The sequence below is a fragment of the Copadichromis virginalis genome, linkage group LG1, assembly GCF_057382275.1.
Source record: "Copadichromis virginalis isolate Kocher_CV1m ecotype Utaka linkage group LG1, C_Virginalis_male_GT1.1, whole genome shotgun sequence".
Taxonomy (NCBI): Eukaryota; Metazoa; Chordata; class Actinopteri; order Cichliformes; family Cichlidae; genus Copadichromis; species Copadichromis virginalis.
The window spans coordinates 23,242,070-23,303,017 of NC_140618.1; the positions used below are offsets into that span (position 1 = coordinate 23,242,070).

General features: G+C 39.6%; 3 protein-coding genes across 4 annotated transcripts; 1 reads left to right on the forward strand and 2 right to left on the reverse strand.

The window, feature by feature from the left end:
* The first annotated feature begins 10,218 nt into the window (after nt 1-10,218).
* On the forward strand, nt 10,219-25,730 carry gas2b (growth arrest-specific 2b). Its single transcript, XM_085455327.1, has 8 exons — nt 10,219-10,336; nt 14,155-14,424; nt 15,971-16,080; nt 16,629-16,770; nt 18,678-18,741; nt 19,154-19,718; nt 19,813-19,920; nt 24,819-25,730. The coding sequence occupies exons 2-8, from the start codon at nt 14,202-14,204 to the stop codon at nt 25,038-25,040; spliced, it is 1,434 nt and encodes a 477-aa protein (XP_085311453.1). The 5' UTR covers nt 10,219-10,336; nt 14,155-14,201; the 3' UTR covers nt 25,041-25,730.
* Nucleotides 25,731-26,223: 493 nt separating this feature from the next.
* Nucleotides 26,224-38,900, reverse strand: tmem276b (transmembrane protein 276b). The gene is made up of 4 exons (XM_085455342.1): nt 38,164-38,900; nt 35,192-35,305; nt 30,121-30,258; nt 26,224-29,876 (listed from the first exon to the last, which is right to left on the reverse strand). Exons 1-4 carry the CDS (start codon nt 38,558-38,560, stop codon nt 29,626-29,628), a joined length of 900 nt encoding a protein of 299 aa, XP_085311468.1. The 5' UTR covers nt 38,561-38,900; the 3' UTR covers nt 26,224-29,625.
* A 2,469-nt stretch (nt 38,901-41,369) lies between these two features.
* Nucleotides 41,370-60,105, reverse strand: slc39a13 (solute carrier family 39 member 13). 2 transcript variants are annotated; one of them, XM_085455337.1, is made up of 10 exons: nt 59,967-60,105; nt 55,885-56,250; nt 53,471-53,578; nt 53,127-53,269; nt 49,103-49,219; nt 45,965-46,054; nt 43,841-43,891; nt 43,571-43,703; nt 43,366-43,465; nt 41,370-42,293 (listed from the first exon to the last, which is right to left on the reverse strand). In XM_085455337.1, the coding sequence occupies exons 2-10, from the start codon at nt 56,210-56,212 to the stop codon at nt 42,215-42,217; spliced, it is 1,149 nt and encodes a 382-aa protein (XP_085311463.1). In that variant the 5' UTR covers nt 56,213-56,250; nt 59,967-60,105; the 3' UTR covers nt 41,370-42,214. The 2 variants fall into 2 exon arrangements, with proteins under 2 accessions (XP_085311463.1, XP_085311456.1); XM_085455330.1 differs by having other exon boundaries at nt 55,885-56,266.
* Nucleotides 60,106-60,948: the final 843 nt, after the last annotated feature.

The following is a 60,948-nucleotide window of genomic DNA, read 5'->3' on the forward strand; positions in this document are numbered from 1 at the left end:
ACCGCCCGGGCAACAAAGGAGTGGCTCCGTAAGAAGCATTTGAAAGTCCTGGAGTGGCCTAGCCAGTCTCCAGACCTCAACCCCATAGAAAATCTGTGGCGGAGTTGAAAGTCCGTGTTGCTCAGCGACAGCCCCAAAACATCACTGCTCTCGAGAAGATCTGCATGGAGGAATGGGCCAAAATACCAGCTACTGTGTGTGCAAACCTGGTAAAGACCTATAGTAAACGTTTGACCTCTGTTATTGCCAACAAAGGTTATGTTACAAAGTATTGAGTTGTATTTTTGTTATTGACCAAATACTTATTTTCCACCCTGATTTACGAATAAATTCTTTACAAATCCTACCATGTGGATTCATGGATTTTTTTTTTCACATTCTGTCTCTCACAGTTGAAGTGTACCTCTGGTGCAAATTACTGACCTCTGTCATCATTTTAGGTGGGGGAACTTGCACAATCGGTGGCTGACTAAATACTTTTTTGCCCCACTGTATGTCAGTGACATACACGCCTCACTGATGCTGATATTAAATACGCTGGTGACAAAAGCATTGAATTATAATTTAAAGAAAAAACCCTGACACTGTGAAACTTTTTTTTTCTTATATCACAAAGAAACCATTTGTTAGAGCGGCTTTATGTTGGCTTTTGCAAAACCTGAATCATGTGGTGAAAAGCATCCTTGCATTTCTGTTCCTAGGTTGTATTGATTAGCGCGTCGCTACATGTATTATACCTGTATGTCCTTGCCTATTTTGATTTTTTTCCTTTCTGTTTCTTTTGTCCATGTTTCTAAAACTGAGATGAGTTGCTATGGAGACCAGGATACATGTGTAAAAGGGAAGAGGCAAAAAAGCGAAATGTAGTGCTCGGGAGACACTTGAAGGACCATTCAAACTGAAGCCGAAAGAGCAAGCGTACACTGTACGTCACTCACATTTCTTTTTCTTCTTTTTGACTCATTATGCTTCAAAAACACAAAGGCACAATTTCGTAAAGGTGCAAATGATAATGAACAAATCAGCATCTCTCCTCACGCACCTCTGAGTGTGAGTGACGGTCTGATCTTTCATGTGCTGACAGAGGTTAAGCGACTCGCCAGTGATAATACAGCCATTTCAGGCACTCCATCACTTGATAATTACATTACACCGGTACTCCATTGCTTCCACTCGCTTCCGGTAATCTTGTTAAGATCCCAGTGATTGGAATCGTGGTGACAGAGACAAATGACAGCGGGTTGGCCGCCAGTGGAGCCAAGCCCTCTCCATGTCTGACTGAAGGTTTTGAAGTGCATTAAGCCTTTGTCATGTAACTATGGAGCTGTAGAGGCACACAAGCACTGAAAAGCAAAGGCAGACTCTTTAAGTTCTCTATTAAAATAAGTCCATTTGCTAATTTGCACTTTTAGGAAGAACCATGTATCCGCATTTTGCGGATACATGGGTTTCCTACACAATGGCTACAGACCATGTCATTAAAAGTAAACATGGCTTCCCCTTTTTTTCCTTTTCCCCCTACTAACAAGGGCTTGTGATTGAGTTGCTATGCTGCCCTCTGGTGTCCATTTGTTAACACTCCACTCAAACCACTGGTGTTTTAGGATCCTGTATGCTGGTTTGCTTCATATGGAGTACAGACCTGTAAAAATGTACAGCTCTTTTTTTTTTTAGGTTTCATTATTCCCCGCTGTAGACTCAGAGACAAAGTACAGTAATTTACCAGCCCTGCTTATAGACCTGCTTCACATTTAGATGCTCAGTGTGACAGGTAGCTTAATTAAAGTAAAGGTCTGCCCTGCAGCTATTGACCGCCTGGCCTGCCAGCCTGTGCTGAGTTAACCAGCATTCATCTGTCATCTGCAGCACTGGCTGACATATTTTTTATTAGTCCTTTAAATGAACGCCTCACAGCCTGATATCCACAGACAGGCTGTGACACTGAGACAGTATGAGGGTGATTGACATGATTTAAATCAGAGCAAATACCTGTGAGAGAGAAAAACAAGTGACAGACTTCAACATAAAACGTAACATTATGATGACACTAGATAAAAGGTGCATGGTCATTTAAAGGAGCTACATTTTCTTCTTAAAACATTTTATGACTTGACAGAGAGCAAATGAGGGGTTTAAAAATTAAACAAAGAAAAAAAAAACAATAAGACAACAATAAAATTGATTTAAAGGCTACTTTAGTTTCAGGAGATTTTTAGGATTTATTTTTTTCAGGGGAATGTTAAGACCTCAAAACACAGCTATCCTTTAAATTATTCAAGGATGCAAATAACCACTATAAGGTGAATCCAACCATAGAAGACATCACAGAAATGCTTTCATTAGTTGAGAGTTTTACCACAACAAGTGTACTGACTCTCCTTTCTTTCAATTTAAATGGGCTATAAAAATATAAACAGGCAATGATTTGAATGGGAGGAAAACGGTGCATATGAAGTGAATAAAAAGCCAGTGTATTCTTCTCAAATCAGAACAGAAAAACACACACACACAGATGCATTGAGTTATATGAAGGAACCTCATTCCACCTTAAAATGAAATCTGCTTTAATCTGACAGAATGATAAAACACTTGTGAGTCTCTAATAAGTGTGGCCCCATCTGATGGACCCCAGGTCCTTTTGACCCAGGGGACCAATTTGAGTGGTACACAGCACATGGTGCCGGGCTGAATTGTCGACCCCCACCTCCACCACTAGCTCCACTAGCACCAAAATGGAGCAGGATTAGGGTTCAGTTGTCTTGGCAACCTAAGATGCCATCTGTCATGTGTGTGCTGATCCACGTCGTGTAGCTGAGACATTGTTTTAATTCAATCATTTTTTCATTGCCAGGCAGACTTGTGTCTGTGTGTATTTAACTAGGGCGGAGTTAAAAGACAGGGTCTGTGTGGAAATCTCAAATGTGAAGCTTTAAGAAAAGCAATCCAGCAAACGGCCAAGAAAACAAAGAAAGATGTAGAAGAACACGAGGCCAGTTTCGGTTAGGGGGTCTTAAGAGAGGAAACAAAAACATGCTGTGAGTAGCTATGTTGTCTGGCTTTGTTTAACAGTCCGGGCTGTGCTCCAGATGCTGATCAGGGGACTATTTATTAACTCTGTGGGTGCATCTGAGTCATTGTTAAATTGGCTTAACAGGTCTTTAAAATATCTCTACTATACAAGCCTCTGCAATTCACAGATTCACACAGCCTCTCTGAAAACAACTGTTGGCTGTTGTAAGAACTACAAAATGGTTTTATATCTAATCTCATATGGGTGTAGCATGAAGTGAGACTAATGCACACCGTACACACATTAAAATTCAATACAGCAAAGGTCAGCGAATGCTAACCAGTGCAAATGAGCAGGAGGGCAGCAGGGAGGTATACTTATCGAGGGAAGGGGGAGTGTCTGATAGACGTAGGAACATGAGGGGGTTGTCCCCCTTGGGGCAGACTGCAAATGAACCAGCAGCCACACCTGAGACACACACACACACACGCACGCACACACACACACACACGGACAGACACCAAACACACAAAGTGGTGTTAGCTTGTAGCTACCTCCGCCACCTACCTGACTGATTGACGCCCCGGAGCTACAACTATTAAAACAAAACATCATCATCTGAGGAAGTGTAATTAACATCCATGCTGTCTCGGCAGCGTTAATTAACATATTATAATGAGAAAAAAATGTGTTACCACTACAGAGTCCTTAGCAGAAACACTGCTGATGTTCATCTTCTTAACCCTGAAGGGGCACAGGTACAGAGCGGGAGGGAAAGAGAGAGAAAGAGAGCCAGGGACAACAACAAGAGACAACATCGTCACATTACAAAGGTATAGTAATCATCCACAACTATTTTCAGTTGCGGATGATAAAAGTTTATTCATCCCGTGAATCCTATGTATGCAATTCAAAAGCAGGAAAACACTCTCCCAAAAAATCACCCCAGGCGTATATGACAGAGAATGTGCATCTGCTTTTTTGAAATGTAATTAGTTGCTTTTTGTATTTTATAATTTATTTATTACATTTTATGTGGAGTGAATAAATAAAAGTATATTTACGGTGGCCCCTAGAGACAAAGCACGTCCAAACTCTGAACATGTACAAACTCCAAAGCATGTACAGCATGGAGTTTGTACATGCTTCGGAGTTTGTACATGTTTTGTTAGTCCAAGGATCACTGGACTAAATGACTACAGACCTGTGGCTCTGACATCTGTGGTCATGAAGTAATTTGAACACCTGGTCCTCTCCTACCTCAAGACCCTCACGGCCCCCCTCCGAGACCCCCTGCAGTTTGCATACAGAGCCAACAGGTCTGTAGACGATGCTATCAACATGGCTCTACACTTCATCCTGCAGCATCTGGACTCCCCAGGAACCTACGCCAGGATCCTGTTTGTGGACTTCGGCACTGCCTTCAACACCATCCTTCCAGACCATCTCCAAGGCAAGCTTTCCCAGATGAATGTGCCTGATCCCATATGCCGGTGGATCACTGACTTCCTGACAGACAGGAAGCAGCACGTGGGGCTGGGAAAGACTCCCGGACCATCAGCACCGGGTCCCCCCAGGGCTGTGTTCTTTCTCCTCTGCTCTTCTTCCTGTACACTAACTGCTGCATCTCAGCTAATCAAGTTTGCAGATGACACCACCGTTATTGGACTCATCGTGGACGGGGATGAGTCTGCATACAGGAGAGAGGTTGAACGTCTGGTGTCCTGGTGCAGCCACAACAACCTGGTGCTGAATGCCCAGAAGACAGCGGAGATTATTGTGGACTTCAGGAAGCACACAGCCCCACTCCCCCCCATCATCCTGACTGACACCCATATCACCACTTCAGACTCATTCCACTTCCTGCGTACCGCCATCACCCAGGACCTCAAGTGGGAGCCCACCATCACCTCCGTCATAAAGAAGGCCCAGCAGAGGATGTACTTCCTGAGGCAGCTGAATTCAACCTGCCAACACGAACGATGATGCAGTTCTACACTGCAATCATCGAGTCCATCCTCACCTCCTCCATCACCGTGTGGTATGCTGGAGCTACTATCAGGGACAAACAGAGACTGCAGCGTGTTGTGCGCTTTGCTGAGAAGGTGACTGGCTGCAGACTCCCATCTGTGCAGGACCTGTACAGGAGGCTCCGGTCCATTCGGACCAAAACCTCTCGCCATAAGAACAGTTTCTTCCCCTCTGCTGTTGGACTCATGAACAATAACCATATGACTATACTGTGTTCTCTGCATCTGTTCCATTTTTGCACTGATCATCAACTGCATTCATGTATATATTGATCTGCTTAGCACTTTTAATTTTAATTTTTATGTTTATTTAACTGTTGTATTACAGTGTGTTTTGCACTAAGTACCGCAGCAATTTCCCAATGTTGTAAACCTGCTCAACATTTGGCAATAGAACCCTTTCTGATTTCTGAATCTCCAAAACACATTTAAATTCCAAAACACATGAAACCTCTAAAACAAATACAAACTCCAAAACACAACGAAAGTGAAACAAGGTAATTGCAGTTTGTGTTTTGAAGTTTGTACGTGCCCAGCATTATGGACCATTCTGGGCATCCTCTGCGTCCTCTGCACACGTCCATAAACAACCAGAGGAGCCTGTTCAGTGAGAGATTGCTTCTCCCAAAGTCAAGGACCACCAGACTTAAAAAGTCCTTTGTCCCACACGCCATTAAACTGTTTAACTCCTGGCTGGAGGGGAGAGGGAGGGGAAACGGGGACAAAGGAGGGGGGAACAAGTAAGCTGTAGTGCCTTTTCACTGTGGAATAGTTTTTGTTAATATCCAACGGTGTAATAGACTCACAATACTAGAAATGTGCGGTTCCCTTGTATTCTTATTCCTATTTATCCCTTTTGTATACTCTGTATTTATATATGTGTATATATGGTACACTTCTGTCGGTGCTGTGCTACTGGAAACCCACCCGAGGGATAAATAAAGTTTCATCTAATCTAATGTAATCTATAGGGCAGTACAGGGCTTTGTATCTACCACTCCACTGTGATATAACGAGCGGTCACAGTCACGTGGCTTTCTGTTGCCCTGGAGGTCCACCCATTTGTAGTTAGGGCAACAGAAGATGCCTGGGACAGTTCACCCATAACTTTAAACTTTTCCTGCTCATACATGCTTGGAACGATCTTGTCACACTGAAGTGGACACGCAAAGAGATATCATAGCGTGGCTCATGCACGTTTATCACAGTTTAAACCCCTTGTTTTGCACAACGGAGTACGGCCTCCCGTCTGCAGCTAAACACCCCAGTAGCTTTTGTAATAGCTTTAGCCCGGTCGGATTGGGCAGCAAAGGGCTGCTTAAATGCCGCAAACTCCTCTGCTCCGCCACTTGGATCGCAAGCACTGACCATAACTATCGCTTGACAGACCCACCACGCGCACCACACACATACTTTTTTTTTCTCTTTCAAATCTTCGGATCACGTGCGTGCCGAACCGTGGAGTGGGATCGGTTCGGATTTCGGATCAACCGTGATCCGTTGCACCACTAGTGACCACAGTGCACACGTCTAATGTTGCTCACAGTGGTTCAAGGGACCGCTCAGGGAGTTTGTGTGTTTGCTCAGACACATGAAAAATTAGAGGGAACATTGACCGTATGTATTTATATATAAACATATATAAATAAAACCACCGTTTTTTTACATTAGTAATTCCTTTTGTGCATAATTTTATATTGTTGTTGATAATAAATTAATTAAAGCAAGAAAACAACCTGAAGAGCCGGTTGAGGGCCGGTTAGGAGCTGAAAGAGCCGGCTCTTTTTAGTGAGCCGAGCCGAAAGAGCCGGTTCTCTAAAAAGAGCCCGAATTCCCATCACTACTCACCATGCTGATGGTATTTTATGGCTGTCAAATGCTATTGTATGGTTTTTGGTAAATTCAGCTAAAGAAATGGAAGGAAAGTATTTGTTTTTGCAACTGGCTTCTAGTAACAAAGTAAAATTGCTTCTTTGGTAATATTCTTGTTATGTGCACATATCACGAGAAAGTCTGGCTCCTTGGAAGAAAAATATAAAAAAAATGAAAGGTGGCTCAGACTTGTGCTGTACACATCTTTATTCATCTATTTCTGGGTTTTAATTTTTTAAAAAACCTAAGTCCTGTTGATATACAAACCATTCAAAAGTACAAAAGGTGGACATTGTGATACCATGATATCTGAATGAAAGCGTGAATTTATCAGCTAATGTTAGCTAACTTAGTTAGCAAGCTGCTTTCCTAACTAGGTGTAAGATGCAATGCAAAAACACACATATAAGCTAAGTAGTGCTATTTAATGACTAATAAAACACTACAATTTCACTTACCAAATCCAAAGCGTAAAGTTCTTGAATTGTGAAATTTTCTTAGTGCAAAAGAAGATGCAAATATGTCTACAGTGTTGGGAAGGTTACTTTTAAAGTGTATTCCACTACAGATTACAGAATACAAAATGGCCCAAAATGTAGTTTGTAACGTATTCCATCACGTTACTCAATGTGACTAACGTATTCTGATTACTTTGGATTACTTGATATATTGTCATGCTTTTTACAACTACATGAATGTACTATTGCTGTGTGATTTATTACTATTAATGAAGGCTAGTCGCTACCAATCTAACATTGTTAGCTGGCGTTAGTTGAGGTTAGTTCATAGACTGCAGACTGTTAGACTTGATAGATAGCATTAACAACCTGCTAGCTGCAAATAATCATGTGCAGTTCTGAAAGCAATACCAACTAGATTTTTAAATCTTAATATAAAATGAGTAAGATTAGGGTGGACATTAGATAAGGCTGCACTTTTTGCAGCAATCTCTTATATAAAACTATTTCTGTATCAGTAATGTTTTTTTTCTGTCTGCTTTCAGAAACTGCACATGATTATTTGTAGCTAGTAGGTTGTAATGTAGCCTTCATTAATAGTAATAAAACAAACAGCAATAGTTCATCGAAGATACTGTAGTGGCACACAACCCAGATAGCTACCACAACTAAAACAAGGTAGTTGCAGTAGGCGAACTTTAGTTTTTAAAAAAGAACTTACTTCCAGATGTTTCTTTAGGTTGGAGGTGGAGTCTTTTGATGCTGAGAGCAGCTTGGTTGCTGGCAAACAGAGTTTACATTGCACATCAGATTTCACCCATCCCATTCTTCTTTAAATGTGAAGTGGTGTCAGAATTTCCAAGTAAGAAATGCATTCCTGCCCGTGCACTGCTGGCTCTGTTGTGCTGGCTCCGGGTCCATTGTGTAACTGACACCACCAATATTAACAGGATGCTTACATTAGCGCTTCTTATTCCGTGTTTTGTTTGGGTTTCCGGCAATGTGTGGAATTACCAAAATAGAGAAGGGATAGCCTAACATATGAAACAGGAAGAGACCACCCTGGAATCCATTTATTTCAACAAAGTAACTGTATTCTAATTATCACCTACTTAAGCGGTTACAATTACTCATATTTTGTATTTTAAATACGTAATGCCGTTACTCCCCAACACTGTATGTCTTTAACATACAGTTTTGTTTTGTTTTTTTTGGGGTTTTTTTCTGCTCATTCTGTTGGTTTTTGTCTTTTGCCCTTCTCCCCCGTCCCTCTTCTCAGCTGTTTCTCTTTCCCTCTTTCTTTCTCCCCTTCTTTCCCCCAGTCAAGTCTGTCCCGTATTCAGTAAGTGAAAATAAAATAAACAACAAAAGGTGAATCAAATGGACCATTACGGCAAGGCTGGGATGGTCAGTTTGGTAAAGTAAATCCGTTGGGCATCTTTCTTTGCCTTTAGACAACAATTCTGATGGCAAAAGAGGCAAACGGGACAGGCAAAGAAAAAACAACAAAAAAAACCCAAACAAACAAAAAAAAAACAAACAAAACAAAGTAACTGTATTCTAATTATCACCTACTTAAGTGGTTACAGTTACTCATATTTTGTATTTTAAATACGTAATGCCGGTACATGTATTCCATTACTCCCCAACACTGTATGTCTTTAACAACAAACAGTTGATTGCTTGCAGAGTGATTGCATAGGCAAAAACTTTACCCTCATATGCCAGTCAGAGGTATTCTTTACGCCCCTTGGTATCACCTCCATGAAACTACTAAGATATTTTTATCTTATTAGTATCTAAGTATCATTGAGATTTTATGTTCCCTGGTTGCTCCATTGCTGCTAGTTGTGTTTGGATGCCTAATAAGAATAAATAATTTAATTAATTAATCTTTAATTAGTTAGCCAATGAACATACATGATCCTTTTCTGAAACACAGCATGACCAAAATTTACAAAATTACACATTTTTGTTGTGAATATGACCAAAAATGAGTGACTGAGTCCATAAAGTCAACAGGAAAGTATTTTCTGAGATGAGAAGACTTATCCATGGACTTATGGAAGCCTTTTTGCAAACACAGGGGACATTAAAAACCCTACAGATTCAAGTCACTTCCTCACATGGCTCCACATTTAACATACCTGGAAGATACATCCATATTTTATACTGTAGGGGTGCCTAAAACTAGGACAGCTAACCATTTAGCTAACTTGCATCAGACCAGTCATAAGCAAACGTAAGACTGTCCTCAAACTACAGAGCAGTCTGTAATCTCCACTCAAGACATTTTTTAAAATTCCTTAATTTCACTGATTGTTTTAAGCATCCATATCTGCAAGCACACATAATTAAAACTAATAGAGAAAACAAAACTCCAAACTCTGAGGCATTGAAAGAACCATCTAAATGTAGATGGCAACTTCATGATTCCTTACCCATAGTGTCATTTTTTAAAAAGTTTTTGTTATATTAAAACACTGCAAACAGTCATGCAAACTAGATTTTTTTTAAAGGATCTTTGTTTTAAACATTTTTAATATTCAGTAGCTATTCGACTGTAATTGTAAATGTGTTGCTATGGGAACCAAGTTTACTTTCTATTAACAGCAGGAGAAGGAGAAAAATGTAATTTAATTAAGATATCCTGTTTAAATATATTTATTTAAATATGGAGGGGGGAAAAAATCCCCGACAAAAACGAGGGAACAACAGATATGTATTTCCTTCTTTTCTCCCACGGTCTAACCTGTCTTCAGCGGTTGTAAGCTGACACCACAAACTTGCAGGCATTTAAAAGTGACGGCCCCCTTTACATACTTTAGTGTACTCACATGTGGTGGACCTGAGGGCGCTGAACATCTGGTCGTGAGTGATGTGTGTACCAGACGAAAAACACGTAAGAAGAAGACTGTGAATAAGAGACATCTGTGGAAGAATCCTACAGTTACTGTGAGCGTTTTGTAAGTATATTTTATATTTATGTGGAATTATTATTATTATTATTGTTATTATTATTATTATCATTATTATTATTATCATAGCTGTGGTCATAACAATTTATTTCAAGAAATAGAAAATGGATCAAAATTTACTATTTCAGAGTTGCTTGTGTATTTTACAACAACTACCACTACATGTAGTTAACCATAACTAACCATAACTTACCTTTTTTCTGTCAGAAGAAAACGTGTCTTTAAATGTCAGCTTTGGAAACTTATTTTCACATAAGCACTCACAGAAGTTACTAAATGAAGAAACTGTTCTGAGGAGCTCATTGTTTGAACCAGTGGAAGATTGAAAAATGTATATCTTGGTACCAGAATTTGATTTGATAGGGTTTTACTGGAGCAAGAGTGTGTTTTATCGAAGGAGCATAAAGAGGTGCAGCAGGCGATAGACCTTCTCATCCTGTGTTGATATGGAGTTTATTTAGTCTAGAAGCATCGTAGGGTAGGTCGTGGAGTGAGAGCTGAAGCCTCTTCTTCATTCAGTAGTTTTACATTACCTCTTCTACTTTCCAACAAGTCAAATGAGACGGACTCAAAACTGATGGAGTAAGATGCTGCCAGCAGCGCTACTGCCGTCCAATATTTTATTGATAGTAATTTCAAATAGTTGCCACACAGAAAGCATCAGATTTTGTTGGAAGCTGAAGAAATGATTTCTACTTGTTTTAACCCCAAAGTAAACACCAAAGCTGTGCCTGCCATGTAGGAAAGGAATGTAGTTGTTTACCAGATGCTGCCAGGCTTTGATTTCATTTAATAGCAGAGCTGAGCCGAGGGTTGCAAGAATCCCATTCATAAATAACATCTTGTCTTACTTAGACACATTTAAATGAATGCTTTGGCTCAGGTCCGTAATAATTCAGGTAGTCAGGTGTGTAACTTTGCTAGTTTTCCTCTAATAGCTCATTTAGAAGTGAAGATTTAGGCTTTTATTTTGAAAACACATTAAAGGGTGTGAGATAACAGTGAAGCACATCTCTCTTTGGAAGCATTAAAGTTTGGGCAAAGTAAACAAGGTGTAAATCAGAGCTGCATGCACGGACCTGTGTGTTTGTTTATTCGGCATTGATGTGTGTGTCTTACAGCCTTTACACGCAGCTCTGCAGGAATATAAAGGCTGCTAGTGTCTGAGAGCTGGGCCAGTGGTTGACCTCTGCCTTCCCTTCCCAGCAGAGCTCTCCTGTAGCAGAGGTGTGAATATTGCACCTGGATGTTTTCTTAGAGACAGAGGCTCCCGTCTGTCAATCTGTAATCCAGCATCAGACTAGGCAGCCTGTGCCCTCCACATATAGCTTGCCTCCGTCCCACATCTGCATGAAATGTTTAAAAATGATATTTTACACTGTGTCTAGTCAGAGTGGTATTTTTACAAGTTTCCCACATTCATCTCACACAACCCAAGGCCAGAATTCAGTGCAGCTTTGCCTGACATCTTTTGTGAACATGCTACAAAGAGGTTTGCTGCCAAGAGAAGTCAGCTTTACAGCAAACTACACCTGAACTTGTAGTGCTTATCTGCAACGAGGAGCTACATGTACTTTGATAGATAAAACACAGGTGGTATCAAAAAGCCAGCTGCGATCCTGCTGATCTGGGTCCCTAACATCTATCTTCAGGTGTGCATTTACTTCACTATTCTACTAAAGGTAATAAATATTGGGAGTGGGATTTCCCAGAAACAGGATTTTTATCAGTTATGTTAGAAGCACAGCTCAAAGGACGCCAATATCATTTTGTTTTTGTCTGGTGTGAAACAAGAGTAAAATATTATTATTATTATTATTATTAAAAATCTGACACGTTGTCTAAGCAACACACCAATTTCCCTTGTTGGATGGCTACCACAGCATTTATGAGGGTCTCAGGATCACATACTGTATATAATAGATTGACATGGCCAATGTGACGTTACCTACCTACTAGTTGACTGGTTTTGAACTCTGCATTTTGAAGCTTCAATAGTACTGAAGCATAAATGTGTGAACAAGCGGATGGTTTGGTAAATTCTTAAAATGCCAGCAATCTTTGTCATCAAGCTCAAACCATTTAGGTGCAACACACAGAAATACATATTTGTCTAATATTGGCAGATAGCTGAATAATAAAATCCTAGCTTCAGTCATCATAAGCATGAGTACAAACTTCTTGAATGGGCTGCAACACACAGCAGGCATATTTGTAAGGTAACAATGGGAACCAATCTCTCATTTGGCTCCTGTGTGACTGGTTTTAGTGGAAGTGAAAACTAGCAGACAGCAATCAACTACAGCTCTAGGTAAAGTCTTGATGGTTGAGTCAGTCAAAATCACCCGCCCTACACTGGTTATGAAGAGCCACCGGGAGCAAAACAATTTTTTTGTCAGGCTTTTAATCCTGTAAAACTGTCTACCTTTAATATACAGGCCTACTGTTAGCCTCAGATGGCCACCACATGAGCAGCAGTTTTTGGTATTTCGGCGTTGGCTTAATTTTGTTGCTGCTGTGTCGTGACTTGTAGACTACGCTCAGAGAACGCACACATAAGCATCAATGAGGCTTGTTTCCTGGTGCAGCTGAGGTTGCTGTAGGAATGTGTAGTAAAAAAGATTAAACTTGTCTCTGCTTTTAATTAATGGCAATATATCAGGTTCTGCATTGGGTCAAAGAACTACAAGAAGCATATCCTTATTCCAACTGTAATATTTCCACCCTCTGTGAAGTGTTTTGCCATTTGACAAGCCTTAAAATTAATTGATTTTTTTGCCTATGCTGGACTGCTCAGATCTTATTTTACATCTCACCGGTAGCTTAGAAAAACACCCCCAACATCCAGAATGTTTTCTTGCCTTGTTACTTTATAGTAACACATTAAAGTCAGTCAACTGGCTCGAAGTAATCATATCTCTACTATATATCAGTCAGCACACCCACTGACCCACTGTACATGTTGTCATCTTAATTCTAGCTGATTAGAGAGAGCAAGCCTTTGCATGGCGCTGAGCTTTACGATCGTGACTGCTCTGGGAACAGGACAAATGAGCCATGCAGCAGCACCAGGAGACTGGCTCGGGGCTGTGGCTGTACATCTTATTAAACACAAGCTGCCTGCAGTCAGTTTAATCCCTTTGATTAATGATTGTGTGGATTGTTTGGTTGTGAAAACAGGGTTTGCACATGAAAACCAGTGCTGCAGCTTTGGGAGAAGGTTTCAACATGTTTTGTTGTTTTTGTACATTCACTTTAAAGGACTTACAAATATTACCCTTGAAAAACCATTATATTTTAAATTATGTATTTGGCTTTAGATGTATTATAATCTAATTAGATGTAGATGCACCTTTACAACATTTAGCATATAGGTATATGAGTTATTTTAACTGCTATTCATAGTTTGAATATGTCTGATCTATTTTAACTTTCTTCATGGGTAACAGATATAAAATTAAGGCCCACAGTTATAGGAGGGATAGTGTACATATAGGACAAAGGATGGTGAATATGACAGGAGGGAAAGAGAAAGAATAAGATTCATTGATGTAGTGAAGGAGGACATGCAGAGGGTTGGTGTGACAGAAGAGGAGTGAGATGGAACTCATCCGTAAAGGGAGCAGAGGAAGTCAGGAGGTCAGCTGTGTGAATGTCATACCCTAATTTGAGACAACACTACTCTGCACATTACTGATGAAGAGCAGGTGTGCTTGAAATTACTTACTATTGAGATGCAATAAATGAATAAAAATTGGAGGACCGGAGTCATGTGCGGTCTTAAATGGTCTTCTTTTTAAATCCAGTTTCTCTGGACTAGTGGGATTCATCAAAGATCATTTGGTGCTGAAACATGGACAGTGAAGTTGGAGCAACGAAAGCCACTCTTGGCAGTCCCATCACCCCGAGGCAGTTGACTGGATTGGGGATGAATGGCTGTCTCTCACTAAGGTACAGACACTCTGGACCAGGCCTGGCCTGTCCCCAGGAGTACCACCAGTGGCTCCCCTACCGCCATGACTCCAGCCTTCTGCCCATGAAAGAAGACCTGGCCTTCTGGCTCAACACCATGATGGGTGAGACAACTTTTTATTTTGTAATAAACTGTATTGAATAATACTGTTTTTCGCCAATGATGATCAGATCTTGCGGACCTTAGAGGCCTACTAGGTTTTTATCCATTAAACACCTAAGTTATATATTTAGGCCCAAAGCTATTAAACAATTTCTAAACAATAACCAATACTTTTTATTCTGTATTTGATTGGAAGCCAAAACAAGTAGCTGAGGATTAGAGTAATATGCTCGTTTTCCCTGTTTCTTGCAGCAGAATTCTTAACTAACTGTAATAAAAAGCATTGCAAAAAAATATTGCAGTATTGCACTGCAGTACTCAACTGGATGATCCATAGATAACCTTTAGATTTTGCTGGGACTCAGTCTAGCTATAATACTATACTTTCAAAACAAAACATGGCTACAAAATCTTGAATTTAGTTTGGATTTTTTTTTCTAATCCACACAGTCACACGCCCAATAAATGTTAAATGCAAGTTGCGCCTCAATCAGCCATCAACAAGCTTCTGGCTTAATTCTGGTTCAATATTTGATATTTGGTCGATATTACACAAATTTTCAATAAGACTGAGGTCTATTGATTTGAGGTGAAGTTGAAGAATTTGGAAGTCATCCTCCAGTCCTTGACAGCTGGTACAGTGTTCCAGAAGGTATTTGGCTTATCCAAATGTCAGACAAGCTTCAGTTCTGAGCAGATGCTTCTTTCTTGGTCTTTGCTCTCTTAGTCCATTTCAGTGTAAAACTTGCTTCACTGTGGAAAATAATTCTGGTGTTCCTGCAGTTCCCAGTTCATTGCAGGGTTGAACCTTGGTGTTCCCGAACATCCAAACCAATTTCCTTTCATCTGAAAGTGACAGTTTTGGCAGAGTGGTGACACATCTGAATAAATTTTACTTAAATGCATTGAAATGCAGTAGTTTAGAAATGTCACCAAGAGACCTTCCTATTATGTGTAAATCCATAATCCTTTTAGCTCTTCGCTGAGTTTCTTGGACTTTCCAATTGCTCTGAGTCAATCCAATAAGTGCTGTCAAACAAATCCTTTTATGCTGACAACAAGAAACTGACGGTTGTAGTCAATCATGATAGCAAGGTGTTACTAGATCTTTGTGTTGCCAACTTAAAAGAAATGTGTGGATTAGAGAAAACTCAATCTGAATTCAAAGTATTAAAAGATATTATTAACACTATTTACAATGTGTGAATATATGAGTCATTATGTTTGGAATCAAACATAATGACTGAAAAAAATTGATGTAATCATGTCATTATTATTTCAAACTTTGGTTCACCCATGTTCACTTTCACTCAGCTACAGTATAATCCAGAATTACTGATTTCATATTGGATTATTCTGAGTGCATCTGATTGTTAAAGAATCCTTCTTATGAAAGCAAATGGATAAGATCCTCTTGGAAAAACCAATAGAGGAACATATTTGATCGACTTCTAAGATCTTTTTTTGAGTAAAGCAAAATGCAAAAAGCAAACAATCCTGAGTTACAGTTGTGACATTTCTGTGTGTCATGTGTGAATTCTGCCCAGGAGTGGACCTCACAGCAGATAATCTGATGGAGAGTTTGGATAATGGCGTTCTGCTCTGTGAGCTGGCTCAGCTGCTGCAGGACAAGATGATACACAACAACAATGGCAAGGTGATGTGACAACACAAAGTAATGTGCACAATTATTTGCACACCAAACGGAAAAGAAGATAAGGCTAATGTAAAAACACGTAATGTGAGTCATTTTAATAACAACAAAATAAAAACAAAACAAATGAAATCTAACTTAAGAACAGTCAGAGTTCAGGTAGAAACTAGGTCAGGTCCGACGTTGGCAGTGATAATGTCTGGCATTTCATTCAGTGCTTGTCTATGTCTTTTATGTCTATTCATGTTTTCTTTCAGTAAGCCTCTCCTTACTACAGTCGTGTTTTGTAAAGATCTTACCCCTGATATGCCCTCCTTGCACACCAAATGCTGGCATAATGCAATTGGAGAGGAAGTTGTCTCTTCCACTCAGTGTGTTTATGCTCAAACTCACTAAAGAAGGCTTTTCTATTGTTGATCATTGGACAGGATCCATTGTGTACCCTGAAACACTGATCCGGGATAAAGCCAGTCAGTGTGCTTCTTAGAAATGAGAGCTTATGTTTCCACTGCTTCTCTGTGAATGTGCTTGTTGAAAACAATCAATCACAGGTCTTCACAAGAAGAGTGATCCACTGGCGAGCTGATGCAACTTCTGGATCATTTTTCGCCAGGGACAACACGGCCAACTTCCTCTACTGGTGTCGAAAGATTGGTGTTGATGAGGCTTACCTTTTCGAGTCTGAGGATTTGGGTGAGTTAAGACCTAATGAAGCAGAGAAATTCAGACCTTTGTTTCTTTTAACAATACAAGGCTCAAGTGAATCATGCCTCACAGCACTTACAGCACATTACTGATTAACATGAACATGTTGTATCTCAGCATGGTGCGCAGTGTGTCCTTAAAGAAACTGGACAATTGGAGAACAAAAGAAGAAGCGGTAGGCCTAAAAAAACAAAACTGTACAGCAGATGAACAGTATCTGAAAGTCATGTCCTGACCTTGATCTGACACAGGACCTAAGAGATACATCTGGACCTTTAGTTCCATCTACTGTTCACTGAAGTCATTCTTAAGAAAGGGAAACAGAAGGAAAAGGCTGATGCATGCCAAATTACACAAGAACGGGACTGAAAATCAAGTATAACAGGTCCTACGGAATAACAAATCCAAATTTGAAATATTTAGCATTTGAGAGAGAGTTACGACACTGAGACATGATGGAGGCCCAGTGATACTTTGAGGCTTCATTTTAGCCAGCCATGTCAGAGATCTTGTCAAAATTGATAGAATTATAACCACAAAAAAGTCAAATCATCCATCCACTATGCACTGAAAAGGTGTCTGACTGGCAATGGCTTCATTTTTCGGTAGTGATCCAAAACACACTGCCAGTGCAGTAAAAGCATACCTCAATACAGGTGCACACAGTGGAACACTGTCAGCCATGGACTGGCCTCCTCAGAGCCCAGACGTCAACATTATTGAAGCAGCGTTTGATCAGCTTGACAGAGAACTGAACAAAAAGCTTCTATCATCCAAAGAAGAGCTTTGAATTTCCTTCAAGAAGCCAGGAGAACTATTCATGAAGACGACCTAAAGAAATTACAAAAAAGCTTGCTTGAGAGAGTTCAGGCTGTATTGAAGTGGTCATACCAAATATTGACTTTCAAACAAGTCCAAATCCTTTTTTGCCCTTATATACTGTGTTGCCGTGTATGTTTTCCCATGATAGGTGACTATAAACATTTGCACTATACTATAGTAACAGTTGCAAAACTACTACCAATTGTTTCAAATAAAACATTAACAGTCCAGTGAGTCGGTGATACAATGTTTGTGACTCAGAAAAAGTGAAGTATACATATCTCACATCTCACCCCAGTCAAGTCCAATTGAAGTACCGGTTTTAATCAAGTTAAATGCAGTAAGTAAGTCTAAGAAAGAACATTTTGCACTTCTTAGATGGGCATGTCTCTGCAAGGTGGCAGATGCGTAGGAATGATAATGTACAGGCTAATCCCCACCAGCAACAATGAGTCTCCCCTGCAGGCAAAGTTACCCACTTCACTTGATTAATTGAAGGAAGTGGGAAAATACAGTTACCACAATTTGACAGACTTAAGTTTACTTCATCAGTGACACAAAGGGGGGATGATATAAACTTCTTTCTTTTGTCAAAACAGATGAGTCAATAGAAACGCAGCTGTTTGCTGATTGTATAACTTTTTTTTTTTTGCCATAAGTGAATGCTGTGGCTAATGTGATGTCTTTGGACTCAAACGTTTGTCATCTTGACAAATAACAAATTAATAATAATGTTTTCTGACACAAACTGAGTTATTTTTATTTCATAAACCATAATGGACTGAAGTGGCTTACTTGTTGATGACTTCATGCCTTCATGCCATCAGCAGCACATCCAGGGCCCTGAGGAATTCCTGGTTCAAAGAGAGAGATGCACAATAGAGACAGAATACCTCCTGAAACATATCCTCTATGTTCAGGCTGCAGGCCCCGCTTTTTTTTTTTCTTTTTTCTTTTTTTTACAAAAACAGAAGCTTATCTCTGGAAAGATCTTTCCTTTCAGATAAGTGACCTTTTTTTATTTGTACCCCTGTATCCTCTTTGTCTGTACGTCACGCATGTGCTGCCTGAAGTCCTCCACAAGCAGCCTCGGGAGGTGTGCCTGTGCCTGATGGAGCTGGGACGGATTGCAGCCAGGTAACTAGGAATAACCAACTGTCCATCCACAGAGCAGCTCCAAAAATAAAACTGTGATTGCATTACACTTAAATGAAATGTATTCTTTTTATATCATTGTTTTCATTCTACTGCCAATAGCTGCATGTTTTCCTGTTTAATTTTCTTTTCTATATTTAATTTTCTTGTCATCTCATTTTCTGTTTATCCTTCATGATGATTTTCACTGCTATAGCAACTCATTCATTACTTTTCACCTCTTAAGTTTTCATTTCTAGCTGCATTAGGTGCTCACTTTAAAAAAAAAACTAAGTGATAACTGCTGAAGTATCTCCAAGAGTTTAAGCACCTTGATGTGAAAATCACTATGTTCTCTCTCCTGTGTTGATTTGTTTGTGCAAATGCAAATTTTTTTGTTAAATTTCACTTTCAGGTACGGCGTGGAGCCACCGGGGTTGGTTAAGTTGGAGAGCGAGATGCAGAGGGAGGAGGCAGGGAGCTTATCTCCATCATCCCCTATTTTCATTTTTCCTCCTCTCTCATTGTATTCACCATCCCAGCCATCCCTACCACCTGCCCCTTCTCCCCCTCTCCCTGCACCCGCTCCCCTCACTCCAAGGGCAACCAGTCCATCTGAACCCCTCGCTGCTTCGCTTGCCTCTGATCTTCCATCAGCCACAACAAACCCAGTAACTATGTTTTCATCCCCTCCTCAGTCCCCCCTCTCATCCTGTACTCCTTATACAACCACAGTCTCGACACAAACACCTTTGTTCCCTTCATCCTGCACCACTAACACATCTGCCTCAACTCCGCTGTCAGCGCCTTCACCAGGCCAAACCCTGGAATCCACCACCAAAGTCTGCCTTACCGCAATAAACGCCCGCCGTGCGACAGCTACACCTCCCACTAATTCCCCACCTGCAGCCTTGACTCCTCGCTCATCAAACAGGTCAACCATCAGGAGGAGCTCCTGCACCAACATTTTGGATGACTTTGTGCGTATTTTGTTTCCAGTGAAATTAATCTCAGTGGTACACTGTTTAAAATACACTCTTTTTGAGTTTGTTTTCTCTGTGGAATCTGTAATAGGTAAGAAACATTATTGAAAATCCACCCTGCAGTTGTCCCATCACCTTCCTGGTTGAGAAACAACCAAAGGGCTGTTACCGTGTTGGGGACAAAGTTCTTTATATACGAGTAAGTACGTTTCCGTTATCCCTTTCTCCTAAAAATTACTTGTATTTTGCAGTAACTTTGAGATCCTCCATACAACTCTTTAGATAATTTAGCCAACATAATAGAAGCAGTAAATACACTCTCTGACCCTTTGTTATGTACACTTTGCCAGTACTGAGTTGGACCCCCTTTAGCCTCCACAGTTATATTAATTATTCATGATATAGATTTAACAAGGTGCTGGAAACATTCCTGAAAAATTGTGGTCCAAATTGACGCGATAGCTTCATGCAGTTGCTGCAGATTTATCAGATCCATGATATGAATCTCCTGTTCCACGACATCTCAATGGATTGAGATCCAGTGGCTATGGAGGCCATTTGAGGACAGTGGTTTTTGGTGACCTTGTGCAAAATATAGCCGCAATTTCCTGTTCTTGGCTGACCACATAGCAGTGCCGTGGTACCCTATGTAGTTCCACTTCTGTACCTCATCTGCTTCAAGGTTCATTGTGTTGCTTGTTCAGAGATGTTCTTCTGCATACCTTGGTTGTAACAAGTGGCTGTTTGAGTTACTGCTGCATTCCTTTCAGGTCAAAGTCTGGTCATTCTCCTCTGACCTCTAACATTAACAAGACTTCTCTGACTTTCACCCAGAGAACTGCTGGTCTCTGAATATTTTGTCTTCTCTGTAAAGATTGTGTGGGAAAATTCTAGTAAATCAACAGTTCCTGAAACACCCAGAGCACCCAGTCTAGCACCAACAACAACACCACCTTCAAAATCACTTAAATCACCTTTCTATCTCATTCTGCTGCTCAGTGTGAACTCAGTAGGCTGTCTTGACCAAGTCTACATTCCTAAATACACTGAGTTTCTGCCATTTGATTGGCTGATATGTATTAGTGAGCAGGTGAATAGCTGGACCTAATAAAGTGGCTGGTAAGGGTATAAAAACATAATAAACAAATAAGTAGTATGTAAATATATATTTTTAATAGAAGTTCGGTTTACATTGCATTAGTTTGATGACAATGCTTTTAACTTGTTGTTTTTTTAAATAAAATATTAAAGTATGTTTGCTAATAGGACAGGAGGCTTTGTGATACCAAAAGACAAATAATAAACCACACCTAATGGGAGCATTTGTCACAGATAACACATAATCACATATGAGGTGTGAACGTTTAATCAAGAGTTGAGTCAGCAACAAGTGCAATGTGTCAGAGGGACTGATTTGCATCACTTGGGATGGAGACCCTGATGTCTTTCAGCCTCCCTGAAACATCCTCCATCTGTATGCATGTGTTATGAAGGCTCAAGGATGGGGAGGCAGGGTTGCTTGGCAACCAGTGGTCAGGATACGAATGGGCTCACAATGATTGTATTCAGTACATAGACCTTCAGTGAAGAGTTCAAACCTGGAAGAAAAATAAACATGTTTCTTTCAGGGTGATTCTGCAAAGATATGACCCTGGTGCGCATTTTAAATGGCAGCCCACTCGGGAGTGCATGTATGTGGGTACGGTTTTGAATACAAAGATGTACTTCAGTGTCTTTCATACATCCCTCCATCTATAAAAACTGAAAATGTGACCTTGATGCTTGCTGTATGTTCTGAGTACACGATATATCATTTTAACATAAAAATAATCACTGGGAATCTAAAAGGTGAGATCTTGATAAGGTTTCTCACAGGTTGGATCACAGTGTTTGTTCAGGAGATGAAATTTATTAGATGCATAAGTTCTGTTGCAACAGCTACATTATGACATTAGTGTCAGAATGCATATTTCTTACTTCCTATTTAGAGAATCATATCTGTCATATCATAACAGATATAACATATGTTGGAACACCACTTCTTAGAAACCTGAGGAAGTACAGATGCATGATAGCCAAATCATGGGCTGGCTAAATGCATATGCATAAGCAAGATTGAAGCTTTTCTATGCTATCAAAACTGCCTTGTGTGCTCACATTCTTTATGCAGTCTTTCAGATATAACGTCTGTCCTTGAACCTGCATCACGTCTTCATCCCTAATTATTAGTTTGTAGATAAATTGCACTGCTTCCTTTTTTCCCGGTTGCTGAAAAGCAGACAAACATGAGCTGTTTGAATAGAGTGATCAGTAAGCCATCCATTACCTTGAAACCCACAGCTGCCTACACGTGAGTGGGGAAACACACCATAAACCTCCATTTCCATATACCGTGATAACCCCCGTGTCGCTCCTAGGGGAGTGTACCCTTCAGTGTGTACAGACCTTTTTAAAGAGCAGATACTATTGATTACAAAGACAAAGTCATTAGCGATGGGTTTAATCAGACAGCTTGTTAATGAGCGGCTGAGCATGACCGCCCCTCCTCACGTGTAAACTTTCTACCCCGCCTCTCTCTCCCCTTCTCTCTCTATTCCCTTTGGACTCTATTCAATCACGCTGGCCCTGGAGTGCTTTGCTATTCTTTGGTGTTAAAAAAGAGGAAGGCTTCTCTTTCTTCTCTCTGCCCAATTAGGCTCTCGTTCAGCTTTGTAGCAGAGACCCCGTCTGGCTGTGCTGATGGAAGGAAAAGAGATTTATAGCACCTCACAATATTAAGACACATCATGCTAATATAGTGATGAACCTAAAAAGCACTCTTTTTTTTCATGATCACATATAGCTGATTAAAATCGTTTTCATAGAAACACTTCTTCATCTTCCTTTCTCAAGTGCTCTCGAGAAAGACGTTGACTCAACAGAAGCCATGTGGTCTTTGTTCTATAGCCGACCTTTGACATAACAGTGGAACGTGAAGAAATGATGAACAAGGAATGTGTGAAATATTTATGAAACCTGTACTCGGACCAAATCTACTGCCTTTGTTGTCATCGTTTTACCTGTTAGTAAGCTCAGATTTAGTAAACATTACAATGTAGCTGAGGCTTATGTGAGCGACGTTAGCTTTGTAGAGGTAAATTTAAGATTATGCAAATCTTCATCACCACAACTGTCCTCCAAATCATGAACGTGTGTCCAATCTGATGAACATCTTTACTGTAGTGGATTTGGGGATAACTAAAGTCACTAAGCTTTATCTTCTGGCGAATGAGGAGTTATTTTTAGCAAGATATCTCAATTTGACCTTTTAGTGCCATTCAGAATCTGCAATGGTCTAATCAATGTGCTGTCTTATAGGGTTTCTGTTATACTGTCTGCACCTAGACATACACCCTGTATTCAATAAGGAGGTCTTGCTGATGTGAGATCTCTAGTAAAGGGGAAACCGAGTACAACAGGCGAAACAGATTAATGGCATTAGAACCGGTATGGCTCATCAATTTGTGTGTTTGCTGTCAAATTTAAGAACTGAGCGCGCTCACAGCATCAAAATCAGCGCTTGTGGCTAAAGCCTGCCTCCTACTGGCATGTGTATAGAGGACTCCTTTTCCCTGAGTACACTAATGCATCTTTCAGGAGGAGAGGGGGAGAGAGGGAATCGATGGAGGACACAAGGGAATCCAGACGTTAGTTTATGGGCTGCAGACATAGCAGGGAGGGGGAGGAGGCCGGGGGTTACAGAGACAGAAATAAAGGAGCCTGAAATAACAAAGAGGGCTTTGGTAGATCATCTCCTTCAGAAAGATGCTGACTTGTTTCATTTTTTGTATTTTCTTCTTAGATGATTAAGTTGGTCTCTTATTTGACAACATTAGTCCATGTTTGAAAAATTACACCCAGAAAATAGTAGACTGCAGAAGCTATTTATAGTCTACATCAAATAACAAATCTAAGTTTATCTTTCACTTTATTTAATACGTTTAAGCTTAGACAGTCCATTGTTAAGAATCTGGACTGAAACACGAGGTTTGCCAGTGACAGTAAATGAAGACAAAGAAAAAAACAACTGTGTTTAGACAGTTTTTTTTTTTTAATTTGTATTGTGACTGATGTTTTGAGAATGATAACCAGTCACACTGATATTTCCTGGAAGTGTGACAGGAGAGTGGTTTATTCAGGATGTCAGACTTGACCCCTGTCAACCTCAACAGTTTAATCTGCAGGATAACAGCTGAGACGCACCATGTCTGGAGTTTCCTCTAAAGCCGCCCGTGTCTCCCGCCTGCGTGTGTGCGTGTGTCTGTGCTTGTACCATTGATTTCTTTTTCATCCCATACACGTGACACACACACACTTCCATACATAAAGCGAGGAGATGTGCTTGTATTATCGCATTCTTAATGGCCCTGTAATGAAGGCTTTATTGCTGATAAGGCAGGGGGTGGGTGGGGGGGTTGCTGGCGCTGACAGAACAACGGATGGCTTTGCAGGGCCTCTTGGGAATGTTAATGTCTGCTGGGAGTTGAGGGACTGAGCTGAACTCATCTCAATTTCTCCTTCCATTGCTTTTTTTTCTCCAAGGCTCTATATTGTGGCATTAGTTGCCATGGCAGCAGTTGGTTTTCAGCTGTAAGGACGGCTGTCTGTGTACGATTTGTTGATTCAGACACGACTGACCTCACTGTAACTACTGTTAACAGACAGACTGGTAACGCTGCAATTATTATCATTTAAAATAGTTCTGCTAGGTGGCTTGTGCTTCAGATCTGTGCGGGTGCGCCATTGTGCGTCACGGTGTGTGTGTGTGTGTGTGTGTGTGTGTGTGTGTGTGTGTGTGTGCGTGCGTGCTCAGCTGGTTCCACGAGGAGCTGTTTCATTTGGCTTAATGAGATTTTGACAAAGCTTTCCAAGACATCATTTGCCTTTCATAGCCAGTGCTACACACACTCACGTGTATGTGATTATGTGTGTGTGTGTGTGTGTGTGAAGCACTGCTTAACATATATTTGAGAGTTCAAAAACATCCTGGAAATGCATCAGCCAGAAACTATATGGAAAGTTTATTACCCAGCATTCCCTCCCATGTCACCTTTGCAGATGCTGAATGAGCGTCACGTGATGGTACGAGTGGGTGGAGGATGGGAGACCTTTATGAGTTACCTGAAGAAACATGACCCCTGCAGAGGAGGAGAAGGAGGAGCAGTGCTGGCAGGTAAATCTGAGGTCAGGCTCTGTAAGGACAAACCAAAGCCACCCAACTTGAACATCTCACCTGACAGTTACATGGTGGTCGGAGCCCATTATCGTGGCAAGAAGTAACTGCCTCCGGCTTCAGGTGGCAGCGGGAACTCTCACCTAATCAGAGCAAAGTGTTCAAGGTCAGTGATTCAACACAGCTGACGTCCATTTTACCTCAAGTTAAAATACAATCCAACCTTTTCTCCTTATACACAGATGTGACTGTTCTTATAGCTGTGTGAAGTACGCAACTGACTGTGATTACAAGCTTACTTAACTCTGCGTATGCCACAGTGCGTTAGGAGGCAAATAAATGGCAACAATTTTATCAATTCACTCGCTTTCACCGCTTCCTGCTGCTGCAATTTGTGCTTCAGCAGCTTTATTTTGAGCTGTAAGAAATTGCAGCGCAGATATTTTTGTCAGCGCACCATCTTTTGGATGTACATCATTACTTCCATATATACTTCATTGTGAAACACTCTTTCAGGAAAAGGTTTTTTTTGGTACTCTGCAATAATGTGTCTGGTGTAAAGTCATGTTTAGATTTGTGCAGTTTCTCAAGCTCACAATGTGTTTATCTTTGTTTGAACTTTTTTTATTTTAGACATCCACATTCCTTAATCATCTGTGTATTTGAGTTTCATTGGATGTTTGCCTGTAATTAAACCTTTTTTCTAAAAAATATGTGTTTAAAATAATTGTAACTTTTAAAAAAAATATAGACTTGATTGCTATTGCAAGAACTAAATAAAAGATTTCTTAATGCTGCTTCATATTTACTTACTTCTCACGTTATTTGTATGTTTTGGGCCTTTTAACACAGATTTACTCATCCAAGTCTCTTTTTAAAAAAAAAAAAAAAGCAAAAAGCAAAGACACAAAATGTTAAGTTCTCCCTCTAGGTGGCACCATGTCCTCAGTGACAAAAGGCCAACTGCCGCCGTGGTGATTAGTTGGGGAAGTAATGTGTCAACACTGGCGCTATGATGGTGTCCTACCTTCCTGGACATTCATCTCTTAGCTGGACCGTCTGTTTTCAGTTCAGCTCCAGAAAGCACCTCTACCCTACAGATTTAACAGTACAAAACATCTTGCTGCCTCAGACAGACGAGGATCGTCACATATTAAAACTTTCAAGATAAAGGTGCTTTTTTTGTCTTGTTTTTTTTTTTAAAACAGAGTGATTCACATATAGCTCTGCAACTTTGGAGGGCAGAACTGCAGAGTCCCGGCACAAACACAAAGACAGAAAGCAACAACATGTTAATAATTACATGTTTTATTTCAGTAAAATAAACTAATTAAAAATGGACACACTTTTTCATATATTGAAAGAAACTAACTGTAATGAGATCATGCAAGGCTGTAATGTCTGGCTTTTGTTTTTTGTTTTTTTTTTATCCCCACGTAACATCTGCAGTGGATGGAACCAGTATAAATGTAGAAAATAATAGCTGTGCTACTGAAATGAGAGCCACTCTTAATGGTGGCATTTTCATGGGTCATCTCTCATTGCACAGAGTACTTCTCTAAGTTTCTCATGAAAGTTGGATTATACAACAATTTCCAGTATCTTGTTACACGGTGCTCATCCGTCCTCTAACGTTCGTTGTTTTTTGTTTTTTTGTAATGCTTTGTAAATCTTGCTACTGTGTGCTACTGTTCTTTTGTTTTGAGTTGATGACAAAACTTCAGCTTCAAAACACAGACACTGCTTTGTGTTGGTGTTCATTGAAATTTACTATTTGAGACATGGGGGGCTGGGGGCTGGGGGGTAGCTGTGTGCTTTCAAAATGGATCATGTGTTATGTTTTGACTGCACACATGCAGTGGTGGCAAAAGTCTAATTCCTTCCCCACCCCCATAATACGCAAAAAAGAGTTGTGTGCCGTTGTGCTTCAGTCAGAACAACACATTGTACTTTCACCATGTACATATACATTACACTTCACTGCTTACAGTATATTACTGTGTTTCAGTTTAAGTGCAAACTTAAAACTTCATTAAAACACCACACAGCGTCGCATTCTGTCAGTTAGCAGTGTAGCGAGCATAGATATAAAAAATTTCCATATTTATAGTATGCCCTACTTTCAGGTGGAAACATTTCCACATTAAGAGCCTCGGCCGATTGACCCTGACCTCACAACACTGTATAAACGCGGACTCACAACAGGGTGCTTGTTACATGCTCTGATCATCTTTTGCTCCCTTGTGTGACCTTGCAAACAAATATAGTGCCACCAGCTTAAGACTTCAGGTTCACTAAATCATGAAACGCAGCAAAGTGCAAAGATTCAACAAGACACTGGCGATACAGTTTTCTATCATGCCTCAGTTCATTTCCTCATTGATGGTGATGGTGAAATGACCAAACGTCACACACAGTGTTGTTAAGACACTATAACACCTTTTTTTTTCTAAGAGAGTTAATTGACATAGCTGATAGAATATCTCATGATTCATCTCAGGCAATCAACACTTATAAAAACATCATGGCTGTAATATTCTTGTATCATGTAGTCATGGATCGTGGAGGTGGTGAGTTTTGTCCTTTTAAAATATATTACCTCTAGTGACTCGGGAACAAAAAATTACAACGTTACAAAAAAACAAAACAAAAACCAAATGGCTTTTGTGGGTTATTCTCGCCCAGTAGTGTTAACAGGGTGATAGTTTTTCCTTTTATATTTAACAGCTTTAAGTCCTACACTTTATTTTCAGACATTTTTACATTGTCCAAACCATGTTGCACACTATGGAATATGTCATTTTCCAACTTAATACAGAAAACCTGGTGTATTTCAAATCAAAAATAAGTTTCCAAGAACGCATTCCTTAAATTTGACTTATTATGGATACTTGTCATTTCAAGTTTTCTCAGTCTAGTTATTTTCGATGTGTAAATTAAATAATTCAAACTGAATGTGTATTTGCAGTACAGCTCGAGACACATGTCTAGGCATATGTTGCTGTAGGTGCTTTGTTTCGACCTCGGATTTGGAGGTGTAAGACAAAAATGAAGAATTCCTCTGTTCCTCTCACACACAACAATGTGTAGTGTACTGTTTTGTTAGCTAGTACACAGTACATTTGCATTTTACTGGTACAAAATATATTTTTACTAAAATGATCAGTCATTGTGTGAATTCCAAGCATCACAGCCTTCAACAGGATTTTTTCTACTTATAATTTTGTTCTTGTTGTTGTTTTCTAAAGATTAACATCCATATAAAAAAAAATTGTAAACAACTCTTAAATTCACAATAAGCATTTGATTGCTGGACAATGAGGTCCATCACAGAAATGATCTTTTATTGTGCTCCTTTCCTTATATTAAAACTAACATTGCAGGATATTAAATGATGATAGTTTGGCCTTCCACTAATGTTTGATATAGTCTGTTATTGTACTTAGTACAGATGAGAATTCTGTGTGCAGATTGTGCTTGTATTTTTAGTGGCATCACTGAAGTTGCATTTCTTTCTCTTCTAAAATTGCTTAATTCGCTTCTATTCAGAGAAAAGAAGGACTGGCCAATATGAGGTTAAACAGCGGAGCAATCAAATACCTCCTCCATAGTTTGGTTTAATTTTTCTTGCTGTCAGGTTATGATTCAGCCTTCAGCAAACACACCGGTCTGTCAGATCCATGACAGTGCAGCAGATGCTGTGTTTCTTTTACTCAGATTTACCTGCTTACTTGCATTACTTTTACTTGGTAATCGACTGAACTCTGCCGGCCATCACTGCCTCTGAGCAAACAGAAAACAAATATTCAAAATCTACTTTACACAAACAATGATCTGGATCTACACTGAGATGCATTTGTACATATATAATTGTCAAAGAAGCGTCAAACAATTTGCTCTGGAAGGCAAAAATTTTACTTCTGTGTATTTTATCATACTGACCGCACTGCTAGACCCAGTATAGGCTGTAGACGTGTGCCCTGGGGCTCATGTTTGATATCAGTTAGTGTGCTATACTAAAGATAGGCAATGGGCAGTCAGTGCCAAATTTTTTTCTTCTTCTTTTTTTTTTCCATTACGAACAGTAACACAGCACACTTCACTCGACTGACAGAGGAATGCTGACAGGATGTTCTGGCCTGATGTTTGTTCCTTTTGCTGGATATCTCTCATGATTCATCCATAGTAATTGAGCATGTGTGGAAAGGCTGGTGTGTGTCTGTGTTTGTGTGTGTGTGTGTGTGTGTATGTGTGTGTTTGTGTGTAAATGTGTCTCTTGTGTGGGATTGTGTGTGGCTTTATGTATTTAAGAGAGCACCATTTTATGACAATTTCTCTTCAGAGAAAACAGTCACCATTAGATCATCATAAAGTCAGCATTTCAAAAATCAAAACCAAAAGAAAAAAAGTCTTATTTGTGCTATTAGAGCCATGTCCCAGTCAAACATTGCTGTGGGTGTCACTCTTGGCCTTTACGGAGGTCCCTCGGGGATTTTCAAGATTAGGTGTGTGAAATTTGCCGTTACTTTGTTCCTTCTGTCACAACTCAGGCACACTGAACACTGAAGGGGGATGGCGATGCTGAGGGTGTTGTGAGATGGTGATCAGACAAAAACTGTTTCAGAGTTAAACATCAAGGTTGGAAGGGTGTGTTTGTGCGTTCGGTGGTTCAATCGCTTCACAACGCCCCTGTCACACGGTTCCGTTCTCCTGCCTCGGCTTGTGGATGGTTGTGCGAGTGGCAGGCGTACTCAGGGATGGAGCCAAGGTGCAGAGGAAGCCAGCCAGCAATGTGAGACCGAGGCCCCCCCAGGCACAAAACATGGACCAGCCATAGCCATGGCTAATGTCTTCAGGGAGGCCATACATGTAGCGAGGATAGCGGGATAACTCGAAGTTGATTCCTGCCACACATGTGCACAATGAGATGATGCAGCATGTTCCTGTGTGAGTGGAAGAGAACAGGACTGGTTTACATGGTTTTCAATCGATTATTGAATTTTTACATGTACTCTGCATCTTACTGCAGGATGAGAATCATGTTACTGCGGGACATTGAACTGTTATCTCATGTTAACACAAAGGTGCTCTCAGCTGTCATCAAATAAATAAATAAAGTGAATAAAATTGGATTTTGCATGCATGCATTCGTGTGTGTGGATGTGGGCATATGTGCTCTCACAGTACCTCCCATGAGAAAGAGTAGCCCAGCTACATATTGCATGAGGTCATGCTGCTGGCAGCATCCCAGCACTCCAATGATCCACCCGAAAAGAATGATGGACACAGCCATGCCCACAAAGCCAGCTGTCATTCTTCTTAGATCTGCAAGCAGAAACGAAAACTTCACCGAGGGAATCGTAACTTACAGACACTGAATACTAAAGCTAAAGGCTAAAGTATTATTATTACTATTATTGAATTCCTTATGTAAACACGTTGCATCACTGAGAACAAGATCTCTTTTTCATGACACACCTGTGTGCAATAACATAAGTGTAGACAGACTGCTAGACAGGCAGAAACCTAATACAAAGAGACATTATACATGGTCATAAATTATGAAAAGTATTTCCCAGGGTAGATATAGACATGTAATGTTTTAAAATCATCCAATTAAATAAAAAAAACAACAACATTGCTTTAATTGTTTGGTTGTTGTTGATGGGGTTTTCCCTTTTTTAGTCTTTCAGTTTTTCCAAACTGTGTGAACAGGAAGTACAGCTAATATTAAAATGTCATCAGACATCGTGCAGTAGAGCTTTGTAAATAAACTTTATACATTGCTGCTCTATTTGCGAGGCAGGAAAATCGCACTGTGTTTCACAGTTAGAACAAAGATACAAGAAACACAGGAGAGTAGGACAGTAACAACTACTCTGTGATAATAGTTAAGATAAGCATGAGTCAAGAGGCAGGCATAGAAACAATATCACCATGATAGTGTAGACAAAACTATAGATTGTACAATGATGTTACTGGGAATACAAAAGTCAAATCCCTGGAGTTCCACAGCAGCCTTAAAAGTGAGGCTAGCACCTATCCAATCAACAATTTCATGTAAACTAGGCTACATGCTAACTTAGAAATAAAGTTACCAATGAATGTTTACTTCTAATTGTATTATCAATAGCAAAGTTGTGACGGAACCAACTGGCTGTCCAGTTTCGTCTTTCAGAGGAACTAATATTGTAGTATGCTATGATATACTTACTCGTGTGTCAAGGATTTAACTAATGCCAATAAAACAACTTAATATAGATCAATATAATATTCAAAAATCAGAAATCAGTGAATTCAAAGCTCTAACTGAACTTTATTTCGTGCTAAACTATCTGCTTTTAGACAGCTTTTTCTGCTTTTTCGTGTTGAAACAACCTGCTGTGTTAGAAGAGGAAGTGTTTTAAGACATCATTACGTAGTTTCAATACACAGTTCTTTCTAGGAAATAGTCTTATTTTCCTCATCTTCTAGATAGATCCACACAGTGAAATCAAATGAGGATCCCACTGTATACACAAATAAAACTAATTCAATCTGTTAGTAAAAATAATTACATATATAATTAAACAATTCAAAAAAACTGTAATGCATTAAAATGATATCACTTTTACAGAAAACCTTTTTAAGCCAGAACCATGAAACAGTTGCCAGAAAATTCTAAACTTTGATAAATGAAGTGTTCAGTGAGCCTTCTAATAGCTAATGTAAAAATGTAGTACTCGTGCAACAAAATACAACGAGAATAAAAATGGAAAAATATAGCAAGAACACAAATAACAAGAATAAATGCAAGGATGTATTTTTAACTCATCTTAACTGAACATCTCTGCATTACCAACGCACTGTATCACCCGTACTGAATATAAAACAACACACCTACAGGCAATAAGATAAAAGTAGTGGAACATGATACTGGAAATCACTACTGATGGAATCTAAGGTCTGGCAACTCACTATCTCATATTAACCTAAAGGTGCTCTCGGCTGTCATGAAGAACAGAAACTGAATAAAATTGTATTTCGTCTGCAGACTCATGTGAGGATGTGCTTTTCACAGTACCGTGATACAAGGATGCCAAGAAGTACAGGTCTACTCAAGGGTTTAAAGGGGAGGTTTAAGAAAAGAAGCCCCTGTGTTAATAACCCTGATAACCGTGAGGTCAGTATAAGGTCAGCAACACATTTACTATTGATAGGCAGCTATGTGTTAAAAGTGGTAAATATAGGTATTTTAATTATTCAGAAATGGATAAGTATCCACTGCGACGAAGCGAGCGTCTTGCTAAGGCTTATAGGTTTATAAAAGACTGCAGGGAATGACAGCACAAGGAGATTATTTCACATAAACGTTTCCAGCAAGACTGAAAAAAGACGTGGCTTTTGCAAATGCATTTGAAATAGTGAGGGGGGAAAAAGACAAAAAAAACATATTTATGTTTAATATTTCCACACTTATATCATCATATCTGTACTGTAAGGCAGCGGTCCCCAACCCCTGGGCCTCGGACCGGTACCGGTCCGTGAGTCGTTTGGTACCGGGCCGCGAGAGTTGAGGCTCAGGTGTGAAATGTGTGGTTTTCAGGGTTTTTATCGGTTTTCAGCGTTATTTTGTTATCGTTTTTATCGTTAACTCGGTTTTCCTGGGTCTTTTCACGTGTTATGAATAAATCTTCTTTTTTTCGGTACCGGTACTAGTTTTATTTTGTTGTATTTATCCGCAACACCTTAAAGGCCGGTCTGTGAAAATATTGTCGGGCATAAACCGGTCCGTGGCGCAAAAAAGGTTGAGGACCGCTGCTGTAAGGTATAAGAACAGTATTTTGATTTTGGTGTTATACGCAGTTGTACATTTTTGCCATTATTTAAATTGCATTTATACAGTATGGGTACTTGTATGTATAGTTGTATCTTTTAATATTTGATGACATCTAGAAGGCAAATAAAAATCACAATAAAATGTATTGACAGAAACAAAAATGTCTATTTGAATTTGTTGTTGAATGTGTTTTCACATAATTTTTTAATAAAAAATCAGCAATCCATCCATCCATGCGCTTCCGCTTATCCTTTTCAGTGTCACGGGGGGCGCTGGAGTCTATTAAAATCAGCAATGATTTAATAAAAGTTTATAAATAAAATTCACATTAGCCTCTGGAAGTGCTCAAGTTACCTTCATTTGCTAAAACTAATTAATTTTGTCACTGCCTCTCACATGAAAATAGTTTCGGACATGTTTGAGGCTGACAAGAACTGACAGGATGAAAACACTGTTATGTGAACATGGCATCTTTCATCTAGTGCATAGGTGTCAAACTCTGGCCTGCGGGCCAAATTTGGCCCGCAGCCTAATTACATTTGGCCCGCGAAGCCATACCAAATTACTATTAGAGCTGGCCTACTGGTATTATACAGCTAATGTATATATTGTTTAGTATTAAGCTTTGCTTGTTCCATATTCAGTTTTTCAGCAAAACGTGTTTGAGTCAATAAGAAAAGATTCATTCTTATATCTGAAGGAATAAATATATTTCAATAAATATATTTCAATAAATATTAACGTTAGCCCGCGACTTTGTTCCAGTTTTGAATTTTGGCCCACTGTGTATTTGAGTTTGACACCCCTGATCTAGTGGATCAATTTTAGTTTAACAAGCAGAGCTAATGGTAGTTACAGTAAAACTGTCTGTCGGTACAAAGAATAAATAAGAGCACAATACAAAATGTGTTTGTCTGTGTCCACCTGCCAAACTTATGTTCAACTTTTACTTCTGGTTTGGGTCTCCTCCACCTCCAGAGGGAAATATCTAGCTGATAAGCTGCTATATGTTCCACTGCCTGTTCCTATTTTTGTCTGCTATTCAGTGCTGTGCAAGCAAGTCTAAAGTGAGTTCCTTTTTCTCTGAAAACAGTGACACTAAATAAGAGAAGAAATGTGTGTTGATTCAAGTAGCAAAACAACGACTAAAACAGGGATAACTTTCATAACTAGCGTGGGTTAGTGGTAGCAGGTGTGCTGCTGTTTCTCTTTTTTTGATTAAATGTGCAAACATCCTTTACTTTCTCATGCAGCTCTGATTTTTCATTGGTGTTTCACAGGTCAACAGTTTCAGGACTTAGTAATAAATATTGCATGCTTGAGCTGTTTTTATGGATTGTATGATTAAGAGCCTGTATGTGATAGTTATGTAGATGCTAAGAGCAGTATGATAAATCCAGAGCACTAATAGTAAGACTAAAGCAATCCTGTTGTACAAACAATAAAAAAAAACACCACTTTCCCTTCGACTACACATCATGTTGAGTATTGATATTCATTAAACAGAAGCAAATGTGATTTAATGTGAGAAAAAAGTGAGAAAGACTTCCAGCAGTTCTTTAGCTGGCAACATGGTGTTATTTTGATTTGGTAATAATAGAGGCATTTGTTTGACGAAAAAAAGACATAGGACCCAACACAGTGCCTTGGTGCACACCAATGTCACTCAAAAACAAAGCCCATTACTAAAAAAAGATTGTTATTTAATTTTCTCTTTTTATTTTTTAAATTATCATTAAGCTAGTCTAGTAATGCTATGATCACACTAGGAAAAACAGTGGCTGGAAACTGTGTGAAATAAACTTCTAATCTTCATGCTTCAAAGATGTAGATTACATGAGCAAACCACTTGCAGTCACTTGCTGTGTGACTTTGACTTTGAACAGCAGTACGATGGAATTAGCCTGCTATCAGATTGTGATTGAATGGGTTCAAACTGGCAACGACATGCAATCTGTTTGTGATAATGCAGCAAATAATTGTGATAAATCAGTTAAAATAACAAATCTGTTCGCATCTACATAAACAGAAATCCACATTAACTTCAGAGTCCAGCCAGAACCTCAGAGATTTAAAACAGAAATTTAGATTCCCTCCAAATAGTGAAATGGTTGCTGTAGATCAGCAATTTCAAGATAATATCAAGAATGCCACCAAATGACAACCAGCTGAGTCGAGTATCCAATACAAAAAGAAACGTCACAGATGAGATGCACTTATCAGACTTGCTGAGTTAGACTGTAATGTTTTGGCAATCAGTCTGCTTGTATTGATCAGACAGCAATTATTTACAATGCCAAACCCTTTCGAGTCTGACCGAAATTCTTTGTAGAAAAAATACATGTGTATTAATGAATAACTCCAAAAACCAGATAGTCAATCACCAAACACAAACACAGCCAACACCAGCTCCATAAAGACAAAAACTTTAATACTTACGGAGTGCATGCCACTCATCCTGCCGTATAGTCTTTGTGATGTTGATGGGTAAATTTCGCGGTAAGATGGACGAAGAATAGTGATACTTGACTGGGATACATCTCTGAATTATGCCTGGCAGAAGAAAATGGAAACAGTTGTAACTGGAGGACAAATTCCTTTAATTCAAGTAAGTAAGAGGGTAACAAGCAAGAAAATTAAGTAAGAATTGCATTCTGAACCTTCGCCCTACTTCTGGGATTGTAAGATAATGTGTGTATGCAAACATGGTAGAAAAGCTTCTTATTTATTTTCCACCCTCACTGGGTTTTAATTTTCTGAGCTGGCCTTATTAACCTTGTTTTCCCAACCACTCCTACATTGTTATTAAGGGAGGGGATTAGGGAAACAATATGGAATATGGATTATTCCACCGACAGCCACAACTGTTAACTGTTCTGCCTTTAAAGTGAATCTATTTTGATTTTTGCATTTGGTTTTGGGAACCAAAGTCTATAATCCAGATCCTGCTTTTCATATCAGATCTCATATTAAGGAAAATTGTGGATACTTGGCAAGCCATTAAATGTCCCACACACCTATTGAAGATTAACATAAATTAATTTAGCTTCATGACTGGAGCTGTGATCAGTGAACCGGACTGTGCTTGACTGACGCCTCCCTGAGTCTCCTTTTTGCTTTGTTGTGAGTTCAAATGGGACAAATCAGACATTTATCACAGCTACGGTACAATGAGTTTGATTATTACTCGTAAGCATATCGGTGCCCAGCTTTAATCTGATAACGCAAGTGAAGGAATCTTTGAAGGTGTCACATATTGTGAAAGTCTAAGTCCAAACATCTATATAGGGTAAACTCTGTTCCACATATGCTGAAAAACTATGTGAACAAATTAAGATTTTGAACTCCTAATACTCTGTATAGATCTGGAAATGCATTCAGAAATGTTTGCATTAATTAAGAAAATAATCTCCCAGATGAGACACAATCAACTATTAAAATGCTTTGCAGCTTTGACCTTTCTTTTCATCTGATTCCGAGTGCAGTTCTGTAAACTGTCTCACTTAAAATTTGTGTTATTATCATTTATTGTTTGCCTTCAAGCAGGATGACAGAGTTTAATTAAGGTCACTTTAAATCTGACAGACTGGTTGACGTCTGATTGCACAGTAATCACATTTTGGCTGCTTGAGCAGGAAGTAACAACGTTAGCACAATTCTGATGTTCAATTACATACATTTGTGAGATCTAAATGTAATAACAGCGGACGAATCTGCGTAATGCTTCTGGTGTATATTCATTGTCACTGTAGTGAACATGCCAATGGCAAAGCAGAGCTACTGCAGCGAAGAAAGATATAGTTTGGTTTACATGTTATTATTCTCCACATAATGCTGGTGCTTTATAGCCAGTGACCATTATAAATAATCAGTTTTCTTCTATGCCATCTGTACCACTCTTTGCACAAAACATGATAAATGAATGTGAAGCTATAAAACCTGAAGTTAAAGATGATCCTAAGACTCAGGCAGGGCTATCTAAATCGAGTAATAAAATCTATTTACTTAGACTGCATACAGTATTTACTTCTGCAGGCACTTATAGTAAATACTGTAAGTTCTATTATGCTTGAAATTGAGCCAATTCTAATCTGCACCTCCGTTCTTGCTGATAAGAGCTCAGTATGGTAAATATCCCAAAGGCATGGAGGCTAGTAGCAGCAAGAACTTTTAACATAAGTTAAATGTGTTGTAGTCTGTCAACACGCATAGTGCAAGATGTGGACATGGTCTCATGAACACAGCTCATAACCAACATAGTAGTGCTCGTTTAAAACTCAAATGTTTTAAAAAGAAACGCAGTCCAGTTAAATAATAATACAAAGTACAGCCTGAAATAACCAGAACACTGAATCACAACCATTCAGAGACAACATCTGAATAAGCTTCATCAGAGTTACTTGCTGCTGCAAAAACTACATCGCACTAATGTGTTTATGCCATAAAGTCAGCCTTTACAGGACAATGGGGCAATCAGTGAAACATTAACAGAACACTGAAATGATGTAAGTGCACTGCTCTTACAATATGATGATTTTTGAGAGCAGAAAAGAAAATGCACTGTAAATTATTCATTGGAGAGCCTGAAATCTTGTGTTATTCGTGCAATTAAATGGTTTTTAATTGTAAAATGAGTGGCAGTAGTTATAGTAGTTGGGGGGGAGGAAAGTGGGAAGTATTATGTAACAGAATTACTGCAAGGTATCTAAAAGGCTGCTAGATTTGGTGTGAATTGGTTTCAGTACAGCATGCTGTGGCTAAATGAATGTTATTTACTGGTCTGTTTTAGCCATGCTGATCTACTTTTATTGTGACACTAACCAACAACAACAACAAGGACCACAAAAAGTCCCCCAGTTTCAGGACCTTACTCTTTTCCAGGTATGACATCAGGCCTGATACAAAGGTTTTCATTGTTGTTCACTGAAGGATGGCTGTGCACTGAGTTGTCTCTACTGTAGCCTAATATTTAAAGCACTTGCATTAAAGATTCAGCTTCTGGTGCACACTGAAATTGTTTTATTTATCATATTGACTATTACTAGACCGCTTAGGCTCTTATAGACAAGACTATCCTCTTGTTATAATAATATTATAGAGAGAGAGAGAAAGAGAGAGACTTAGCACCATGGACAGCGAAATTACCCGCTAAATTAAAAGACACAATAGATTCCAAAAGGCCATCCTCATGTTTTATAAAATGTCAAAGCAGAGACATGCTGATGTGAGAGGCCTCTGGATGAGTGTGTGTGTGTGTGTGTGTGTGTGTGTGTGTGTGTGTGTGTGTGTGTGTGTGTGTGTGTGTGTGTGTGTGTGTGTGTGTGTGTGTCAGGCTAGGTGAGCTCATCGCTGAGCATCACGGCCTGGTGGTGCACACAAGAAAAACCAGGCTCCAGACTGCTCGTGTTTACCTTTGTAAATGAGGTCCTCGGTCTCCGGGTCGAATCCTTCCCGGTGACATTTCCTCCAGAGACCAGAGATGGTGGAGTTAAACTGCCGGCTACAGTGAGACTCCATGGCAGACGCCCCGGCCAGAAAGTGCCGCTTCCTCCTGAAGACAGGAGCAGCATCTGGGCCGTTACCTTCCCTCTCCAGGCTCTTTGGAGGCATCTGGAGGGGGAGGTTGTGGCTCGAAATGTAGATGTAACCCGGGTCGTTTCGCTTACTGGCATAGTTTTTACACCTCTCTCGATGTCTCCTCGCGTCCGTCTCGTACCAATAATCGGTGCAAATCGCCATGGCGAGCAGCCCCAGCGCGCAGAGAGCCAAGAAGAGCCCCGTGCCCGTTAATATTTTCATAGCGGCCATCTTCCCCACTCGACGGAGAGCCCAAACAGTCGCAAGAAGGTTCCTCCGTGGCCGTGGTGATACCGCGTGAAATAAATCACGACGGCACTCACAACCTCGCGCAGTCCCGCGCTGGGAGCATGGTGCTGAAAGGCCAGTGATGTCCGGACTAGATGCTGCGGTCTATTGTTGTGGTACCCGGTGAATGCAATGTTGTTCCCACCATCTGTTATGGTACAGGAGGAGAGGGGATGGATGGCGACCAACGCTGTGAGGAGGAGGCAGGGGCAGTGATGTAGTTGCGCTCTCTCTCCTCCAGGTTGTTGCGGGATGGGGGAGCAGACAGAAAGCAGCTCTGCTGTGGGGGAGTGCTGGTTTTTAATGCTCGGATAGTCACCTTTTGCACTAAACATGTAAAAGACAGGTGCTGTGGAGTCACAGCTGAGCAGTGTGCAACCGATCCTTCAGATTAAGAATCATCTACTTTTTTTTTTTATGTGTGTATTTATTGTTATTTATCTCCCACAACTGCGTTCCTGCACAGCAGCAGAAACGATGCACAGTGTAGAAATGATGTGACATGCTTTAAGTGATAATTGTTCTATACTGGGCTTCATAACTCAGCCATCCAGGCAATGTTCACGAGATGGCTGCCAGCTGATACACAATCACATGTGTTTCAGAAGCGAGTTCCAACACAATTAAATTTGTTTCAATAAAGGCACAAATAGAGCTATATATATTCGTGTGTCTGTGTATATATATATATACACTTGTGTGTATTGCACGTATGTATTAGATAATGGTCCAGCAAGAGTAAATCTGTTAAAGATTCATTTACTCTATATTGGGCCTCTGCTTTGTTACAGAATAGTTTACAATCCCAAAACATTACTTTCCAGGACAAGCACATATTTTAATCTGGGCACCCCAGGAGAAAACATGTCTTGATGACATGATGACTTTAGTAGATTGAACATAGACTGAATTCCCTTAAGGCCTTTATGAATTAATATATATAAGTTGTAAGGCTCATTTTTTTCCCCCGTAAGCAGAAACGTCACTTTACATTTTACTACCCAACTACCTATAATGTCGCATGTGCATGCCTCTTTTCCCTTCAGAATTCTCTTAATACTTCATGACATAGATTCAGCAAGATGTTGGATGCATACCTCAGAAAGTTTGGCCCACATCAACATGATAGTATGACCCAGTTGCTGCACATCCACGGGGCGAATCTCCAGTTCCACCAGGAGGCCATTTGAGTAAAGTCATTGTGTTCAAGAAGCTAGTTTGAGATGATTTGAGCTTTGTGACATGTGACTGGAAGCAACCATCAGAAGATGGATGTGGTCATAAAGGCATGGACATGATCAGCAACAGTATTCAAGTAGGCTGTGGAGTTACTCAGTTGGTACCAAGGGGCCGAAAGCGCGCCATGAAATTATCCCCGACACCATTACATCCCCAATGACCTGAACTAGGCAGGATGGATTAGTGCTTCCACGTTGTTTACACTAAATTAAATTCTAAACCTGATTTCTAAATGTCACAGCACAGAAATTGGGACTTACCATCATCACCATCAACATTGTCCAATTTGGCGAACCTGTGTGAACTTCCTGTTCTTAGCTGACAGGTGTGGAATCTGCAATGGGTTTCTGCTGCTCTAGCTCATCTGCCTCAAGGTTTGATGTGCATTCACAGATGCTCTCACACATGAAACCCTTGGTTCACTGGTTATTTCAGTTACTGCTGCCTTCCCATCACTTCGAGGAAGCCTTGACCATTCTCATCTGACCTCTGACATCAACAAGGCATTTTCACACAGAGAAACTGCTGCTCACTGGATATTTTCTCTTTTTCAGAGATGTCCCCAGAGACGTTCATGTGGGAAAATTCAAGCAGATCAGCAGTTTATGAAACACTCGGACCAGCCCCTCTGTCACTACCAAACATGCCAAGTTCAAAGTCACTTCATTCATTCCTCTGATGCTCATCTTGAACTTAAGCAGGGCATCCTGACCATGTCTTTTCCTAAATTCTTTGAGTTGCTGCCATGTGACTGTCTAACTGGATACTGCATTAACAAGTAGAACAAAGTGGCGGGTGAGTGGATGCAGAAAAAAAAATTTCAGTGTAAAGTTATGAAACACAAAAGCTTTTGCAAAGCTTCATGTTTTGATTTGTTTTTTGTTGTTGTTTTTTTTAACACTAAACAGTTAAATCCACTCTGAAAAGTGAAGTTATTAAGAGGACGGTGTAAACATCATCAAAATATTATGATTAACATCCATCTGTCACATATTCCAACCCCCCGACTCCAGGAAATAAACTCTTGGGCTAAACTACGCAAGGATGAGAATAAGAATGAAAGATTTGTTTGTACCATTTGCCAGTGAAACCTCTTCCACTACAGAGTAAATAGTGGTTGCTGGTTGTCCTTCTGTGCTGTGACTTAGGAAGGCTCCCACAGACAATAAGCTGCTCACAGGCTGATGACTAAGGAAGGCAACCCGTGGAGGAGTCGTTATGGCAACAGAAGCTTGCCAAATAGACTGTGTTGAAATTGGACAAGTGTGAACACACAATCAATACCCCCCCACACTGCCATATGACATTTTAGGCAAAGGACCTTTTGCAGTAAAATTATGCTCACGGTGGACAACAAGGTCAGCTGAACACGTCGCACTGTCTCAGCACCCGCGCACAACTCTATCAGTCAAAATATCCCCAAATCCACTGAATCATGTGTCCCAGTGCTTCCTCTTGTCTGCTAAAGCATGGTGCTTAAAGTTAAAAATAAAATGGCTTCTTTAAACAGAGATGCTGGAAATTTACTGGTGATTTTATTCAGTGGTGGAAACTTTATATTAACAACATGACATGAACATCTGCATGGTTAACTTTCTAAAAATGTGTCTTAAGCATTACAAAACTGTTAGTGAAAACTAAATATGAAACCATACCAATCATCTTCTTCCTCGTGAACTAATTTCAACTTTGTCAGAGTCAAGTATACGGCGCCGGCACAGCTTTGTAACGAGCCCCGACTTCTGCTCGACAAAAGGTGCAGCCTGTGTTATGTTAGGGAGATAAAAGCATATCGAGTGTACTTTGGTGAGGAGCCGACTCTAAAGCGTTAAACCGTCCTGATTTCTTGGCACTTATTTCTGAACAAGGCAAAATGACAATGTGGTGCACGTCTGATGAATCCGTTTTCTCATTTTCAATAAATACGCAGCAGCTACATGAGAAACAGAAGATGGGCAGCAGTAACAACACACAAAACATTTAAACAATGTAGCTCTGAATACACTATAAAGAGGGAGGTCCTTGTACAGGGCCGGTAATACTTGTTCTGACCAGGTACGTCAGGCGTACCCGTGTAAAGATACATGTGCAAAACATCATGATTATCTGTTCAACAAAAGACAACTTGGTAACAGAACTCCAAACGATCCAAGTTTGGCACATTTTGAAGTGTCCACATCATTTGTTCCGTCGACAGTCGTCCATCCGTAAGGTGCCAATGCTCTGTCAGACGTTTTTTTAAGCATCACACAAAAGTTTCTATGAACATATATGACGGGTAAAAGATATGAGGAGAACAGGATGTTGCTCCGCTATTAAGTTTTAGTTTTTGGTAAGGCAAAAAGGGTGTTTCCGCCATTAGCAGTCGAGAATGGCAGAGAGCAGAGCCATGACAGCCACGCCACAGAAAATGAGCAGTACCTGCATCAGGGAGTGTCTGGAAAAGCAAACAAAAAGATAATAAAACTTTAGACATTGAGACTAATTTGAGCACATTAAAGGAAACCATCTGCCCTTTTTGAAACCACAGAGCCAGTTTTCCATTCCTTGCTAAGTTTTATTCTACTAAACGATCGGTCACAAACTACACACTGGCTCTTTCAGCCATCTCCAATGTCTCCCCCTGTGGCCTCGAGCAAAAACTAGATTAATATGGAGCATGGGAATAAAAAAATGGCCATTTGTTTTAAGGGTGTGCAACCAAAGGACTGATAAGCTCATGCCATGGCAAGGAGTCCATTACCCATCATAAGAATGACTACCACTCCTACAATCCTCTATTCTGATTCCTTTGCACAAACACAGGTAGGACTGAAACTGTCCTGCAGAGCTTTAAATAGCTGCTTTGTTACAAAGCTAGCCTAACCCCCCCCCCCCCCCCCTCCCATAAAAAGGCTAATATATGCTTTCCTTTTACTTCACACTTATAAAAAAAATAAAGTAATTTGTTATTTCAGTTCTATAATTTCATACACGCATCAAAATCAAGATGTTGCTATAATAAAATGCTACTGCAACTAAAAGCAGTTAGGTGTGTCAAAAGATTTCAATATTTAAACCTATTTGTGATGTTGATAGGCTTCTTTATATTAGGCTGAAGCATGTTTTCCATGCAGATTTATTTTAGGTTAAACAACAAATAAACAAACAAAACCCCACTCTGGCTGTTTTGATAGTAAATGCTGGTGTCCCATGTATTAATCCATCTTGGCTCACATTATTGCCAAAGAACACATAAAGATGTGTATAAATATACATGTGGTGTGAGTCAAAGCCGGACGTTCGGTTTCCGGCAATACCAATCACAGATGAACATCTGTTTGTGAAAACATGCAAATTATTAAAACAGATAAAAACAAACAAACAAACAAACATGTGATTTAAAATAATTCTTCTTGTTTGAAATCCATTCGACATGCTGGTTAGACCCCGAGAATAATGCTGTTGATTTCCTCAGTAGCAGTAAAAGCACTTTAATAAAGGACTTCTTTAATAAACATCCATCATACCTGAAACTGGATTCCTCGAGAAGGTCGGGCACTACATTCACCAGGGCTATATAGAGGAAGCCTCCAGAAGTGAAAGGCAATATCCAGCTACTGGCATTTTCTAGGCACAATATGAAAGTCTTCTTACTGAACATGGCGACTGTAAAATGCACTCCAGTTATTAATAATGTGTTTGCTTGTGTGTTGTGTATTGGCCCCATCCTACCTGTGCCTTTTGGTGACTGAGCGCACAGAGCGAAGAAAGCTCCGAGGACCCCAACCAGTGCTGTAGACAGCTGCATGCGAGCAGCACTCCATCTGTCAAACCCGGCCCTCAGCAGAATGGCAAAGTCCCCCACCTGCAGATGATGATGTTACCCACATAAAAAAAATGGGTAAACATTCAGCGTGTTTACAAACACTAGAGCACTTCCATTCTTCCGATACGCCTTAAGCAAAGTAAACTGTACAATTTAGCAGCAACTCTGATCCTCACCTCGTGTGGGATTTCATGGAGCAGGATTGCGAAGGTGGTGAGGAACCCAACCTGCAAGAAATGTATCATTAGTGCTGCTTTGTCCTACACAAAGAGCCTAAAGAAAACCACAACTGAGTCAGGTATGCGTCAATTATTTCTTGTTTTGTTTTTAGCATGAATTAGGGAAGACAAAATCTCAGCAGATCACTATAAGTGAGCTTAAATTTTTTTAGCCACAGTCAAGGAAAAATGAAAATCTCATGAAACAAAAAATGTAGTTCATACATCAGTAAGGTCAAGTGACAGTGAAGGTAACTTAAGCTGGTTTAGGCTTTAAAAAGCTAGAGTAATAGCAGCAATGACCACCTGCTTTTGAAACAAGACCTCATTGATCTGAGGGAAGTTGACAAATTTATAAAGTCCTGATTATTTCATTCTCAAAATAAATATGTTGAAAGCACGATCATAGACCAGTGTGAATGAAAAAAATTGCTAATTTTACACTGTGCTAAATGCACAACGAGTAAACAGAAGACACTGGTGAGATGTCTTGTATGTGCATGTTTGAGACATTGAGTTAACTTCCTCTCTGGCACACGGATCCATAGTTCACGCTGCTTGCCTTATGTCTCTCCAGCTGGACTCCCATCCCACTGCTACAAATATACAATAACTTACTGAAGCGATACAAATTCATGTTACTGCAGTTTGGAGTGCAGATTTTTTTAATAAGACCGTAATGCACCAACTCAAAGGCTGCTCCCACAAGCCGAGGCCGTATATTTCTTCAATTTCAGACACTGTTTCGTCGTTTGGAATAATTATTATTGTATTTTGTATTAAAGTATTTATTATTCAACCTTTTGAAGTGCAAACAACCAACTTTGTATTCACACTTACCCACACTCAGTGGACATTATGTTACTGAGTCTGATGTTTCCTCCTCTGAGGTTCCAATAACAAACCACTGACATGTATTTATAACGCTGTAAAAAAGTATTTGCCCCTTTCTGACTTCTTTTTTTTTTGGTGCATTTTTGTCACACTTACACGTTTGACATCAGATAACCTGAGTAAAAACAAAACACTTTTTAGACGATGATTTTATTTATGCAAGTGGGGGAAAAAGCTACGAGGTGGTTGAATTATTTGTGATTAACCACTCAGTTTCACTTGCCATACCTGCAAAGTGAAGCAGGTTAAAAGATCACCAAAAGTAACATATCATACCTCAATCATGTAAGTGTGACAAATTAAGAAATCGTGAAGGGGAAAATATTTCGGTGCATTGTATAGTTTGTATAGTATACATTATACTTGTATAGTGTAAAACATAAGGCCCGAGGGCCAGAATCAGCCCAACAAAGGCTCCAATCTGGCCCACTGGAAGGAGTGAATAGACTATGATGTTTAAGCTTTCCCCCCTACTTATATTAAAATCACTCAGGAATTAAATGTTTAGTTAAATGTTTTTACACTGACAGAAACGGCACTTTCACTTGTCAGGGCCAGTTCGATGAAAACAGAGTAAAATGTGTGTCTTCAGACAAATATTGCTTCTTGTTCAAGAAACAGAATTTGAGGGGCTGCTACTCGACAGTCAACATTCAAATACAGTATCTGAAAAGCTTCCATTATAATTATAAAAGAGTCCAGCATCAGCTACTGCACTGTATTTACAGTAACCAACTGTCAGTATGTGACTGCAACTTCAGGGAACATCGGCAATTATATTGTAAAACCAGGAGTTCTTTCATGAATATGCATGCAGGAGACTAATTGTGAATAATCACATTCTCACAAAACTACTTTGCTGAATCAGTGTGGTTTTGAATTTGCATATTTTCAGCACAAAACTATCCAGATAAACTAAAACAAGGCGCCGCCACTGTTTTAAAGCACACTTTCGAGACTGTCACAGCTCTGTTGCCATATTGGTTAGCTGGCATAAAGCACACATAGAGCTTGAGTTATTGCTGGACCCAAAATAATAACTGCATCTGAAACCAAGAGCAAAATAAAGAGCAAGCACCTGAGCTTGAAAAAGCAAAGCTGCTAATATTACATGCAGAGTACTTTAGATGTAGGACAAGCTGTTGGCTTTTGTGTGTAAACTACAAAAGAGGTGTCACCTTATCTTACCTTTTTGCTAACCAGGAAGCTCCCAGATACTGCCAGCCCATGGGTGAAGTTGTCAATGCAATTGGCGAGTAGGTTTAGGTATCCACTCATCTGTGACACAGAACACATGACACATATGTCACTGTTAGTCACATTACTGCATATTAGTCAGAACTGAGAAAACAGCAGGAATGGATCACTTCTGTTACAGCACAGCCTCGGCAGAACTCCACCGCAACATTACATCCATGACGTAAAGTGTAGCCATTTTGATGTCTTTTGATGCTAACGAAGATTGCTTTCAGTTTTTTAAAAAGGCACAACGTCAAATATCAGTTTACTTTGTGGACCACATACAACTAAAAAAAAACTATTCTGGAAAATAAAAATAGTTTCTAGTTGACTAAATGCTCGAGACATCTAGAAAATAATTAGCGCAATTTCAGTGTCTTTAGTGTCTCAGTGTTTTTCCACATTTAGTCAGTCTAATCTCACCATAAACAAACACATGAACAGGCCTTGGGTTATGTCCAGATGTCTCCAAATTTGACTTTGGTGAAATTTTTCCATGATGTGACTTATTCTTGCAACACATTTTTTTTAATGGTGCAATAAAGCAGATTTTTTTTGTTTTTTAAATTTCTTCTCTGGAGCTCTGGCCGACCAAAGTTCAGTCTTATCTAACACATGTTTGACACCCACGCCACTGCGAACGAATAAACTAAACATAATAACACATAAAAAGATTTTGGTGATTAACTCTTGACTTTCTCTGCCAACTTTCTTGTTACCGTCTCCAAAAATAAATTGTTTATTATGCTGTCACTAAACACTCCCTGGTTCAAAAAACTCAGTGCTCCAAGCATGATATGTGGGGAAAGTGAAACAGCTTTGTTTTTCAGTAAGCTCCTGCTTTGTCTTTTCAAGGATCCCAGTATTTATTTGCACATACACAAATTGCATGTAAATGCAAAAGCAATGTGGTCCAATTCCCGGCTTGTATACCGCCACCAAACAAACTTTATACACAAAATGGAAAACAAAATTTTAAAAAAAATTAGTTACAAAAAGTTATGACTTTATACTTTTAGCTCAGTTGTGATCTACCCATTTTCACAAATCAAGGTAGGTTAAATATACACACAAAAACACATAAAGACAGACAGACACCTCCCCAGTGTATTCATCAGACTGGTCATATACTGGTGGAAACCCTTATGTATGGGATCACATTTGATCAGATATTAAATTGGTATCACTAACCTTTAAAATCTTTAATACATACGCTATATGTGTAAACAGCAGCACAATCTGTTTGGTGCAAGTATACAAGCTGCGAATGGCACCCCATTGCTTTTGCATTTACGCACGATTTAAGTATGTGCAAATAAATATTTACATACTTGAAAAAGGTAAAGAAGAAGCTTATTGAAAAGGGAAAGAAAAAAAAGAAAACTGGTCCACTTTCACTACATATCATTCTTGTTGCAGTCAGTTTTTAAACGACAGAATTGGATAGGGCGCACCATGTCCAATACAGGGTTGTGACTGAGGGTGAAGTCATATCCCAGCTGTCACAGGATAGGGCAAGGTACACTCTAGGTACACATAGGTCACCTGTCTATCACAAAGCTAACAAAGAAAGACTGACAACCTTGCACACTCCACCTACAGCCAATTTAGAATCATCACCTGGCTGAATATTAGTAGTTATACCTAAATTATTACAATTAGCAAATTAATAAGAAAACACAGCCCAAGCCATCCTAAGAATTCCTCTATAGACACCTCGTGAGGTGAGGACAACCATGTAATTTAAGACACTTTCACTGCTATTTCAATAGGTGTTACAAGGGGCCATAACACCCCCTTAAAAGGGTTTATTTAGGAGAAAAATACATTTTGTAATAATTATACCTGTTATAATAGTTGCTGCTGGTGCATTACTGAGGACCAGCTTTGAGGCAACTATGAATGCTATAGCCATGAGCAGGGATATGGTCCACTCAGCAAACCCCAGCTGGGAAACCCACCCAAAACTAACTTGTATTAGCTACACTTCATTGCCCCCTTCTTAAATAAGGATCTGAAACCTAAATAACCAAGTCCCATCATACTTCACACACCTCAAAGTAGGGCAGGGCAATATGGCCAAAAATATTTATCACAATATATATTTGAAAATTTGCGATAATGATATAACTGATGTGAGACAAAATACTTCACAACTCCACAACTTTATAAGTGCAAAAAATCCCCATCACTTTATTTTCACTTAAACAAACAGCTGTTTTTAACAGTGCAAATGCAAATTTTTCGCTGACAGCTTAACCAAAAGGCACTTTTGGTTAAACATGCAAGCGGACCGGAAATAACGACGGTCTGCTTGCATGTTCTACAAAAAAAAGAAAAAAAATTGCTTTGGTTGCCATCTGACAGACAAAAACGAAACCAGTTCCACATCACTGAAGTGCACGTTTTTAAAAAACAATTCTGGTTAATCTGTTTCATTCAACGATCCGCTTTTGCCCTTCTCATTCTCCTTCGCCGCTATGCTTTTTCCGCCATGTGTGTATGAAAACAAAGGCACTGCGCACATAAGACTGTGAACTTTCCTTTGTGTCCTCTCTCACCCTTAGAATGACCCTCACTCAGCCTGGCTCTGGCTGAGATCTCAAAAAAGGAGTTCTTCATCCCCACTGTCGCCATGTGTTTTGCTCATAAGGAATCGTTGTACGCTTGAGGTTGTGCATCTTTACAATCCATTGCACGATGAGATAACTATTGTTGTGAACGGGCACTATATGAACATTTTTATATTGAATTAACCCATTATTTATGTTACCAACCAGCTTATGAGACATTTTAAAATGTAGCTTATACCCTAAAAAATAAAATTGTTAGAGAAAAAGGCATTGCAAAGGACCCACAACAGAGTCGTTCTACAGCAGAACTGATTATGCAAGTCTCTCTTCCTGGTTTCACTGAACCAACTACGTTGCTATTTATTACTCAGTTGGAGAAAGTAAATTTTTTTTTCTTTAAATATATTTCTTACATAAGCAAACCATGTCAAATTCTTACCCCAAGTGATGCCCCCATCTTTCATCATTTTCTGTCTTTTTGTTAACCGGGATATGTTTTGGTTGTCAGCCTTACCTTGATTTTCTCTGATCCTTCCTGCAAACTCTGCTTGGAGGATTTCCATGACTCAGCATGGTGCCTGTTACTGAGTGATACCACTGCTTTTCCACTGAAAACTGAATTAGGCTGTGTCTGTGGAGGAAAAAAACGGAAGGGGGGGAGAAGGCACAAATGAACACATCTTCTCAACAAGAACTTTAAAAAAAAACAAAAAAAAAAACCTCATTTAAAATACAGTTATGGTCAAAACAGTAAGGAAATGGTAATGCCTGAATCCCACAGTGCAGTAAACAGTCATGTTACTGCTGCTCCTGCCGTGTGTCAAACAGTTCACCCACAGGCAGCTTAACAGCTGGTAAAACATTCTCATTATATTTTGACCTTCTTACATTTGCGCTAATAAGCAGTCGTTTGTACTTTTCATTTGTTTTCTCAGAAACAACGAAATCTCCTTTAAATTCGACTGCCGCTCCATCATGTTTACATTTTCATATTATAAACAAAACAGAACGAGAGAGCGAGAACCATTCATCTTAGGCTATAGGGTTTGTTTTCCGAGAACAGCCAGCTTCCTTGTCCCATTATTCAGAAACCACTTACGCTGCCATTTAAACTGATAGTCAAATTAAATGAGAGGGAAATAGGCTGCTGACTGCTGGTCGCCGAAAGGAAATTTTTGCTCCATGTGTACGATTGAAGCATGAGGAAGTAATAAAGCGTGATGAATTTTGGGGGGTTATCAATCTCCTCCAACAGATTGGAGCTAAACTGTCGGTGCCAAATAGTCTGAGTTTTGCCTAATGAGAAATTCAAAATGACCTAAGAAGCCAGAAAGTGATAAAAATCCTATCTTGACATTTTCCATTTGACTCTGAGGCTCTCCACGCGTTTGTTCGTTCTTCTTAAACACTGACCCAATTAGAGTAAAGAAATTTAGTTCAGCTTGTTATACTTTTTGCTTCCTATGGAAAGATTTGCCACACAATATTATCAGAGAAAACACCTATAACCACCTTCTCGTTCTCTCATTTCCCGTCTCTTGCTGCCTGTGTCTATAAGTTGAGTATTATCCTTTGGACACTCAAATGGCTAAAGCAGCTGCTACACCCCAGCGCTATAAATAGACACCAGTGGAGGAGCTGAGCCATGGACTCCAATCTTCTCCCTCAATAGCAATAGAAAGATAAGAAAGGGAATGAGGCTGCCTTTACAAACGTACTGCTAACAGCCAGTGTGTTTGTCACTTTATATTATCTCCATCAACCCCTAAACAATAAACTTAAACAACTAAGAATGCTACAGTATTTAAAGTTAATAGTTCATTTATAGATATTTAAATAATAACTATAAATAGTTGTTTTTTAAACCAGTGCACATAAATGCCACGTCTCATGTAGGTGAGGTTGTTCATGAGTAAACATATATGTTTACCTACAGGGGATGGTAAAGGCAGAATTCAGATGAATACACATATAAGGTGTTGTGAAAATGTGTTTGCCTCCTTCCTGATTTCCTATTTTGTTGTATATTTGTCACACTTAAATGTTTTAGATCATCAAAAAAATGTAAATATTAGACAAAGATAACACAAGTAAACACAAAGTGCAGTTTCTAAATAATGTTGTTTACTATAAAAGGGGAAAAAAATCCAAAGCTACCTTTTCCCCCCACAAAGACAGAGCAGACACTCACTTTGCTTTCATGCACATATGCCCAAATTTATCACCCCAGATACATCGGTATCTGTATTGTCTGATTTCTGCAAATGATTTCTGATTTCTGATGAGATGACTCAGGAGGGGTGGGTTATTTTTATCCTCCCATGAGGCTCTGTGGAATCACCAACGGCCAACAGTGTTGTGGAAAAAGTATTTGCCCCTTCCTCATTTCTTGTTTTTGCACATTTGTCATGCTTACATATTTAAGATCATTACATTACAATAATGCGGTTTTAAAATTACTATTTCATTTATTAGGGGAAAAAGCTATCCAAACCTGATCTCCCTTGTTAAATTATTAATTCTGACTAACCACATTTTGTGGAAAATTGATTTCAACTCCACTAGGCCCCACCCAGCCCAGATTAATGCCAGAACTGTTGAATCACTTGTATAGATGCTGTGTGACAAAATAGCTCAGAAAGCAGCTTAGAAAGAAAATCATTGACATCTTTCAGTCTGGAAAGAGTTACAAAGCCACAATAACTAGAGAACTGCAGTTAAGATCAGAGGTCATGACTGAACAATAAGAAAGAGACTGAGCAAAAATGGCATCCACAGGAAAGTTCTAAGCCAAAAAAAACCCTGCTGGGCAAAAAGAACACAAAGGCTCGTGTCACATTTGAAGCTGGAATAACTTTGGAATAACCTGGATGACTTGTCATAAATGCTGGAACCATGAATTCTGCTCTCCACCTGAACATCCTGAAGGAGACTCTCCGAACATCAGTTCATCCCCTGAAGCTCAAGCACTTGGGTTATGCTGCAGTACAATGATCTGAAACACACTAGCAAGTTTACCTCTGTATAGTTAAAAAAAAGTGACCTAGTCAAAATCTTGGACTTAAATCCAATTGAGATGCTTTGGTGTGACCTTAAAAATGCCGTTCATGGTCGAATACCCTCCAGTGTGGCTGAAATAAAACAATTCTGTAGAGTGAGCTACAATTCCTCATTGCTATTTACCACAAACACTTGATTGCAGTTCTTGTTGCCAAGGGTGGCACAACCAGTTATCAGGAGCACATACTTTTTCACAGCACTGTTTGGCATTGCAGCCAGACACCAGAGGAACGTATCATTATAGTAGTGCTATCCAACCTCTGAAAAAATGTGCGGCCCAGACGTGCAAATAAAGAAGTGCACGGATGAAAAAGGGACGCACACACAACGGGAGTTTATTTCTCACGTCCAGCGTGAAGAAATGTTTGCACACTGATATAAGCTGAGGGATTTACCCAACCATAATAATAAATGCTAATTAGTGAACATAAGTAGCTGGATATCAGATAAAGAGCTACAACGTTGAGTCACGATATTTTTCGGCTCTTTAATTAGGGGTCCAGATACACAAGTGTATGTGCAAGTACAACCTTATGCTCTAATTTTAAAATCAGTCCAAAAGTCAGTTTTATCCTCCTGTTGTCTCTCATTTGATGATAGGTATGAGGGATCAGTGTAGCTGCACCACATACACACCAATTTCAAAGTGCGCAGAAGTCCAGACCCAGTCACATCTGCTGGGAGCGTCACTTACATGTAAAAGTGCAGCACGAAAGCATAGCTTGGCAGATTAAATTGATCATGAATCTCAGAATAATCACAATATTAATATGAAGCATCAATTTGGAAATGAGATAAAAATTGACCTGACTGTCAAGCTACCCCAAATCACTTTGATCATCATAACCCTATTACTCAGCTGTACGACACGTAGCTGTCCTCCCCTCTGTGCTGATAGTAGTGCGGACATGAGCAGTGTTTGTGTAATTTGTTAGCCTGTTAAATACAACGCTGGAAAACTGGCAACAATGACCCTGTCCAATATACAAATCCTTACAAATGAGCAAATTAAAGAGAAGACATAAAAATCCATCTCTGACAGCACAGTGATGCTGTTAGCATCGTTAGCTTTCTGTGTGGACTTTGCTTGCTCTTTCTGTGCCTATTGGGGTTCTTCCCAGATCCTCCAGGGTGAACTGATGCTTCTAAATTGGCTATAGATGTGAATTTGAATTCTGTCCAGTATCTGTCCCCGATTTGGTCAAATAGCTCACAAAATGGATAGATGGCTATTTCTCTCTCACTGAACAAGAATGCCGATGTGCATATCTCCCAAAATCTCAAGCTGTTGGTGAAAGCGTCATGTGATGTTTCAGTCATAGAAAAAAACTGGCAGAATTATGCTGACTGAACACAAATGCATTCTGCACCAAGCATACCAATGAAAAGATAAATATGTGAAGGCTTGTATTGACATGTGTGTGCGCAGCACTGAGCATATTCTTCTGAAAACGCAGCATTTCAGCAGAAATACTTACAGTCGAGTTAAAATTCAGGTCAGAAACTGAAGTGGAGTTCTTGGGGCTGTCTTGGTCTGGGAACATTTTCTCCAGGAGCAGGAAGGCCAGCAGACCGATGATTACCCACAAGCCTTGTGTCATGTAGTGGTTTTGTTTACCAGCTGGAAGGGTAGCAAACAGACTGCAAATAAGGCTGAGAGAGCAAATACACTTCATAAGATGCTTCAGGAGAAGCAGACTGTTAACAGTGAAAGCAAGCTGGTGTCTAAATATTACAATGATAGTAAACATTATTAGCAATTATAGAAGAATAGGTCAAATTGAATAGAGGTGGTGAAGGCACTGGTGGAAAGGAGACCCACCTGAAGAGCCAGAGAGCTCCCAAGCCTCGGGAAGTAGGTGGAGGAATACATCACCCAGGAGACCACCAATAGCAAAGCTCAAGAGCTGTTTCAGCTTATGGCATCCAGCTGACAAAACACACACACACAAAATATCAAGGTAACAATTATTTTGCAGAGTAAAAGTTATAAATAATTTTATACAATTTTCATGTTTTTGGTTTACAATTACAAGCACAAACTGATTCCACTTTCCACTCATCAACTAATCATTTTGTCACAAGAGACATTAATACACAAGAGAATCTCTGGCTCACCTTACTAATATTAACCATGCTTACTCACGCGCCCTGTTTTTATTCCTGAGGAGTTTCCTTGGTAATGACTAATGTCTCACAGCCTAAAATACACATTTGGCCTGCCACGTTCTTTAGGGTGGGGCACCTGAAAGAGGCCTCAGACTGACCTACAATAACATGTCTAGTTACTGAAGCTCAACAGTAAAAACCTCTCTCACTCTTCAACCATATGTTAACTGGTTAAAATTACAGGCAGGTATTGTAAGGGTACATTACTGCCTGCCAGGGATGGGTACTAATGCCTGGTACTAAACAGGCAATGGGGTGAAATGTTAAATAATGAATAAGCTCTGACGTAATTGGTTCTGCTCTCAGGACTGGGGGAGGATGTAATGCATTTTCACCATTTCCAATCTAGAAACTTCTCTTGTAGACTGCGTGCGAGGCCCACTGGCACAATGCTGCACATGTATCGAGACCCTTCGTTTAATAACAACCACAAACGAGAATGCAACATACAAAAATGTGTCTAGAATTCAACACCACTCACTGCCACAAGCGCTGCAAGTCTTTTCTTGTCAGGGCAGAAATGACTAATATCTTGAAATATCTAGCGGACATCACTTACTGATAATGTCGTTTTCCACTGCCATGTCCAAAACAAGGAAAATACTGCATGTGACTGCACAACTCAGTATTTCTCATTGAAAATCCACTGCACAAGTAGTGCCAGATCTATTAGTCTCAGATGTACAAAATTTTGGTTCCAATTAGAAAATGTCGGTACGTGAATAAGTTACGACTAAGGTGCTAAACATCACAGTGCCTCAGTGCAGCCTCACAGAGCTGTTGGTCCGGCTTCCATTTTCCCGCCTATCGGGCATTTCTTCTTTCATTTTTATTTGGTGTGGACCTGGGTGACCTTTAGACTGACAGTTTGAGAGTCTTTCTGTTCAGTATGGTATTTTAATGCCTCGTGGCAGGGGGGTGGAATCATTATCATGAGGTCACCACAGGAGACGATCTGTTTACCAGGAAGCAGCAGTTTTCCAAAAGGTTTGAGTACCCTTCACATTAAACCATGAGGAATGTGCAGCTGGGTTTAGGAGAGGCTGACCAGAACTACTTGTTGATCATACCGGGATTTATTATTCAACAGCTGGAAATCTGGAGATTTTAGCTATATCGTTGTAAGAAGCTTTGAGAATCAGCGATGCCAGGTCAGACTTCTGTAACTGTAACATACTTCCTTGATTCACTACAAGCATTTGAAGTCTGAACTCTTGTCCTTTAAAACACTGCCATCTCGGTTTATGTTGACTATTGACTATACTATTGTCAAATGTATTTTTGAGCAAGTAAAAAGGATTATAAATCTAAAAGTTTTGGCCAATTGGTGACAACTAGGGACAAATAACCCTCTAGGGAATGCCCAGACTGGTCGGCGAACTTTTATGAGAATACACATATTTTTGGTTGGCAGATGGTCACCAAGCAGTCTCTACACCCATGTGACTGAGGTCTTCCATATTTACATCACCAAGTAACAATGCAATGCCATAAAGCCCCGCAGAGCAATTATTTAGTGTGCCCTCAAAGAAAGAATGATAAAACGAAATGTTCTCTTGTTGGCTGCAAGACCAAACACAAGACTGCTCATGCATTCCTCGACATCAGAGCAACTGAAGACTCAGTGGGCGACCTTTACTGTAATAGCTATGTTAGCTCAAGAGAAATCTTTTTATGTTTAAGGTTAACAACATCCAGCGTGACAAGGGTTACCATCTGTTGTCTTCATTCTGTGTGCATGTTGATTATATTTAATACAATTACAGTCCCGCCAACTGTGTTATTGTTTACATGTGTGTTTTGTTTGTTTTCACTGTCAGATGCATGAACATGAAACAGTGACACAAACGCAGCCCATTAAAACAGGTGCACCCTAGCTTTTGTTATGCCAAATGACCCTCACAGCATTGTCTATTGTTTCACCTACACAAATATGTGTGATCGGCTTCTCTTGCATAGCGTCACATATGGTAAATGTCTATGCAGGTTTATCATTGCAGTTATAAAATACATGTTATAATATAAATAATGCACAGGCATACTGATGTTGCACATCGTCTCTCTCACCTTCTGTTTTGAGGGCTGCTCCAGCTTCAATGGGAATGACAAGAAGGGGGAAAATCCCACTGAGGCCTACAGCAACAGAGCCCACGAGAGACAGGAGCCAAATATGAGCACGCTCACTGGCTAAGAAGTCTGCTACTGCCTGGAGGCCTGGGAGGTCATCTGTCAGGCTGGGGCCTGGTCCTGCAGCTGTGGCCGTCGCATGAGCCATAACTGTTTGTGTCATCTTCTGGTTGCTCGATGCCCCCCTGGAGGTCAGCATCAGCAGGGCAACCGGGATAAACAGAGCCGCTACAGCCCAGCTGGGCCTCCAGTAACATCCACCTTTCATCCGTTCCAAGGTCCGAAAAATACTTGCAACCAGTAATTCTGTAAAGGAAGGAAACTATAACAAAAACAGGTCTTCTCTGTAGCTTATAAATGTACTTTTAAAAAAACAACAAAAAAAACATATAATTAAACTGAAAACTTCTAAAACCTTTCAAAACGGTTAATCTTTGCAGCTGAGTAGATGGAATTGGTGTTTCTGCTGCAGTTTTTTTTTATTTTTATAATAAAATAAAATGAAAAATGAACAGAAAGATTGTGTTTCAATCTACAAACATCCTTCTGAAGAACAGCGATTATTTCCATGGAACAATTTCTTAAAAGTTATAAATCACACACAGTACTGTGAAAAAAATCTTGAGTCACCCCTCATTTCTTTTTATTTCGCTCAAAGGAAGCCAGGCTCTCTCAAGCTATTTCAAAATGTGTCCACTCATTTTTTCAGCCCAGTTCTTGACCCTTAACATTTTCATAGGACTTTTTTTTTGGAGCCAATTAACACTGACCTATGAAGCATAAAAAGAGATTAACAAGTGTTCTGTTTACACATATCGGACAACTTTTAACCAGAAGTAATTTCAAATTATGTCTTTAGTCAGTTCCAAAAAAACAAAATTTTATTCCAGTTTCTTTAACAGAATCTAAAAACAACAAAGATTTCACAGTTTGCCAAGCATAAAAAGTTTGTTTGGTTTTTTTTGCACTAGGAAGGTGATTCCCACAGACCTAATACCGTAAAACTTCACATATCTCAGTATGGTATGAAGAGAATCCTTAACAATTTGAGAAAACTGGACAAGTGGAGGACAAAAGAAGAAGTGGGAGGCCTAAAAACTGTCTATAACGGATGGAACAGTATCTAAAAATCATGTCCTCAAAAAGAAAGAAAGAAAGAAAGAAAGAAAGAAAGAAAGAAAGAAAGAAAGAAATTATTCCCAAAGAGTAATGTCTTTAAGACATATATAAAAAAAAGAAAGAAAAAAAAACACACACACCAAAGACCTGACACAGGACCTAAGATGATCCCGGTACTGTTCACTGAAGGCTCACCAGAAATGACCTCAGTGTAAAGGAAACGGAAAAGCTGAAGTATGTAATTACACATCATAAAGTCAAAGATAACTTTTAAAAAGACGAGTATAGGCCCTGAGGCCCTGATAGTAAAAAAGACTACATTTTATGTATGTATGTATGGCAAACTACATACACAAAAGACTACAAATGCAAAAGTTCGCGCTGACGTCTATTCCAACGTAGGAAGTGTTATGAACAGCTGATCGGATCGGTAAAGCGTGTTTCTGGAATATTATGTTTTTGTTCCTGCAAGCGCTTTTTATGCAGTTTTTGCAAAGCTTTATGTGGAAGGAAACCGTGACCGAGGACAAGCTGATGGCATCAGATGTAAGTACAACTCCTCCGGTTTCATATGCAAAACAAATTATTGCGCTAGCTTACGCGGTTCAGGTTCTACAGGGATTTAAAAATAGTTACACAAAACGGAGCGTGCTGCTCTGACCGGCTTTAAAGGGTTAACAATGACTTTAAAAAATAATATAAAATAGTGTGCAACACCACTGAAGTTTTTTTAACCTCTCTTTTCAACCAACGGCAGTCACTCTCCTCTCCAAATAACTTCTGCTTAGTTTTCCGAGCTTCCTTCGGGTCCTCTTAATCAGCGGTCTCCAACCTTTTTTGCGCCACGGACGGTTTATGCCTGACAATATTTTCACGGACCGGCCTTTAAGGGGTCGCGGATAAATGAGGGAGGGGCTAATAATCGGCTCAGTCATTTTTAATGATCGTTGAAAGCCCAGATCGTAATCGTGATTAAAATTCGATTAATTGAGCAGCCCTAACGCAATGCCACCTGGAAAGTGTCTGTTTTGCAACACCTTCCAAACACACTGCCAATGAAGTAACAGCATACCTGGATAGAAAAAAAGCACACAAACACAAACAGAACAAATAGCAGCAACATTCAAAGAAGAGCTTTGAATGTCTTTCAGGAAGCCTGGAGAACTATTCCTATATTTCCATTTGTGTTAGTATTTAAGTGGAAAAATATTTAGAAATGAAAGGTGACTTTAGACATTTGCCCAGCACTGTAAACCAGGACCAGTATACACTATATACTGTGTATGTAAGTACTGGGGGATGACACAGTTTTATTACTGGCGCTGTACGCCACCACAAGAGATCTGAAATTAGACATGTCAAGACGAAACTCAAGTGCAGGTTTTCAGAGTTAAATCCACGGTTTCATGAAAACTATCATACTAACTATAGATATTAAGATATTACTGCCATTTTTTATTGCCTCAAAAAAAAAAAAACTTAAATAAAATCATTCTAAATAATACAAGCTGCTTTTACCTCTTGTTGTTGGTTTACTAGAACTGGGAGCACTGATCCAAATATCAATAGTATCAATAGCAATGGTGGTTAACACCTCAAACATGCACTATGAAAAATGTCTGAAACTTTTTGTGTTGACTGCCACGTCCATTGTATTTATAACCTATTGAACTTTTAAACACAAGAAGCTGACCTGCTTTAGAGCATTTACAAAAAAACTCCACTTTTAATATGCATGAAAAGATGAAAGGTGTGTTTTGTTACCAAATTATTGTGAAAAGTGAGAAAAAAAATCAAGTGCTTCAATTTGCTATGATGATACTTAACTCATAAGTCATAACACACTGAGGTCCACTCCATAAGCTGCCTTGTAGGCTAAAAATATCAGTATTGATATTGATATTTCCAATACCTGCACTGTATTTACTTGATATTTGATTGATACCAAAATTTGCAATCTGGCCGAGCACTACTATTTACAGCATTTACAGCCTGTATCTGTCCACAGCTTTTGTCCACTAACAAAAACGAGACTATAAATTATTATAGAGCTGTAATTCATAAACCCTTCCTATAATTTGTATATACAAGAATACCCTCAAACATAAGCCAAGAGTATCCCTGTATTTATTAGGATAAACTGTAACTTAAATACGGTGTTAGGTAACAGTAGCACTACACATACTGGTCCCATTAAAACATCTGTGGATTTGATTTTTACTCAACTTCCATCAATAAATAGAAACTTTTTAAACTCTCGGTAAACACTGGAGGCATTAAAAAGACTTTGGCATACATGTGACAAAAGTTCAGCTATGCTGGAGGAAGAAAGTTCCAGAAATAGCAGACAGACTTCCTCCTGGCAGGAGCCTATTGATATTTTTGTACAAGCCTTTTTTTTTAACAGTGACTGCGAAAAGTTTAAGTGCCTTTAATTTATTATCGATTAATCACATTTTTGCAAGGGGGAAATGTATAACACGTTTACGTCGCTGTTAAACATCCAGTTTGACACTTCCCTGCTTGGGATTTCCCTGGAATTGCAGATTTAAGCAGCACGGAACATACGCAGTTGCGCTGTGATATTAACCGCAGAGAAGATGCAAGGACGGTGGTGAAAAAAGTCGCAAGCAGTGCGGCAACTTAAAAAAAAAGCGGTTAACTCAAAGTTGTGTCAGCCAAGTTTACACTTGGGGTCTGGTTAGCAGGCTAACGTTAGCCCGTAAACGTGCAGACGGGCACAGCTACAGAGATTAGCCTCGCTGACACGCAGCCACTTCACATTAATGCTAACCCTGCTATAGCTAGCACCAATTTCACAAACTTACAGATGGCGTCAGTGGTCAGGAAACCAAAACAAATAGCAGTCAGCATGTGGCTTTTTTTTTATTTATCTCTAATACCTTGTGATTTCGGCAATCTTTGCACCAGTGTGTCCCTGCCATCCAGGCCGGCTTGATAAAATGCAGGCTGAGTTCCTCCAGACTCCAGCTGCTGCTGCTCCTGCAGACAGGGATCCGTTAGCTGCAGCGCACCAGAGACTGCGGGTCACCGCGGCTTCCCCAGTCTCCGAACCATACGCTGCTCCAGACAGCCACGTATCAGGATCATGGAGGGGAAACATAAACAACAGAGGAGAGGCACAGCATGGATCCCGCCCCACCAAAACGCTCCAGGAAGTAACTTTATTGCCCCCCTCCCTTCTTTCACTCGGGACCCTTAAGCTCTCTAAATCAAGGCCAAATATCAGCATACTTTTCTTGCTCGGGTAATTTTTATTTTTACTTCAGTGAAATGGCGGGATGTAACTAGATACCACTAGCACAAAAAAATCAAATCCTAACCCAAAAGAATTGTATAATTGGTAAGAGTGTTTGAAACAGATTTCAGAATCGACTGATCCGATTAGTCGAACAAAAAAAAGATTATTTGCATCAAATATAAAAAAAACATGCCTCCCATGTTTTTCTTTTTTTAATGAGAGTAAACTGAATAAGCATTTGTTTGTTCTGCAAAGTAAGACAAATAACTATTATTGTGCTTTAACAGTTTACACTTTAAGTATATATAATAATAATTTTAATTAGCCTATAACAGAACAGATAATTCATGTTATCTATAAAGAAAAGTTTGGCTACCATCAGTATAGTCCATCACAGGTGTAAAATGTAGAAGAAACAGCTATATACAGTTGTGGTCAAAAATTTACATACACTTGTAAAGAATATAATATAATGGCTCTACCGAGTGTCCCGTTATTTCTAAAACTCTGATTTTTCTCTGATAGAGTGATTGGAACAGATGCTTCGTTGTCACAAAAAACATTCATGAAGTTTGGTTCTTTAATGACTTTATTATGGGTTAACAGAAAAAAGTGATCACATC

Bases quoted from the DNA above. Each gene is read 5' to 3' on its own strand.
- gas2b (XM_085455327.1), top strand. From the start codon at position 14,202: ATGGACAGTGAAGTTGGAGCAACGAAAGCCACTCTTGGCAGTCCCATC. The intron at 14,425-15,970 runs GTGAGACAACTT...AATTCTGCCCAG, and splicing joins CTGGCTCAACACCATGATGG to GAGTGGACCTCACAGCAGAT. The intron at 19,921-24,818 runs GTAAGTACGTTT...TCACCTTTGCAG, and splicing joins ACAAAGTTCTTTATATACGA to ATGCTGAATGAGCGTCACGT.
- slc39a13 (XM_085455330.1), bottom strand. From the start codon at position 60,008: ATGGCAGGGACACACTGGTGCAAAGATTGCCGAAATCACAAG. The intron at 56,267-59,966 runs GTATTAGAGATA...TTTTTGTTATAG, and splicing joins AAGATTGCCGAAATCACAAG to TTTCCTTCCTTTACAGAATT. The intron at 43,704-43,840 runs GTGAGGATCAGA...CATCATCTGCAG, and splicing joins TCCATGAAATCCCACACGAG to GTGGGGGACTTTGCCATTCT.
- tmem276b (XM_085455342.1), bottom strand. From the start codon at position 38,560: ATGGCCGCTATGAAAATATTAACGGGCACGGGGCTCTTCTTGGCTCTC. The intron at 35,306-38,163 runs GTAAACACGAGC...TTCTTCTGCCAG, and splicing joins CGAGGACCTCATTTACAAAG to GCATAATTCAGAGATGTATC. The intron at 30,259-35,191 runs GTAAGTATTAAA...TTCTGCTTGCAG, and splicing joins GGATGAGTGGCATGCACTCC to ATCTAAGAAGAATGACAGCT.